General features: G+C 38.1%; 1 protein-coding gene across 2 annotated transcripts; it reads right to left on the bottom strand.

Moving 5' to 3' along the window:
- Window positions 1-13,939: 13,939 nt before the first annotated feature.
- Window positions 13,940-67,698, bottom strand: IBTK (inhibitor of Bruton tyrosine kinase). Of its 2 annotated transcripts, none has more exons than XM_083856893.1 (29): window positions 67,570-67,698; window positions 60,124-60,789; window positions 56,826-56,922; window positions 56,363-56,487; window positions 55,372-55,482; window positions 54,045-54,215; window positions 52,821-52,938; window positions 50,893-51,073; window positions 49,642-49,765; window positions 45,566-45,743; window positions 44,699-44,873; window positions 43,284-43,877; window positions 41,847-41,933; window positions 40,805-40,887; window positions 40,667-40,704; window positions 38,825-38,918; window positions 38,337-38,438; window positions 37,472-37,589; window positions 35,742-35,802; window positions 34,881-35,008; window positions 33,343-33,455; window positions 32,606-32,754; window positions 32,245-32,408; window positions 30,984-31,076; window positions 29,759-29,914; window positions 24,640-24,792; window positions 17,945-18,013; window positions 17,712-17,844; window positions 13,940-15,327 (listed from the first exon to the last, which is right to left on the bottom strand). In XM_083856893.1, the coding sequence occupies exons 2-29, from the start codon at window positions 60,445-60,447 to the stop codon at window positions 15,202-15,204; spliced, it is 4,065 nt and encodes a 1,354-aa protein (XP_083713019.1). In that variant the 5' UTR covers window positions 60,448-60,789; window positions 67,570-67,698; the 3' UTR covers window positions 13,940-15,201. The 2 variants fall into 2 exon arrangements, with proteins under 2 accessions (XP_083713019.1, XP_083713018.1); XM_083856892.1 differs by having other exon boundaries at window positions 29,759-29,917; window positions 67,570-67,697.
- Between the last annotated feature and the right edge of the window lie 4,391 nt (window positions 67,699-72,089).

Raw genomic sequence — 72,089 nt, 5'->3', positions numbered from 1 at the left:
GAGATTAACCGAGGAAAGAGTGATGATGGGAAAGTTGGGATGATGACATGAACATAAACACTGAGTATGAGATTGAAGGGTTACTGGGATTTTTGTACATGTCAACAAGTCAGATGAGAAAAGCAGAGAAACTATATATCTCAGCATTTGGTTATACTATGACTTCTGTGGACTGCTGTAGCATATCACAGCACACAAATACATTTCAAGGAGACATCAAGAAGAAAAGAAAAAAAATCCAGAAATGTTCGATCAGGAGCTGTTAAATAACTAAAAGATGAAAGTCATCATAGGAATCCAGCACATTTAGTTCACAAAGTTGCTTAGTTACATCCTCTGGGATTATAAATACATTGAGGCCCCACACACAAAGCAAATGGTTGGAAGCTGAAGCTAAGATTCAAAGAGAAGCAAGATTCAAACTCAACCCTCCAGTGTAGAAGACAAAAGTGTTCAGAGTATTTTACTGGACCTATGGATCAGTCAGTTGTCTTTTGACTGTGTGCATTAAATGTCAAGGACTTGCACTTATATCAGGATTTGATTAGGTTAATGTTGCAATCTCAAAACTTGCTGAGTTTCAAAATTCTTAATTCACAGGGTTATTGCCAGTCTTTAATTTTAATGTAAAGCAGTTTCTTTTGTTCAGAACAGAAAAGGAAGTTAAGAATATGAAGTCACATATTGGAAGAGCCACTGGTCTTGTAGTAAAGCCCACAAGGAGAAACAACTCAGCAGAGACTTTCCCTTGGACTGTCCACCTCTGCCCATGGCACGGCCAGACAGATGTGTTCCTGAGACAGAAATGTACTGCTGAGCTTCCCACAGCAAGCTCTACACATGCTTCTCACAAAAACCTGCATCCCCATTCTCCAAAATTATGTGTCAGTTTACAGGATAAAGGAAACATGTGTGGTACTGGAGATTTTCTGCTGGAAGCAGCTGAAAGACTTTTATTTTCCTGGGCTGGCAGAGTCCCTCTATTGATTTACCTTATCTTACTCAATTCTAGTTGAATTCTCTGAATCCAATTTCACAGATATTTAATTAAGCTTCTTAAAACACTAACTATTGAAAACTTACATATGAGATAGTACATTAAAGATTATCCGATAAGGGGAAATCCCAGGCGTGTATGAAATGTCTTTTACTGTCCAAATGTGCTGGCTAACAATTAGCAAAGCACTGTGGGAACAGAAAACTGTTACCAGAGACGTGTCTGACCACAGTTTTACAGGCCCCTGTAGAAGCACAGAAAAGATTGTAAACTTCAATCCCATTTCTAAATTGTATTAAAAAAAAAAAGAAAAAAAAAAAAAAAAAAAAAAAAAAAAAAAAAAAAAAAAAAAAAAAACCCACCACCTTAATGTAGGCTAAAAAAGACAATTGTTTGCATCTGGAACTAATAAGAAGGCTAGAAAAAAACGGAATTGTAATTGTGGCTCCCTAGTGAAGCAAAGCTGGATATAGATCTGGACTGCAGAAACAGACATGAAATCAGATGTTACGAATATTGCAAAGGAATGCATAAATAAAATATAACCAATGAGAATCTGTTAGTAGATCAGATTCTTGTTTGCAAGCAGATGACCTTTTAGGGGAAGATGTATAATAAGTAGTGTTTCCCTAGACAGAAAGGTACCATGCAATTGCAGTAAGAAGAGAGAAAAGGATTGGAAGATTGAAAAAGGATTGGAAGAGAGAAGCTAAGCACAGTGGAGCAAGGAGCTGCAATTAACAACTGATGCAACACAATGCCAGGGCATTTAAATGAAACAGAATATTGTGGGGGGGTGAGGGAGAGAAATCCTAGGAACTTTCCAAAAGCAGTTTAAAGCTGTAGAAAAATGACATGTGTGGAAGACATTTTGAACAGGGTTATCAAGATGTTGAAGGAACCCCACTATAATATTTTGTCAAGCTACAAAAAAAGACAGGCTTGTGTAACTACCCAGTCTCCAGAGATGAACAGATGGCACTAGTAACAGAAAAGGAAAAGGCAACAGCTGAAATGAAAACACAGAAAGATGCAAACTGTAGCACAGACCTGAGAAACAAGATTGTACACAAACACTGAGGAGAAAGGGGCATGCAAATGACACAGAAAATAAACCACCACTCAGTCAATAGCAAATGTACAAGATAGAGAAAAAATAAAGTTAGAAAAGCAGTGACACCATATAGAAAACTTAATGGAAAAACCTTATGCAGAGAATCATCATGTCAGGGGTTTCAGGAACAAATTTAACTGCTGATAACTTTGAGATTTCTCACAGGTAACGTTCATGAAACACAAAAAGTAGAAACTAAAGGTTAGTCATACCCCTTAGAAAAAAACCCAACAAACAAAAAAAGGACAGCAATGAATGAACAGGAAAACAGAAACCAAAGAGAAAATCAGCACTTTTTCCCCCATGTTAAAGTCTAAATTTTTCTCATGCTAACAAGTGCAAATTAAATCTGTAGTAAGATTAGTCTGGGGGCTTATTATAGACTTAGACTCATGAAAAAGGGAAAAGATTGAAATTTCATGTAGGAAGGAAAAGCCACAACTTTTGAATTAAAAAAAAAAATATGGTAACTAAACCTGAGACAAACACTAAAACTAAGACAATATAAAATTGAATAAAACCAGGTTATTTACAAGTCAGTTACAGTATATATAAGCGACACATTGTCTATCACTGACTCCAAAGAGGTAAAAAATGCTACTGCATTATTGGAGCAATAATTTAGGGTATAAAACTACCTAATATTTTCTCAAAAATCTGCAAGTTCATTTGCCACCTGAGACAACAAATGGAGTAAGCTTCTACAGGATACTGTCTCAGCACACTGCAGCTTGAGTGTTGATGGGAGCTGAAAGCCAGCTACCACATCCTGAAAAATAAAGCAGTGAATGAAGAGGCAATCAGCATACAGCGTGAGATCCACCAGGCAGAACAGGCGTACCACTCCAGGAAAAGGCAGTGACTTGCTGGATTGGACATCAGCTTCATTATCAAGAGATTGTCAAGAAATACTTGGAAAGAACATCTTGAAATAAATGTCTGCTTGACAAAAGCCAGCCAGAACGCTTAAGAGTAAGTAAAAACCAGTAGCAAAGGATATCAGAGGATAATAGCCAGTGAGTAGAGGGAGGTTTTTTGAGTTCAGGGTTTGGTTTTTTCCCACTTAGTTGATTTATGGGATGTGGGAGTTTTGGTGTGTACTTTTTTGTTCTGTTTCATTTTTAATGAAAAATATCACAATCCAAACAGGTACGTCACCAAAGTGACTGAGAAGTAGATAGCTAATTGCTGAGACAGTGACCTCGCTATATGAAAGCACATCAACTGAACAAGAACTTCGACCTTACAATCAAACAGGAAACACCACCATCTCAACTAATGGAGAAATTTAATGCAGACACTAGAAAGTAACAGGAAAATAAAGCAGAGGTTTCCAAGTGGGCATATTTATTATTCTGCCAGACCAGCCCTGCCGGAGAGGAATTCCTCTCTGTGCCCATAAAGACAAGAAACACAGAGAAAAGCTGAGCCGGGTTGAAAGCATCACTTCAAAGATGAGTAGATCATCAAAAACAAAAGGGTCATCAAAAGTCTGAGCCACTGTCAGCAGGAAAGCTCTTTCTGAAAAGTCAGAATTGCCAAATTCAGCCCATGACACTGGGTTAAGTGGTCATGGTACTTGCAGAAGTCAAGTTAAGTGCCAAAGAGATAACGACAGCTCATAGCACTAGCAGCAGGGTTTGGATTTTAGAGTTACCAGTTCCAGAGAAATCTTTACAGGTTAAAAATAAAATTAAAACAAAGGAAAAAAATTAAAAAGAAAAAAATTTAAAAGGGGGAAAAAAATTTTAAAAAAAATTTAAAAAAAAGGGAAAAAGAAAGCAGAGGAAAGAAAACAGAAAAAGAAAAATGAAAACCAGAAGCATTTTATGAGCAAGAAGCTGTGTGGGGCTGAGTTGGTGGTCAGGATTAAACAATGACACAAATACATAAACAAGTCAGCTAATGTACCCTAACAGGTGTTTTGATTTTTAAATTTACATCTCAAACAAATATGACAGAGGGAAAAGTGATGCAGTCTCCCTGAATGGGGCACTATGATCTTACATATAGAAATTGAAAATATTTTCAGGACTTTTTACTTGGTGAGAACAACACGTGTGAAAGAAGAAGCAGGACCAGGACACTGCATTCTTGTGTCTTACTTCTGTCTCACACAAAACAGGAGGGAACCAAAAGATTCTCTGTGACAACTTATCTGCTTGAAATGCTTTTAGCAACAGAGAATGGAGACAATTTTGCCTGAAATTTACTCTGCTCATTAGGAAGCATTTCCTGCCATGGAAGTGAATATGTGAATGCGCATGAGAAAGAAACTGGTTCCTGATTTCAGTTAGCTCTTCATCCCCCTCTTCACTGCTTACATGCCTGTACCTCCACAGCAGTCTCCTTCTCCCTTTCAGCCTGACCCAGAATATGTTAAGCTGATAAAAGGCCAGGAGTGTTGCAAAAGCTCGGGCTCAATACATTGCCTCTACAGCCAGAGCTGCACCACCACACAAGAGCACACGAAGAAAGAGACATACTTTTTGGGGATATTCAAGGCAAAGACAGTTTTGGGAAAACAAGGCTGCAAAGCTGGTTTCTGATAAAGTCTGGGAAGCCACAATGGAAATACTCTATGAGTACAGCTCAACAGGACATAGGATTCTATTCATTTTGTTCATAGGACTCTTTTCATGACATTTTACAGTTCTTCCTCATACTTGGATTTCACAAAACTTAAGACTTGGTTTCTCTCCCCATGAACTCCTCAGCAAGATTAAACATCCAGTAAGTGAAATTAATCATCATTAGGCTGTCAGCAGTAGAATCCAAAAGAGATGTTATCAAAAAAGTGAGCAAGAGTAAAAAAGCCAGTTCTTGAGTTTGTTGGATGTCAGCATATTGCTTCAGAGTCCAAGGTAGCATTACAAACATCCAACTCTGAACACTTCTAATAAGTTAATTAAAGAAATATTGCATTCCTATTCAAAAAATCTTCCTTTTTCCGTAACGGACATTGACTGATGTTTTTAATAAATAAAAGATCATCAACTTTAATTCAATGATAAATCTTTCAAATTGCCATGTGTTTGTACTTTCCTGCTTTACCCACTGCATCTCCTCCAGCTGCTATAAGCTATTAGTAATATCTCCAGAATGAAAACATGGAACTGTTCTTGTTTCTTCCCAAATGCCAGAACTGACAAAAATGAATCAGAAAGTGACATTTTCAACAGTTTTTTTTTTTACCTGATCCCATCATCCTTTCTGAAAATAAGTGTTAAAATAATAATGCACAGCACGCTACTCCTACTTGAGTTAACCTAATTTTTTCTTTGACGGAAGTGGAGGAGACCTTTCATATGCCAGTCCACAATCCCTAACCATAGTAAATGTCTCTGTACTTCTCATTTCTCATCTGTAACTTCACTTCAGGTAGGGGTGGGTCGTGGATGGAGCAATGGATATGACAAAAAAACCAAAATGAGCTCCAATGAAGAGGCCATGAACCAACAAAAAACCACCAATCCCACAACCCAAAGAAGTCCTGAACCATACATCATAGTTTAGTTAATATCTGGCCATGATAAGCACAATTGTTTACAGGGACATATCTGGCAAGTCAGGATTCTTTCATGCAAAAACCTTGTGAAGCAGTAGCCTAAAGCAGATAGGTCTACAGAGAACTATTTTGCAAAAACATTTCATTTTTCAAAAATATTCTTCACCTTTGAATCCAGAGATACAAAGCTAAAGCAAACAGCTTTACAGTCCTTCAGGAGGACCCAGTTAGGAAAAAAAAAAAAAAAAAAAAAAAAAAAAAAAAAAAAACCTGCAGCAATGAGTTTAAATGTGGTAAGGCAAACTGATTTTCATTGCTCTTTTCAAAGGCTTCCACAACAATCCTTGCATCGGCTACACAGGGAGATAAGGCTCCTGTGCTTTCCTTGCCAAAAAACAGTTGATGCAAAAATTCTGTTTTCAGAATTCCTTATCTCCAGTATACTCATCTTACTATAATACCAGTAAGAAGTCCTACCCAAAGTAAATTGCCTGCATGGGTCCATAGATTGATTTCCTTTCCTATTTAACAAACAAGATTTAAGAGCTTGCTGGACTTTCGTATTTCCGTCCCTGCAGTTAAGTTTTTGAGAATCTGGTCAAAACCGTGCTGCAACAACAGAATGATAGCAATAGCAACAAATATATATTATAGTTTTAGACAATTAATGATATGGTAATCTGCTTTAAATTATTGTTTAAAGATAATTGTGACCATGCTGATACTTCCTATCAACAACTCCTTTAAGTAAAGCTGAGAAAGACACATAAATGCAGATGTGAGGGAAGGCATTAAACAGAAAAATCTCCTTTTCCACTAATGAAACAACTGAAACAAGTAAACAAAGACACCATCAGTAAGTAAACTCTGACAGAGTTTTTGCACCTAACATCTCAGTAACACAGAAAACGTGGCAGCAGGTTCATGGTGAGGCTTAAGATGGATACAGCCAGTAAAGATCTCTTTCACCCACTATTGTGTTTCATCCAAACCAAGGGGAAAGAAAAGGCAAGAGGGTTCACACCCTAAATGGAGAGAAATGGAAACACTCCTGAGCAAATGGAAAGGAGACAGTGGTACTAAGACTAATGGTACTGGTTATGTTCTACTCATTGTGATGTTTGCATCCCCAATCATCTGCTGGGTTTGTGTTGGATACTGCCCTGTGTGCCTTTGGTGCTGGGTCTGGGAGCCGGGGGAACGAAGAGGCGCGCAGTTTGTTTTCAGAAACCCTCCTCCACCGGCTGGCCTTGAGAGTCGGATTCACCAACAGATGGCGAGGGATGGAGAGTTTTGGGGATTTTTTGGTAGTTAATTAGTTAGTGTGTAGCTAGAAGAGGGGGAGAAGCTTCGCTTTTTCCTCTACCTCCTGGTGTTGGGGGGTTTTTTTCCCCTTTTTTTCTTTCCTCTTTGTGCGCAACCCAAGTTGCTACAAGTGCATCTTAGCAGCTTGGGGGTAGATATTGAAACCTGCAGGGAACTACTGCACAGGCACAGAAACACCCAAGCATTCTGCAAGGCGTTAAAGTGCTGGTAAAGATTTCCTGTGGGATCTTGGAACATTTTGCAAAAAGAGATTTCACGCTCTAACAAAAATTCACACCAGGGCAGCAGTTATGTTTATTTTTCAATGGGCTTAAAATCTCTTTTGCCATTTGCCACTATGACTGCATAGAAAGAAACAGAAAGAGGGCAGAAAAAAGAGAAAGAAAACAGAAAAAATATAGAGTTTATAAAGCTCTGGTGAGGATGGATTCCACTATACCCAAGGTAGGAGCTGCCCTTTGATACACTGGGTGTGCTTCTTGGTTGTTTTCCTTGCCTCGGTCCCTTGAGAATCAGCAGGTACCTCCTGTATTTAAGACTGAAAGCATCACAGCTTTCAGAAGACAACTATGAAAGTAATTCACAAGCTAAAAGAACCAAATTGCAACATCCAACATTGCAGCCACTGTGCCAAGGCTGTGGGCACTACAGTCACCAGGAGAAAGGCACATTTGAAGCCAGCACATACTTATGATGCCTCTGATATGGCCAGTTTTCTTCTGCTGTGTTATCATGAAGCCTTGTCAGTACTTAGTGTAAATCTTACTATATATAGCTCCTTTCAGGGGGAATTTTTTAAATCTCCATCCCTTAATGAGCTATATTTTTATATCATCAAAGACTTGCTTGTGCTCCAAAGTACATGAGGTTTGAAAGCACAACCCAGGAGAAATTAAATTCAGCTTCAAAACTACATGAACTTGAACATTACTGAAATTAAAGTAGCCATTTCAGGGTCTGAACAACACAGCTTAATGACTGCTATACAGGCAAGACTTTTATATGGGGACATTAGTAATATTAAAAATACTTATACTAAATCCACTCCATTAAAAATCAAAACATCATACACACATGTGGTCATTGCTACTTATGGTGAAAAGCCATATAGTTCTTTCTGCAATTGATGCATTTCTAATACATCCAATAGCACTTCACAGAGTATGCTTGCAGTGCACAGTAGCACATAAAACATTCCATCCTCTTGTCCACCAAAGATTTATCAATATTAGATCTTCAGTTATTGATGGTCATTCTGAAGCTGCAAAGGACCAGGGCAAAAAAGACTAAGCAAAACCTGGGTTTATTGTTTCTAGGAAAGAAGATGTTGGACACTAAAAGACAAGAATGAATTAAAGGTAGCCCCAAAAATTGCAGCTTGCAACTTAAAATGGGTTTTCAGCCAAATTCCAGCCAAAACCTCATTTTTTGATGCCATCAGCAAGAAGAGAGAATAGAATAGAATTTCCACCTCTTCTTGTGGAGCAAGCCTGTTCTGACAGCAGATGCACTTAATTTCATAGAGAGGGTCAGAGAAAGAGAGGAACAAATTGTGGTTGAAAGGCATTCAGCCTTTCAGCATTTAGCCTATGTAGCCGATCCCCGAAAAGTTACAGGCTCCACATGGGACAGGAAAAGAAGGAGAAACTTCCAGATGTTCCTTCAGGACATAACCATAAATGTACTGCTTAGCCTTAGACTAACCAATTTCCTACTTGCATGCTGACAGCCACCACCTGGAAGTTGGCTAACAGTCCACAGTTAGTGTACCTCACAAATACAGTGAGACGTAATCGTTAACATTTGCAAAGCACATAGATAAAGTTCAGATGAAAAGGTTCACTACCACTGAGTACACAGAGATGGAGGGAAGAGATAACACATTACCCGTATTTGTTGAAGTGGTGCAATATAATTCAATTCTACAACCATAAGCAAATAGAGCTATGCACATGTGCATGCACACACATTCTCCTTCAGCCCATGTGCTATCAGCTATTTGTGTAACACAAAGATGTGATCCTGGAAACCCTGCTGCAATCACAGCCCAATTCCATTCTTTGCAGTATGCATGAACATGGGCAGTGTGTCTTGTAAACATCTTAAAATACACATAGTGGGAAAAAGATTAAGATTCTGCACATTTTTCCCTTCAATTGCAATAGAGGCAGTATAGAAAAGGCCAGGTGAACAAAAATGTCTATATGTGCATATAAGGAAAAGAGAAAAAAAATTTAATACATCCTTTATACCTTTTTCTTTTTTGCTAACATATTGGTTGTTCCCAGTGTTGTGTCACCAAACGGCATGAGCACAGTTCTCATCACCACATGCTGTGTTGCCATCTATGACACCTGCAGAAAGGGAGGTCCCCTTCAGAACAAACCTATAAAAGTAGATAAAAAATTGCCCTAGAAGACCAGTCACAGCTGACAAATCACAAAGACTGGAGAGAGATGAGCAGGAGGCAGGAGCAAGCAGTTTGTGTTCCCTGCACAGCTCTCATGACCCCTTCACCTACTGGACAGGCGTTGTAGCTGTGCTCACGCAGCAGGTGCAGCGGCTGGGCTTAAAGCAAAGGGCACCTGGCACCCTCCCAGGCACATAACCTACAGCACAGGCAGCTATTTCCTTGCAGTCAGGGTCCACTGCCTGGCAAATATATGTGACATATTCCTGCAGAATTACAGGATGGTGAAACAACTATGTGAAGAACACACACACACACACACACACACACCCCTTCTACTTTAATGGCATGCAGTCTGAGGAGGCAAATCTGGAAACAGTTTACTACTGTACAAAATTAGCTGAGAATCTACCCTCAGGTGTTGTGCTCTCCCTATCTTCCTGAAAGAAACCTTAAAACAATATAGAAGGGAGAAAAGAAAAAAAAGGAATTGTAGAGTACAGACAATGATATAAAAGCTTTTGTATCCATTTCCCCTGCTCATGTTCTTATTTGAGACATACTCATTAAAATTATGACTTATTATTGGGAAGAGAACTGACTCTCAGCTTTCCCCCAGCTGTACATTATCGCTTGAGAACAAATGCAGTGGATCTGTTTAAGTCTGCTGTAAGGTCAACTTGCCTTAGTTTGTTTGCTTGCTTATCTGTTTTTCATACATTCTTTATGCAAATGAAACAAGAAAAAATCCCCCAAACATACCCAGGCTTTTAACAATTATATTCCCTTCATTATCTGAAAACCTCATGCATGATTTGGAAGAATTAACCCCAAATATCAAAATTATGTTTTAAAACAACTCTGTTGATCTACAAAATATTCATTTAAATCAAGATCAAGGAATGTGACGATCTGTTCCAAACCATCACTTGACTCAGACTTTCTTATCTCCCTGGTCAGTTTCCTCCAAAAAAACTGCAGTTGAAAGAGAACATTGCTCTCTCACTCCACAAGATCATTAATCCTGTGGAGGGTCCTGACTTTGAGTGGGTATTTCCAGTAAAAAGCATCCTCCAATGAGCCACACAAAGAAAATGCATTTGGCACAAAGCCAATGGTTTTGATAAACTCAGGGTGCTCCCATAAAAATATGAACCAAGAAATTCTCCTCCCTCTTTGCAAAAGCTGAGACTGCAAATTTAGGAACCTTCATGTGCTCAGAATGGAGCTGCAGAAGACCCAGACCAGGCAGACACCAGAACCTAGAGTCTTCAGAAGCCATTTCAGGATCATCACACTCCCCCCACTTCACTGCCCAACTCTACTGTCTGTGGCCATTGCTCAGTCACTAAACACCCACCAAGGCCTAATTTCATGTTTCAGGCTTGAGCTGAAATCTATACATTGTACAGAAACAGAACACTGGGCATTTCAGTTACTTGAATCACAGGAAACAAAACATGCTTTAAGCAACACTTTGATGAAGTGGAGTGCACTCTCCAAGGCTGATCTAAAGAGCAGACTTTTAACTTCTACTAGTATTAGTTCCTGCCAGTCTTTATCTGAGGCCATTGCAAAAGTTTTCTCTTTTCTCATGTTATTCAGGTGCCTCAAAAAAGGAGGATAAAAGACAGGTCATGCTAAAGCAACAGTATTCTATGTGAGAAATAAAAACAAGAGGAAAAAAATTAGTCAAGATAGAGACTGAAAGAGAAACAAAAATAGAGAAAGGAAAACAAAACCAGAAAAACAGAGGAACAGGAAGAGAAAAACCAAAGAACAGAAAAAGAGGAAAGAATAGAAAAACAGAAAACAGAAAGCAGAATTTTTGCTAGAACAACAGACACCTCACCTGAAGAGTATTTTCATCTCCAGCACTTTCTTCATATCCAACTCCTTTCCTGCAGGCAAAGCCTTCAAGAGTTCCTAGTGTTGAAGATTTAGTGTAATATGAGTCCATGCAGGTATCGGAAAGCTGCTATAAAAATGGCACTTTTTTTGGTGCCACTGTAGTTCAGGAAGAATGTTATTGGAAAGCAAAAATTTTCTAGGTAGAGTTTGTGTCAGGTACTACTCCCATACAAGAAATCTCACACAAGCCATCAGAGGGACTCCCTAAACTCACAAGAACTTCTCTGCTGCATCTTTGCTAAAACCCCTTCATTTCAAACGTACATTGTGTGTGTGAATATTTGCTGGCCTTCTGCAATTAATAAAGTCTTTTCTCAAGTATAGACACTTAAAACACTAAACAAACAGTCCCTTCCCTCTTGCCATATTTCTGAGATCTGCCACTTCTAGAGCCTTGACAGGAGGGATTCATCTTTTGTATGCCTCAACATCTCACTGGACCAGTGTCCAGTACATCAGGCAATAGAGAGAGAATGTCGTCCTGATTTTCAGCCTTCTGATTATGTTTGCATTCTTGTATTGGAGTTCTCACGATTTTAACATAAACAAAGTAGTTGTTTTCACATTCCTCTCTGTGATGGACTGCTGGTTTGACCACTGGGGTCAGAGGGGTGTTTCTCTCATCTCCCAATCCTTGACCAAATCCCAAAATCTATATAAATTGAGTTTCCCAACATAAAGGGCGCTTCTTTTCTTGCTCTCAACCTGATGGGTGAGTGTTGTTCTTTCATGTCCTGATTCCAACAAGAGAAAACATTTCCCTTCAGTTTAAGTAGTAGGCTCTTCAGTGGAGTTTCACAAACTTTTCTTGCAGTAAAAATGGATGGAATACATTTGGAGACTATTTGATACCTTAAGTGACAGGTCCTGTTACTACAAAGTAACAGTGTCTCTGGTGACATCCTGCACGTCAAGGATTAAGGGCTTAAATTACTTTATACCAGTGTAAATCTTTTACCTTTATATTTAGAATATGATCTAACAACCCAGTGTTCTGTTCTGACTTGTCTTTACATCAGAGCTAGCAATTCTTTGGGTAAGGAGGAGAGTTCAGGCTGCCACGGGGCTGCTGAAAATCATTTCAACTGCAGAACAATCAATGAACACAATCAAGCTGAACACTGCCAAAAAAACTCAGTCTTTTTTTTGTATTATTAAAAAAAATAAAGGAGGGGCAGGCATGGGGACAAAAATGAACACATTTGAAGTTCGAAAGTGTTCATTTTAAAATATGCAGCTAATATATCCTATTGCCACCTACAAATTATGCTAACCCCAGGGCGGGGGATGGGGAATTCAGTTAGAAAACATGGTAAGAAGGTATCATCAAGATTTATAACACAAGCTAAATTAGAAAATTTAGTAATTTTTTTGTCAATGCTGTTCTGTGAAAGGTTGCACAGTCAGTCCTTATATGGAAATTCCATTCAATAATACTGTCAGATTAGCCACTAAAAACAACCAAACAACCTCTACCAAAAGTAGCAAAGTTTTTATGACTGACTGAAGTCTCCCACTGTACTTACATTTTCATTTCAATATACAGTGCAGAAAACTTATAAATTCCTTAAATACCTTGACACAGTAACAGCAAGTCCTGGAGGTAGTGCAGTATTACTAAAATTTTAAAATTTTTTTCTCCATTTGAATGTGGAAAAAAGTGCAAGTTTTACTTATCTCTCTATTTTTTTATAAGTTACTGAAGTTGGGGATAATGAATGATGAAGGAGAAAAGACAAAATACCTAAGAGTTGTTCAAAGTTGTTCAAAGAAATTATTTCAGTGGATGGTTCACTTGTCTTTGAGATATAATAAATACTTCACTAGAATCCTTTTGTTAAAGTTGTATTTCTTACTAAATAGCTGCAATAGATCTCCTTGAACTTATATATCTATATGCTAAATAGTGCTGCAGTATGTTCACTAGAACCTGGAAATTCAACCCTGTTTTGGTGCAAGCTTTAACAAACCCATAAATTACAAAATGTAATTAGAGCTGAATTCATGTTTGGCTAACAAAAAAGGGCACAAGTTGGGCACCTGAGCAAGAAAATGCCAGCTTTCTGTGACACATTTTAGCCTTAATAAAGTTGTTCTACCACAACAGTTTAGTGTTCTGAACTCCAGAAGAGTGGTACACTGATCATGACTCACTTTTGTTTATGAATATTACATATAATCAGTGATGACTGCCTAAACAAACTGTGATAATAAAGCCACAACTTGAAAGCAGTCAAGCTTCTTGGCATGGTGGAAACATCAATCCTCTTAAAATTTCAGAAAAATGAGGTTTTCAATGGCATATTTTGAAAAAAACGCAAATTAGCAAATTTAGGATAATTTTACATTTAATAGCAAATTAGGTTCCCACCTGGAAAGGCCTGCTGTTTCTATAGCTATTTCTCACATTACATAAGCTTTCTTTTAAACCAGAGGATAGTTTCAGCAGGTCCTAAGGCCCTTTAGCGCATCAAGTAAAGCCCTTAATGCAAGTATTATCATCAGTTTAGTGAATGAACTACCAGTAGAATTTAAAATAGAATGAAAACCTACACCTTTCTCTGCCTGTGTAGCTTCAAAATGTCAGCTTCCAACAAAAAAGAAACAGTTATTGAGTACTCTAGTTACCTAAATCATTGATTATATATAGACAGCACATAAAAGTATACTAACTTCATATAAATCAAGATTTTACCGTTTATTGCGGTTTTTTACAATTTTTGTGGGGGATTTTTTTGGTGTAGCTTGACCTGAAATCATTAAGACATATCTACATCACTTTTTTCAAGATTCTTTTATCACACAGTGATCAATTCTTTACATTCATTTTCTGTAGATCTCTTCATTCCAGTTTTCCAGAGTTCATGAGTACTGACATTACTGAGGAAGTACAAGTTCAAACGCATCTATACAAACAAGACAAACTAGACAAAATATTGCAGATAAGGCTACCTTTTTTCTTTTTTTTTTTAATATCTATAAATTTGTTTCAACCAGGCACAGAGAACTTTGGAACACAATATTGCAAGCCATCTATGATAATCTTTGCAGCTTAGGTGTTTGCAAATTTCCCAGTCAAGCACTCACTCCTATAGCTTTAACAACATATTCACAGATATTTTATTTCCTCAGCAATTCAAGTGAATCATCCCCGAACACAGCGGTTCCAAAACCGTACCATATTTACCAGAGTAAGACTACAGATAGGCTAATCAAGTGGCACCACCTTCTCTTGAGCTGTGTGCTTTACTTCAAGACAGAGCTGGCAGCTCCAAGGCCGGGCTCACTCGTAGCAGTGACAAACATGCACAGCTGAGCCGAGCGCAGGCAATGTCCGGGCACGGAGGCACAGCCTGGGGCACAACAGGGAAATGTGCTGGCCACACTAACCAGAGAACCAGGACTTGCACGCATAACTTAAGAAAAACTGCATTGTCAAACTGTACTTTGACAAGAAGTGCAAGCACAAACTTTTTCCCAATACTCCAAATTAGCAAGAAAGGTATGAAGGACACACCACCCCCCAAACTTTAAAGGTGTTGAATTCTGCACATTCAATTCCACATTAAATCACAAAATAAACACTCGTTTAAACTTTTCACCTGTTAATTTAACAAAAAAACCTTAAAACTTAAGATTAGCAAATACATTCCCAATCTACAGCCTCATGTAACATTACTAATTATATGTGTCATTAAAGAAATGCTCTCAAAACATACATACAACAGATACTGTGGGTAAAGGACACAGTGAACACATTATTTCATTCTGTCTAACAAATATCTAGTGATTATGGGCAGTATTTTAATCCTGATGTTAAAAATTACATGATTCTTATTCTTCCAGTCCTGTTTTACTTATTAGAAGAATTACAATTTCAAAAGTGCACATACAACTGTGAGAACTGTGGAAGGGAGGACTGTGAAGAGTATAAATTAGTGCTTGTTCCACATAGGTGTTGCTATAGGTCCCTGTGGAGCCCTTTCAACGGTCACAAATTCTTCAGGGTTGTCAAAAGCTTCATAGTGGACTAATAAATCTTGAATAGCACACTCCTCAATCTGGAAGGAAAAAAGAGCACATATGTCAGTGTCAGGTCTACATTTACACCACAGGCATGGTTATGAACTGGCTTTACTGGTTCTGAATGTATCAGACCTCCTAATCAGGAAGGAGTAGTAGATGATACATTCTTCAAACAACTTGAAGAAACCTCTTGCTTTCAGGCCTGCTCCTCATGAGAAACTTGAGGAACCTTGAAATCTGGCTGGAAAGGCAAGAGAGCTGGACACAAGCACTCTAAGACATTTCCCCATTGTAAAAAAATCTTAACACACATGATCAAAGGAGACATTCCGATGGATCTTATGCTTACAAAAAAAAGGACTGATCAGGGATGTGAAAGTTGAGGGCAGCCTTGGCTGCAACGACAATGAGATGTTGGAGTTCAGGATCCTGAAAGCTGGAAACAACAGAAATGGCAGACAACTTGTGACTCCCGAGGAGAAGACTATGAAGGTGTCTGCTTGGAGAAATACATGGGATTTGGCCCCAGAAATATGAAAGGTCCAGGACAGCTGGCTGATTTTAAAGATCACCTCTGCCAAGCTCAAGAACAAACCATGCCAATGAGCTTCCTAGCCAATTAAGAATGGCAGAAGAACTGCACAGACAGAAAAAAAGAGCTCCTGACAAAGCTTAAACAAAAAGGAAGCATACAAGATGTGGAAGCAGAGAAAAATGACACAGAAGGAAAGCAGAGACACTGTGTGACCACGCAGGAAAAGAATTAAGCAAGTCAAAGCCCATCTGTGGTGGAATCTGGCAAGGAACATGAAGGGCAACAGAACAGGCTTTTACAGCAGCAAAAAAAGAAAACATGGACCCGCTACTGAATTAAAAAGATGTGGAAAAGGCTGGGAACCTCCATCTTGGTCTTAAGCATAAAGATTGGTCTCCAGCAATGCTGGCTCTGGAGCCAGCCAAAATGACTGCAAGACCACACTCAAAAAACCTTTGAAAAATTGTTTTTTCAAAAACAAGAGTTGATTCCTGAGGACTAGAACGAATCAAATATCATTCCTACCTTCAAGAAGCACAGGAGGATCTGAGTGACCACTAGGTCATCCCCAGGAAAGTGGTACAGCATAAGAATTAACTAAGAGTTTAAGTGGACAAGCTTAAGAATAGACCTCATAAATGCAATGTGAGGCAGACTGCAAACTGACTGAACTGGTGACCTCGAAGGGTTGTGACCAATGGCACAAAGTCCAGCTTAGAGGCCAGTAACTAGCACCACCAACACTGACACGAGGGCCAGTATCGTTTAACATCTTCATCAATTACCCACAGGAAGAGACACAGTGCACCCTCAGCAAAGTTTTGAGCAGCAGAGAACTGGAAGGAGTGGCTGATATACCAGATGGTTGTACTGCCACTCAGAGAGACCCAGACAATACTGGAAAACTAGACTACAAGGAATCTCAATCAAGGAAGTTCAAGAAAGGGAAACACAAACTCCAACTCCTGGGAAGAAAAACCCCAGACACCAGTACAGTACAGTACAGTACTGGGATTTGACAAGCTGGAAAGCAGCCTAGCACAAAAGGAGCCAGGGTCCTGGTGGACAATTTAGCCTTTTAAGCCAGCAGTGCACTCAAGTGGCAAAGAAGGGTGACAGCCTCCTGTGCTCTAAGAGGGACAGCACTGCCAGAAAAATGAGATAGATGACATTTCCCCTCTACTCAGCACTGGAGACACACTTGAAGTATTGGGTCCACTTCTTGACCTCCCAGGACATGAGAAACATGGATATAATGAACAGTCCAATGACATGGCATAAAAACGATTAAGAGCCCAGTGCTTCTAACACTGAGGAGACACTGAGCACACTGCACTTGTTTTGTGTGGATAAAAGAAGGCTTAGGGTGATCTTATCAAATTGTATAGGAGAGAATAAAGACAACTGACCCATGCTCTTCTCAGTGGTACCCAAAGACAGAAGAAGAGGCAATGGGCACAGATTGAAAAACAAAAAATTGCATTTAAAAATCTTTTTTGTGTGAGGGTGGTCCTTGGAACAGGTTTTCTAGAGAGGTCATTAGTCTTCGTCCTTGCAGATAATCAAATGCTGCCTGGCTTTGAGAAACCTGCTCTGAATTGACTCTGCTCTGAGCAGGGGTTTGGATGAGACAATTTCCAGAGGTTCCTTCCAAACACAACCATTCTCTGATGCTGCTAATACATTTATCATGGACTCAGCCATTTTGACTTTAATAGCGACCTACCTTATCAAACAGCAGTGTGAAGTTACTATTAAAATATATTTAATATCATTATGCAAATGGCATGTACTAATACATAATTAATACTAATAACTGATCTCTGAAAGAGCCATTGGAAACTCCGCATGCTACTTTAGAGCAGCAGTAACTTAGCACTTTACCTGGATCAATGCCAAAGGTTTTTCTCTGCTCCTAATAAGAGCAGCTTCTTGCTGGAGCTCTTCCTCTACAATAGCTGAGAACATGACAGGCGCTACCACAGGAGAGCTGGCTGGTGATGCTGCTGACCAAGGACTGCAAAAAAAAAAAAAACAACCAAATGACATGAGGCAACATCAAGGTCAGCAGAACACACAGTAAAAAAGTTTCAAAACTAAGCCACTACCAAACTTACTTATGACTCTCCAGCTGTGGAGAATCCAGAACATTATCTTCCACACCTGAGTTACTTCTAGTGTTGCACCTGGAGAGAGGTAGGAAAGGAAAGTAAAAGTCACTGTCAGAGTATTCTCTTACATTATACTGTGAAATACAAAACTGCAGTAAGAACTTACACTAAATGTGTAGGGTTTTTACAGAGGACATGCGTTAGGATATAACGCGGAATTTGTTTTTAATGTGATATTGTGATTGAAAAAGACACTGATTCTCATTTCTAACTACCAGACCCTAATGGAATTTCATCTTGGGCATCAATTCTGGAATTTCCTAACATTTGAGGATTTGAAAACTCATTTCTGGTTATTTTTAAAAATAAATAAATAAATAAATAAATGATTAAAATAAAATAATAAATTAAAATAAAATAAAATAAAGCCGTTTTGCTTTTTTACATGTAAATGAGCCAACCAAGTTATGCACTAACAGCACTACCTGTAAACATTTGCAATAAATATGAAAGACCAAAAAATCCAAGATAGAAAGATAAAGATTTAAGATAAAAAAATGTCAACCGTCCTGCATTCAAATTAAGTGTTTTATGCAAAAGAGCCAGTGCTACAGTCTCACTAGAGTAAATTCTTTGAGAGTAAACCCAGAAATGACGGACTTACAGTCCATATTCTGTAATCATCTCCCACATTCACAAGAACAGCATAAAAATAAAATTAACAGAATAGAAAAAAAAATATTGAAATATTTATACAGTTCCCAACAGGAAGATATTTTACTCAGTTGCAAAATGTTAACCACTCAATAAAAAATTCACTTTTGTTACACTGTATTCATTAAGAGACAAGTATATTCGTCAGAAAACTCCTACGCCAGTAGGAAGAAAGGGCCCTATTCTCATGATTTAATATCTACTTTTGACAGGATAGTTTTGCAATTTCCAGAACCTTAAAAAAGCACTAGAGTACACTGTCACATGCTGGCAAACATTTTTTGAAATATTCTATGGCACTGCAAACAACTGTAAGGGTGTTGCTGTTTCAATAAATCACTCTCAATTCTCTTTAATGCTTTGGTAATCCTTTGTAAGTGACCACAAGCTCCTGGATAAAACAGAAAAAAACCTATAGACAGTTAAGAGAATTCCAGTAACTACCAAGTTCACTGTCTGAAATATTTTCCCCAGAACACAATTCCAAGAATAACAAAAACCATTAATCCTACCACTAAGTAGTAAGGGCAAGATTTCAAAAAGTCTGAAATCTAATATCCATCATCAAAAACGGATTTAAATTAAACATGTTGAACTTTTTGTCACAAAACATAATTTTTCCCACAAAACAAACAATGCACGTTGCCAGGTCATGCATCCTTATACTCAGTCTGAAAAATATGGACTGAGTAAATGGACTAAGAGATGGGTGGAAAATGGTCTGGAAATGGATTAGCTGTACAAAGCCCAGCTGGAAACCAAGTACTAGTGGGGGTCCTCAGGGACTGATACTGGAACCAATCCTGTTAAGCATCTTTGCTAGAACAGAATAGAACAGAACAGACCCTCAGCAGGCCACAGCTGGCTGTGGAGAGGTTGGGGATGGCACACATTCTGGATGTCAGGCTGCCTTTCAGAAGCCCTCAAGAGGCTGGAAAAATGGGCAACTGAGAACCAATTAATTTCAAAGACAAGTGAAAAGTTCTGTTTTTGGAAGAGAACAGCCTCACGAGGCAGTACAGGCTGGGACTGACTGCCTAGAAAGCAGCTCGGCAGAGAGAAAGCAGAACCTGCCGAGTCCTGGCAACAAGTGGAAGATGTTACCAGCCAGTGCCCCTGCAGCAGAGATAGCTAACTGTGCTGGGCTGTGCCAGCAATACTGTAGGAAGGCAGGCAAGAGGAAATGATTCCTCACCTTTATGGTCTTCATCTACAATACAGAGTATCATTCTCAATTTTGGGCTCCTCAATGCAAGAAGGATGCTGTCAAGTTGGAACAAGTCCAGGATTAGGAAGATTGTGTTTTGTTAATCCTAAAGGGAGGCAGCAAAGGGGAGATCTCATTGCTGTCTTCAACTACTTAACTGCAGGATAGAGAAAAGATGAAGCAAGAATCTTCTTAGAGGTACACAATGACAGATTAGGGGCAACATACACAAGAGGCAAAATAGTAAATCCCACAGAGATAAAAGGAAAAATAAAAATACCATATGGAGATGATTATCTACTGAAACATGTTGCCCAAAAAGTCTGGAGTACTTTCACACTTGGAAGCAGTGACAACTCAACCAGACCAGGTCCTGAGTAACATGATCTAGGTTTGACTTACTTTGAGCAGGAGGCTAAACTACAGAATCAAAATTATTCTGTGATTTCAAAGCAGGGCACTATTTTTTAGCTGCATCCAGCTCTGGAGTCCTCAGCACAAAAAAATACGCATGGACCTTGCTCCAAGTCCAGAGGAGGCCACCAAGATGATTAGAGGTATGGAGCACCTCTCCACCTAGGGAAAAGCTGAGAAAGTCGGGTTCATTTAGCCTGGAGAAGAGAAGGCTTCAGAGTGATTTAATTGTTGCCTTCCAATGCATGAAGGGACCCTCCAAGAAGATGGAGAGAGACTTTATACAAGCACATGTAATGGCACAACACTTCAAACTGAAAGAGTGTAGGTTTAGGTTAGATATTAGGAGGAACTTCTTCACTGTGATGGTGACGAGGCACTGGAAGAGGTCCCCCCAGAGAAGCTGTGGATGCACCATCCCTGCAACTGTTCAAGCCAGGCTGGATAGAGCTCTGAGCAACCTGGTCTAGTGGGAGATGTCCCTACTCCTGGCAGGAGGGTTGCAACGAGACGACCTTTAAGGTCCCTTCTAACCTAAACCATTCTACGATAAATTAGCTTCCAGCTTTTACTGTACTTAAAGAAAACAACTTTGAAAAGCAGAAAAGAACCAAGGAAAAGGAAGAAGATGATGAGATGAAGACAGTCTTCTGTGCTTTTATACTGGTGTTATCTCTCAATTTTATCTCTTTTTCTACCTGCTTTAATAATATTCACCTTCCAGCACATTTGACAATTTGGCAAATCACCTTTCAGTGATTTGACAGCTACACTCTTCTTTCCATTCCCAATCCAAAGAAGTCACAGCACTACTATAAATTAATCCAACTGGACTGTTACACCTAACAAACCTGATGACTTCTATACAAACAAGCGAAAAAAACCCAAACAACAGCAACAACAACAAAATCACCTCAACAGGAATTTCCCAAATCTGGAATTAATAGTTCCAGCATCACAGCATAATCTAGCAATCAATTAAAAGATAAGTAAATACCTGTATCATCTCCCTCATTTAAAGCCAATGGGGCTTTAAGATATAGGAAGAAATCCAGGTATTTTGAAGCTGTTTGTACATATATACATCTGTGTTTCTTGCTAACAAGACACCCAGTCCAGATATTAAATCAACTGCAGATATTTCAACATGCTAAAATAATTCCTCAGCTGGCATTAAAATGACTAGGAGAAATGGAATACAGAGGAAATGTGAAGCTAGCACATACAGAAAAATGGAATAAAAGCCTCAAAAAATATAGAACTTGGAAACCTAGAAGTCTTAGAAGTTAAGACTGATGCAGACACATAAATGGTTCTGCATGGAAATAAACCAGCCAAGTATCATCAGTACTGAACCAACCTGATTAACGCAGTTGGCTGAACTTGTCATGACTCTTGAGCAGCCACCAAAATGTCCCAGCCCTCAGCTCCCTAGTGTTTCTTGAGTATTTGTTCTTGAGACGCCAGGTCAGGTTTACTGCCTCCCTGATCTAATAACTGCTCTCAGAAAAAGAACAGAAAGCCTGGTCTCCTGCAGAACCTCCTGGGTTTTGCTATACTGTTTAAGTCATGTAGTGCATATTAGCTCATTATTAGCCATGACAGAACTAGGCCATTCCCACACGAAGCTGCACATACTTGGTTCCACTAAGACTCTTCACTGCTCCCTGGAGTAACACAGGGAAGACAACTCAGACTGCCACAACTAAGTCATGTCAGGCCTATCCTTTTAGCTTGGACTACACATGTACAGTGTAACTCCCAAGGCTGAGGTCCCCCTGGAAACAATGCAGCCACATCCACGTACCCCAGCTCTTGGTATGATCTGCCTCTGGATTAAATGCAGTTCAAATCACCACAATTCATGACATGGTTTACCTAAAAAAAAATTCTTTACTGCAAGAAATGGAAAGTGACTGTACATAGAAGAATGCTTACATCACCATCCAAAACACCCTCATCCAAAGAGCAAAGAAAATTGTCAGTTTAATTAGTGCACAGTTCATCCAAGGAAGAAAGACAAAGCAGGAACATTATTATCATGCAAGTATCTTCAGTATCCCAACACCAAGTCTGACATCAACAGGTGAGGATTGCTTATGCTCTACGTTTGTGTAATTTCCTTCCCTTAAAAAGGAAGGAGTAAGGGTGTGGATAATTAATCTTCACAGAAACAGCCCTTAAAAGCCACAGGCAAAAACCAGAGCCTACTGTAACAAAACTGTACAGTCAAAAAAAAATTACCCCAAACTAGAAACTCCACTCCTAAGTTTCAGATGAAGAACTAGTCACCTAGGCTCCTTACACATAATATAAGCATCTTCAGACACAATTCAAAAACAACCTGAAACAGCTTTGGAAGGGCCCTCTTTTCAAAGTGATTAGAGTCAATTTAGCCATCTAGTAGGCTTCCACTAGCTTAATGATTCATGTTTAGACATTTAATCAATTAGATATGGATTCAGCTCAAATAGTCCACTGTGAGAGCACACAGACTAGCCAGGCTGCACAGATGAGACAGGGCAATGCGAAAGGAAAAGAAATGACTTAATGACGATTACAGAGCTGTTGTGACAAAGCTAGTAATAGCATCCAGTGCAAATTCTATCACCACCACTCCTAGGCACCTCCCATATGAAGAAAAGTTTCAGTATTGTGCTAGCAACAAAAAGAACAATACCTGTTCTGCAGATTTGTGTTTCACGTCCCCACACCTCCACTCACCACAGTAACTTCAGCTTCATCGCTCTGTTCCTGAGAAATGCCTCCCCATCACACACACTCCAAATGCCTCCTACCTCTCTCTTCAGACACCATCCCACACACAATGTTCCTACATTTCTACCCTCATTTTGTTCTCTATATAGCAGTAAAACATGTAGTACTTCTGTCCTAGAGAAACACCAGTTTTTATACAAGCTGAACAACCAAAAGCAAGGCCCAGCAGAACTTTCTTTCCCCCATAGAGGAGTCAGTTATTGGAGGACGATGGAACAGGAGTTCATAAGAAAAACAGCCAGATAATGACACAGCTCCTTGTGCAACAACAGCTCTGCAAACTTCTCCCTCAGCACAGCTGCATAAACTTGAGTCAGGCTGCTCTAAAGTTGTGTTGTAAGAAGAGTTGTGTGAAGGATTACAGAAGCTCTCCCTCTTTACTCAAGAGCAGCATTTTAGCTCAGTCCCTCAGGCCTTTCTTGAGCTATGCTGCAGCTATGGCCAAACCCAGCTTGGCTGTTCCTTAGCCTGACTTAATTTGCAGGTTTGACGTCAACCTTGCCTGATCCCAATGCACCTGTCTGTGCCCACTGACTGTGGCTCATCCTGGTTTCTGTCACAGAGCCTGCCCTGCTCACCTCCCTCTGGCACACTGGGACTGTGCCTCTGCCAGAGCAGGCACCAGTCAGTCAGTTGTGCTGTCACACTTGGCTTTCCAACCACTGTGGGTCAGCTGGCCTGCAGAGCTTCCAGATAGTAGGTGGTAAAGTCCATGAGATTTTCAGGCTCTTTGCTTTGTAATATATTTGAAATGTCTAGCACTCAAAGTTACTGATGATAGGGGGAAGAGATGCAGGTGGGTGGGCAGTTCAGTCATACAGACCTTCAAGAATAAGGGTGAGATTCTTTCCTCAGCTTAAGCAGTTATTTTAACCCAGAAGAGGGATTCTGTTGGAGGTAGCAAGAGGATGCATAGCTAAACGTTTTGACCAAAGAGCAATATTGTATAATAACTAAAGATACAATTTACATGTGCCTTATTTTTGTCCTTAGAACTGTAGCCGCATGGTAATTATAATACAGAGACAGAACCAGTGCATCAATGTTTCTGTAAGACCATTTAATCAATGAAAAACTCCACTTAATTAAATCATCTTATAAGAAAACTCAGATACTAGAACTGTGTTTGAATAAACTGGTTTTATCCACTCAGGTTACACAGAAATACTCCTTAGCAAAATGTTTCATGAATGCCGTATCTGAATGCTCACAAATACCTAATTTCTAGAGAGGTTAGAAAATACAGGTTTATCATTTTATACATACATACATATGCAAACAAATATACAGACATATTTTGTTTGGAGCCTGAAGCTTTTTTTCCATATATATACACATACATACACACACACACCCATCTATAAAGATACAAACACTTTGAACCTGAAACAAAGTATTAGCAATGGCAATAAATTGCTTAAGTCTTTAAGCCTTCTAATCCTAAAAGTATTTCATTCATAAAATCTTATTAATAGAATCATCAGAAGTATACTCTTTTAAAATGACAATTTTATTCTTTCTTAATTCAAGACTATTTAACAAGTCATTGTGCTTCTGGTTGACCAATTAGAAAAAAATGTATTCTTACCTTATGGTATTTTGGACTGATGAATCCTCAGATCCTTTATATCCACATCTTTTAATACCAGTACCAGGTGAATTATTCACACTCATACATTTTTCTTCTTCCATCACAAGATCACGGAATGACTTTGGCAAGGCAGAATGTAATGAAGATGACCTTTTTAAAAACAAAAATGAAACAAAAGCAATGCGCTTCATACTTGCACTTTCCAAAACTCCATATTATGCCATGATTCAGATAGCAAAAAGGCCTTTCTGCTTACTAAAAATACATTATTACTTTGGTTTTGTATATATCCATTATCCTGCTAGAGCCTATTTACTAAAATATGTAATTTGGGGTCATATAGATAAAGAACAGAAAATAAGGAGAGGACAGAAGAAGCCAGTAGTTTTGAAATTGCATTAGAATAAAAAAAAATTAAAAAATCAAACCCCACCCACCCACCTATTTCCCCCACCTCATCCTCTTATAAAGCAATTTTTTTTCATAGATGGCTTGTCTTAGACAAGCTGTACCTTTTCTAACAGTGCTAGTCCTTGAAAAGTATTTTCATAAATCACAATGCTCCAGGTACTGTCAATCTGACACAGGCAGTTTACCACCATGTGAAAGTCAAGTATAGCTGATCTTTTCTTCCCAAGATGAGTGAGTTAGTCATACCTGCTGGAGGCTCTATAAATCCCTTAATCCACAGTAAAGTTCAATAAAACTGATAGCCTTCATTTTTTTTTCACTTGTCCAAGCATAAGTTACTAAATTAGACCCTGCATATTATTTTTCAAAAATAAAGCATTATGAAAATATAGCAATTTAGCATCTTGGATATTATGAACACTTTCCAAACCCAAAGCCTTTTTGTTTACAGAATTCAAGGCAGTTACCACTAGTTCTTCTCTTATCTATCAAGGCTTTGCAATTGCTTACATTTAACTTCACTAAGCATAGCAGTCCTGCTTATTGCAAAATACACAAAACACATTCTCTGAAGAACAGCTCTGCTTATTATCACTCAAAGAAACAAGAGACCATTTATAAACACTACTGAAGTAAAACAAGCTCCTTATACAATGCCAGTTGTGCAACTGCCATTAAGAAGAGCAGCATCTCAAGTCAAGGACTTTCAAACTACATCTAGGTGGGACACAATTTAAGGTAACAAATAAGAAGGAATTTTAAAACTGCAACATTGTATCTGAAATGTTACAGCAAAAGCATCTGAAATGTATGTATGATGTGTGATGTTAGACTACACTGCCTTGGATTTGGATTTTTTTTTTTTAATTTAAGTATTGGATTAGCAGCACAGAAGACATTGAAAGCAGAATGGGAACCTCCAGATGGCTCAGAGTCATTTTGCACATCCTCTACTCCTACCATCAGCTGGCACACAGAAGTTCAGAAAAGTGTTTGACCAAGCCTCTCCTAAAACTATTGTACTGAGTAGGCATATGGTCCATGGGATCTGCTATCACAGAAGCTGCTTCTGCTGGTAACATGTTAAATAGCCTATTTTGATTTGATTTACTGACTTCCTGAAAATTCTGCACTGCAATCAGATCCACTTGCAACAGAGAACCAAAAAAAAAAAAAAAAAAAAAAAAAAAAAAAAAAAAAAAAAAAAAGCCAGCAACCCACAAACAACATCTCCCAAAAAAATCAACTGTGTCATTCTCAGTTTGTGAACCTATAAAAATTTATTTGTGGCTTAAAATCATTTCTCTGAAAAGTAGTACAAAATTTTCCCAACATGTGACAACTCTAAATTTCAGCTTGTTCTGTCTGATACATTGTCATTTTAATCTAATTTGCAAAATTAGAAAAACTAATTTATACTTTTTTTTTAAAGTGGAATATGACTAATTTTTTCTAAGCTGTAACTGCAAACCATCAAAGCATGGAGTTCCAAAACAGCTACTGATGTTAAGTGTAAGCTGCAATACTGTGAAACCAACAACCTATATATCAGGATACATAATTATTAATTCTCAAGAGAGACTTCAAATTTCTTCACACCTCTGGTCTTCAAAACCTGTAGACTCTCCTGAGCTTAAAAAAAGCCCAAACAAATAAGCAACACTCCCACTCCCCTGATCAAAGTAGGTTTAGGGAACTAATAAAAGTCAACATGCAGTTAACTTCAGACATTTTTTCAAAGTATTACTAGAGCAATATTTTATTTTTCCCTTCTCATTTTCACTTTTCTTCAAAGCAGGAAACCTAGGTTCAGTTTCCCCAAAAACTATGAAACTGGAGGTTTCTTTTGGTGGAAAAGGCATAGCATATGACAGACTTTCAGTCAACCAAAAAAAGCCAGAAGGTCCCACACCCTTCTGGCAAGTGTGCTTCACTGCATTCAACATCCAAGTTGAGTATCTAATTTCACTGGAACACAAGTTCTATGGCTTTGACTATATTGCATGTGTGGAAAGCTCAATCGACTGCCAAATGCACTCAATAGTCCACTGTGAATTTACAGACTAACACTGCAAATATAATATTAGAGTAGATGAGTAACACAACCATTCTACCTTACACACAAAAATACTTTGAACAACTAGCAGGGGCAATCAAATAATTGATCGCTTGCCTAAAGCAGCTTGAGGTTTATTGAATAAATGTTTTCGTCCAGCAGTGAGGCCTAATTTTAAAAATTCATTTAGCTCCCACTGGTTCTGCGCTTGAACTCTTGAGCTACTGGTATTTTCCAGATTGGCAGCCAGAGGAACGCAGGAGGAACGTGTGGAATCACGCACTGTGACCACATGAGCCTTAGATTGGATTCCATCCTCCTGAAATATACCCTAGCCTTTCCACCTAAGATGGTTTGTGTAACACAGTAGGCCCAGCTCTTTCCAAAAACTGCTTAATCAGAACCTTAAGAGCAGAATATACTTTTTGGAGACATTTATCTAGGGATATTCAAAAATCAGTTTTTATTTGCTTTTTAAAAGCAAGAACAATTCATAGGCAGTTTGCAGTTAAAATAGCACCCCATAGGTAAAGAAATATCTATCAGAGAGTGGATGAATAGTATGAATAAGTCAAACTATTCAGGCAGGACCTGACTTTCTTAAATGTATGGTGGCTGCAACTGACCACCTGGTTGCTCTGCACCCGCCATGTTAAGGCATTAAGGATCATCCGACCCATGAGCCTCCCTGGAGCTGAGGTCAAGCTGACAGGCCTGTAGTTCTCCACATTCTCCTTCTGATCCTTCTTTAGATGGGTGTCATACTGGCTCACCTCCAGTCACCTGGGCCCCCTCTATTTGACCAGGGCTGCTGGTAAATGATTTAAAGCGGCTCAGTGGTCACCTTCACCAGCTCCCTCAGTACCCTTGGGATGATCCCAGCTGGCCCCATGGACCTGTGTGTGTCTAAGAGGTGTAGTACATCACTGACCATTTCCCCTTGGATTATGAGGGCTTCATTCCAGCCCATGGGGCTGGGTACCTGGAGAATGACTAATCTTGCTATTAAAGACTGAGGCAAAGAAGACATCAGGTGCCTCAGGATTTTCTTCATACTTTGTCATTTCACCTGATAAAAAGATGGAGATTCTCCTTCATCCTCACTTTATTTCTATAAATCATTTTGTCTCTATTTTTTAGAAATTTTATATTGCATTGTCTTTATGGATAATTACAACATTAGTAATAAAATTACAAATTGCGGAGTATTATTTTTTAATATAATAAAGGATAGAATAACTCAGTGTTTGCTGTGCTCATCAACATGTGATTCAACCATCAGTTTCTCCCAGCAAATTTTAAGCCTCAGAGCCGTAACAGCCCTGTGACACCTCCACTAGCTAAGGCAAATAATTAACCTGCGGCTTGACCTATAGAATCACCTGTGTAAAGCAGGTAGCACGTTCTTCAAAGCATTTGAGAGGACCAGTTTTAAGGACACAAATTCATCCAGTCACTAGACTTCAGAAGATGAATCTTGCAAACCTTGTTTATCCATTTGTCAAGGTCTCAACTATTGTTCAGAGATAAGGAGGAGTCTGAATCCTTAAGAGCAAACCAACTCATTGTCCTTTCTCTTTAAAATAAGATTGTGGGCTTTGTCCAATATTATATGAGAATAAATTTAAGAGATTGGGGGAGTAAGTAGGACACTACATTTTAGTATTAGGTGTACATGGATGAAAATCAATTGAAAAGACAGAAAGCTTAAGAGCAACCGTGATGAGTATGCTGAAACCTTTGCTCCCAATGAGATACAACCAAGTAAGTTACAGAGAGAGGAGACTGACAGCTCTTCTAGGTAACAGTACAAAAATAATCTGCAATAAAAGTCTAGACCTTCTGAAAACTGGAGAAATGGCCACATTTACTTAAATGTACTTTAAATGAACATTTACTTCATGGTTTGACTATGCAAATAGGTATTTATCCTGCAATAATTAAACCCATTAAATTTTCATAGTTTTAAAGTCTACCTTTTTTGTTTAGGCTTTTATCCAATACCAACAGTAAAAGTGAAGAACAAAGCATGACTTGGGCTAGCACCTCATTACATTTGTTATAAACCTAGTTCACTGAAGAGGTGATAAATTATTTTTGTATTTGATACTATGATATTAACTCAAACCCTTAAATTGTATGTGATCAGCAGTCAAAGTGATTTTAAACCTCCTATACATCCTTCCATCATAAAAACTTTAGACACATCCAATGCTCCCTTCAGCTCCGAGACACTTAGATAATTTTTTTATACCTAATTTGGGTCAATTTTATTCTAGTCCAAAGTCATTCCAGACCTTCCCCCAGGAAGGGGTAACATTTTTCTTTATGTTTTTGACAGAGAAAAAACACCATTCATAATGGTTTTCACTGGCTTCTTCATAAGTAAGTTTCAGAACTTGTTCTCAATCTTCTTCTTCTTGGATTCCATCTGCAAATACAACATTGTGCACAGGAAAGCACCAGATGGGATGCAGTCTTCTGACTCAGAACAGAATTTCATAGAATTCTTAAACTGTGACTACTGCATTTCCCTACTCCCCTTGAATTTCTAGATTACTTCCAAATGTAGATACAAATAATTCAGTCTGCCTATTCAATGTAGAAACTCTTCAAAGAAAAAGAATTGATATTTGATTTATAACATACCACGCATTCCCTAGTTTTGCAACTTTCGTGGGTGGAGGTGGTACAGTTACTAGAGTGGTAGGCTCTGTGCTGCTAGCTACTGATCCATTGTCTTTTGCTGCCAGGGCAATCATTTTCCTTTGCTTCTGAGAAAGCTTGATTCCATGAGACACCATTCTGCTGTAAATGGACATTGCAAAGAAAGAAAATATAAGATTAGTGTCCTTTGAGATTACTCATCTTTAATCCTGCAAATTAAACTGAGAAATAACTTCTTTCCTAAACAAAAATACTTTACTTAGAGTGCCAAAAGGCAAGGGCGGGCATGACATCAGATGGTTGGGAAGCAAAAAAAAAGGATCAATTAATATCAAGAGGGACAGAAAGAAAAGCATCACAGAAGTATTCTTCACATAGATGTCCATAAATGAAAACATGCAGAGGAGGAATCAAGCCACCAACAGAGGACAAGCACTACATGAAGACTATTTTCTAATCTTGTAATTTTTTTTACAGACTGTCAAGCTTAGCTCCCTTAAACCAAAAATATTCATACATTAAAAAATACATATACAACAGCATAGAGCCATTTTTTTTCTACCTGTAATAATTTTCTTTTCTAAGCTATTTGGATTCTTCAGTGCTTGCTGTTTTGTTTGGTTCCATGAGTAGTGTCCTAACTCTCCTTTATAAAAAAGCCACACCTCAAAGGTCAGGAGAGTCATCTGTTCTCTTTCATATATCGTCATTTAAAAAACACTAGGTTTAATACACTGCCCTGTAAAAAAACACATTTATCTCTCTGTGTCCTTTGGGATGCTTCTACAAGAAGGAACCACACTTGCTTCTGTCTCAAGAATTGTCAACATCAAGACATGGGTTCGGGGAGAGGTCAGAGAATGCAAGAAAAGACAAACTTCTCAAATCCAGTACTCATGCACAAGTAATTCCTGAAGTCCTAGGGACAAGAATTAATTCTTTTTGGTTGGAAACAGAAAGGCTCAGCAGGACAGGCCACTTATTTAAGATACTTGCTCACTTGCTCTTTTGCAGTAGCTGACAAAACAAAACTAGAGTAAAATAAATGCTCAAAGAAAAACAACATAATGAAGTAAACAAAGCTGTTCAGAACTAAATCGGACAACTTTTCTCTTGCCTTTTTTAAATGCAATGGCCTAAACCACTAAGTAAATTCATAACAACCTAGCCTATCACATTTTTTTATAGATTTTGGTTTTTTACCAACCTTGAATTTGCCTTTGGCATGGTTCCACATTTCTGCATACTTTCTTCAATTTCCATGATGGTTCTCAGATCTATAGCAGGGGGGCTGGCAGGGCTAAATGAAAAAATAAGAAGTTACCTTAGAAGGCACTGATTTTTACTTACATTCCACAGTTCCAGCCTTTACTGAAATCCTCTAAATCATACATAGGATTGGTAACTGGTTATATAATTTATGTCTGTTTCCTCAATTATGGCAAACCTCAAATAAAATGTTTCTGACAAAACTTTTATAAATACATACATTTTTAAGAGCACACTATAAAAATACTTTCAAGACTCATTATACTATGAACCAAAAAGATGTGAACTATGATTACTTAAAAAAAAATTAGATCCTTAAAAAATTAGATCCCTAAAACTATGATTACTTCAAAAAAAATTAGATAGCTAAATAAGGATACTTATTTAGTAGTCAAATGCTCATGCTAAGTTATAGAGAGGTACTGCTCACAGCTCTGTCCTGAAGGTTGAATTAGATCTCTCTTTGAAGTACAGGATTAAAATTATTTCACATGACAAACAAAAGCTTTTGCAGTCAGAGTGCTACACAAACATCAGCAACATTCTCAAACTTAAGGCATCAGTCTCTTTTTCATACATGACCTAATTTTAAAATTCCACAGGAATGAGCATGAATCAAATCTAGACATTCCTAAGCTTTACAAAAAACTATAAATTAAAATGTGTGTACTTAAAGGCATCTGAAAACTAAGTTGCATTACAACTCAATTCAAGGACAGGCTTTGAAATAAAACGTAAGCAGCACTTCATCCATCTTTCCTTACAGATAAAAAATAACACTCCATTTTTTAATTGTACCAGTTAAACCTGTGGTGTTGATTTTTACAGCCCGTTTAAGTCTAAAGGCCTAAAAAAAATCTCAAAAGTACAGTGGAGCTTCTAAAGGCTTCAAGCATGCTATGACCATACAAAAAACTCTCAAGTATTTTACACAACATTAACCAAGTAGGTGTTACAAAAACAGATATTAGAAGTACAGACTGGAACCAATTAAAAAAAAATAAGAACACTATCTATAGCATAGCTCTTCTCAATGAATTATTATAAAATGTACTCCTTTTATTAAATTACCAAAATCTTGAGTTCACGTATCAAGTAATGTACGACCATTCTGAAGAGCAGACAGCTTTTTAGTCTGAATAGAGCATTATTAGCTTTCACTACCAAGTGTCAAACAGTGACTGTAAGTATTACTGCACCTGAAACTGGTTGCTACCCAATTGGGAGAGCTTGCAGAGTTGCGTCTGGCACTGGGAATGGACTGTGGGACAGACTCCGTCAATGCTGATGCTGCCTTGTATGACTTCATCTCCTTGTTAGGGTGAGAGGGTTTCATACTCTGACTGCACACTTTGTCTTTCATCTAAAGATCAGGCAGAAAATTGTTGAATAAACAATAAAAACACTGGATTTTATTTCCTTAATCAAATAAACAATAACTCCTAAAAGTTGTCTACTCTATTGTAAGTACAACAGCTTAACAGAAAGACTAAAATACAAACTCTGCTTTCAAGGGACTAGATAAACACAAACAAAAAAATTACTAAGAAGAAATCCAACCTCAGTCCTCTCTGGATGACATCCTTTCGTGAAGTCAGGGGACTGCAAGTCTCTGGGGCTACCAACTCCTGCATAACTACCTTCAGAGTCAGATGTTAAAAGTTCTGGAAGTGATTCTACTGAGTTAGCTTTATCCAGTTTTACTGAGCCTACAAATAAGAAAAGATAGTAGAACTATTAAATTATGAGAGCCAATAAACAATGCTTAACAAACACAAAAATTATTCACTCCATATGATGAATATAAAACAACCAGAAGTTTACCTAGTCTAGAATACCTGCCAGTGCAAAGTATAACAAAATTTTGGCTATCCTAAATATTTTTTCCAAACAACATTACTCCCAGTTTTCTTCCTCTGTCTCACAATACACAACTAATAACAACACTTTTCCTTTGAATTCTTTTACCATCTTAAAAAAAAAAAAAAAACTGGCTAATTTATTCTTTATGTTTCAGAAAGAAAATCCCACAATGCATTAACAGAAATGTTCCACTTACTAAAACCACATGAGAAAATGTGCACTATGTTTATTTGATAAAATACACACTTTTATCTGAACTTTGGCCAAAAACTTCATATGGCAAACACCCTTTCAAAAAAACCCTCATCTTAATAATTCACTATTTAAATTCAATTGTAGTGTTAACTAGAAAATTCTTGCAATACAGAAATTGCATTGCATATTACACTTTATGTTCTGTTTTTATACCTGAAAGGAATCTCTTTCCCACTGACCTGTAGAGGCTGGACTCTGAATAATATCTGATAGATTGTATCCTCCAGAGCTGTCAGACCGTTTTCGTGGCTTCTTTCTCGCCTTAGTTTTTGCTTTTTTGAAAAGGGCTTCCCTAACAGGAAAAAAAAAATCCCCACAGAATGCATTAAAGCTAAAGAAACTGAACTTCAGAACTACCCATGTCAATGTCACATTTTTCAGTCATCAGCAGCAGATACTTCAAGTAGTAGTACCTGATCTCAGCAGCTGGCACTAACTGCTTCCTCCTGCTCTGCTTAGGCCCTGGCACAACCATTTCATAAATGATTTTGGGGGAAAAAGGGAATCCAGGAAGAAGAGAGAAAAAACTCTTTCCAATCTAGATCTAGCCTCTGGACTATTATACTGCACACAGACTTCTGCTGAGACAATGGAAGATACAGCTGCTGCACAGGCTGGCACTGCCACCTAGGTCAGATTAAACCTGCTACACATTACAGCAACTAACATAAAGCAAACTACAGACAACTCTCCACTTTTTTCTCTCTTGCTTTCTCCTAAATTATTGAATTTAATAAATGTCACAGTTGGTCTCATTCTTCCTCAACATAAACACTGCCATCGTGATAATGCTTGTTTTACAATAAAGGAGATACAGAATGACTTTACCTAAATGTCATGTGTTCCTATAGATGGTATTAGGAAGAGTGAAATCAAATAAAAGGCATCTTTCATTTTAACAAAACTACTAGATATTCAGAATTATAAGAATTACAGCTACATTGCAGAATTTTGAAGCTTCTTTAAGCAGCTTTTTAAGTAACTACATAATTACTTAATTTTTCCTGCAGCACTATCTTACAGTGCTTGAGGTGTCTATTTTTTAATCCTTGGACTATCCAATTCCCTAGAAGCTACTACCCAGCCTCGAAAATTACTGAAAAGCTTGAAGTCGAATACAAAATAGCCTCTCAGTTTCCTTGATCTACTAGTTCTTACCTACACTAGTTCCTTTAGTGCAATTTTTCCTGACACAAGTGCTCAGAACAGTACACAGTACTGCAGGTGAGGTTTCCTCTGCATGCTGACATTGTATCCCACTATTTGGAAGCCTGTTCCCAAGCCATCCTATCATCCTACAAAGCTCTGTATTTCATTTGACAATTCTGTTAATACCAAGAAATTTAGATTATCACAACTTTTCAAACAGATCTATAGTATATTCAAGTCTATTTTCTCTCTTTTGATTTCTCCTAATTCTGTGAAGTACAGTGAACTGCACAGCTGGTCTCACACATATACAGATACTCTCATCACACGCAAAACTCCCAAACATCGCTGTGAATGCTCATTTTGCAACCTTTACTCACATGCACTGAAAGTGCCCTGCTGCAGTTTTGCAACATTTTTAAAGATTTAAGGAAATTGAGAATGGTCTTTGAAATCTTCATTTTTTAATATTTCAATTCTTAAACGTAGTCAGGCACAAATGTAAATGTGGATTAATACCACATACAGTTCATCTAGTTAAAAATATTGATGAAAAACAGATACTTACTGAGAATTTTGTTCTGTATTCATTTCTTCCCTTAAAAAGATGAAGTTCTCTCCTTCTTCAGGCTCAAAAGAACTTATGTCAGGTCCATCTGGATATGGAGTGATTACTCTCCTGACCATAGCTGGAATCTGTAGTTGTAAAAGCCATTACATAAAGTTTCACTTAAGTTGTATACTAGCAAATTTATGTAAGAGGACCAAAATCAATCGTCATTTAAAACAGTTCCACAGATCAGGTAATTAATTACTTAACACACTTATAAACTTAAGTTATATCTTTAAGCAAAACTGGAGAAATATCTTAAGTGACAGACTCAAAATGCCTACATTTCTGTTGCAGTGTGCAAGCTCAGAAGGACCATACGTTTCATCTATTGTTAACTTATGGCAAAAAATGCTTCAAGATTTTGCAAACATGTATCTTTTACAGTTCAAGAATAATGGATTATAATGTGTCTTGGCTTTCACCATTGCATTACAGTTCAATTTTCTCATTGTTCTTCTTACTAATTTTAACATCTATACAATCACCTTGAACTTTTCAACTTTATTTTAGGTAGGGATGCTCTTTTCCATAGGTTTTGCTTATGCTGTTCCATGCAATAATTGTTAATTACAGAACATCAATATGTTTAATGTGTATAACTAATTACTTTAAAAGACACACAACACTGTTGCAGCAGTAGCTAGTGAATAATGACATAAGAATTCCTTGAGAGTAATACTAGCAGCAGACAAGTTTATCTTTTGAGTCAGATGTTCCACTTCAGCCTCTTGCCTACAGACTCTGCAGATACGTATTTATCACTCATCTATTCTCATTTTACACCTAATCAGCTTACTCTCAAGTTGTACAACTTACCATTTTCCTGTAATAAACAGAAAGATCCTTCACAACTTCATCACTTAAGACATCCAGAGTCCTAAAAAAACAATTATCTTTATTTTTAAAAACCAAATTCATCTTAGCAGCTTATAAAAAAATCACATTGATGAAAAATTCAAATGAACATTTTGGATGAATCTCACCTACAGTTATTATCACCTATTCATGGTGGTCAGAGTCTAAAGGAAGACACTGAACACAAAATAAAAACTAATCAATATCTCTGTTGTAGGGCAGGATTAAACACACAACCTTCCCACCTACCTTTACCTAAGGTCATAGCCAAAACAGACCTATATAGTTAAGTAACTGAGAACTCTTCATTGCTTTACGTGTTTCTGCACATCTTCCTGACATGTATCTAAACACTCCAAGTCTATGTAAATTCTCCATAAAACCCAAACACAAAACACAACACACAACATAGACATGTATGCCAAAAAACAATACTACAACAACAAACTTGACTCAACAGAATTGTCTTGTCCATGTGAGCAGTTCTCCTTGCAAAAAGCTGTCAGGACTTAGTTCTGTCTCAGGTTTCTCAAATTAGAAGTCCTTCTAGCCAATACTAACATTTTCAGATTTTCACTAAAATGTAGATACAGTCTGAATCATAATAAGAATGTTGAATGATCTTTCTAGGCTTAAGATGAAATAAACCTGAATTCCAAGTAATATTTAAGGCAATATTACTAGATTTTTACTCTTCTCTCTACAACCAGAGGTTAGAATGTTTATATTTTATAAAGGAGTGAAGTGGGAAATTGCTAATATGAATGAACTCCTGCATCTGGGATGCAAGTGAAGCCGGTGTGTGACGTGGCAATGAAATGCTGGTATTCTGAACTGTTTCAGATCTCTAAGAACTTCTATAAGTGAAAAGAAGTCTGACAAGAAGGACAGAGAGGACTAACAATATAGATTTTTCTCCTTTTCTTGGCTGGGTTTTTTTGGTGGTTTTAAGGTTTTTGTAGAAAAGAACTTCAATCGGTACTGATAAGGTTTGTTCTGAGGAGATGATATGTACTTAGGAAGCAACTGAAGGCCTGTCCAAAAGAGAAGGAAGGCCAGAGCACACCAGCTTCTCAGAACTTTAGAAGAACCACTGTGGAAAGCAAGGATAAATTCATTTTTTCAGCTCTCACTGCAAACATTAAAGCAAAAAGACTACCAGGTGGCAGGCCCATCCTCTTTGGAAAATGAAGCAGCTATATAATACAACTACCTTAAATAAATCAAATATGTATCCTAACAACCATGTTAAAAAAAAGCCCACCCAAACAAACAAAACAATCCTAAAACAAACAAATCCCAAAACAAACAAAAAATCCCCAGAATAATCCCCATCCTCTCAATGAACAACCTCCAAATGGAGGGAAAAGCCCCACAGAAGTTTTGTGCATCTTCAAAAACACTTTTAAAACCCCCAAAACAGACTAGACCTAATGTTACAGCCCACTGAATTCAACAGAGGCTCTTCATGCCAGACTGTAACATATGGGTTTGTACTATAGAACTGGTACAGTAAGTACAGATATTTAACTACCTTCTCTCTAACTGGCAAAAATGAGCCTACCCTTAACTAGCAGCATTCAGTTGCACTTTAACATTAAGCTGTCCATATTAGTTATTCCAAACCCTTTACCTTTTGAGATATTTAAATTTTACAACTAATACATGAACACACTTGCATTCCTGCTTACCTTGCTTCAAGCAAAGCTGCCATATTGAGTCCTATGAATTGCAAGCAGGACAATTTTAGCTGTTCAGCATTATACATTGCTGAGAACTCCAACAGCTCAGCAGCATTCTTTAAGGTAACTGCAGAAAAAAACCACAACAAACTATATTAGATAATTGGCTGTAGTATCAAGCAGCCATTTTAAGACTTATTGAGCAGCATGATCCAGTTATTGAAACAGATCACACACAACCCCATTCCTAGAAAAAATGCTAGTGCTCAAATGGCCATAAACTATAGGAAGCTCCATGTAACTTTTTGCTTGTGTGCAATGGCTGCTTCCTAGAACTAAAAAGCCCTACCTACAAACAGATCAGGTTCAAAATATTAAAACCCTGCAGTCCAAAACAAAAAGAAGTTAAAAATAGCAAGTTTCATATACAGCATAAATAGTTCTTAAACTTCCAAATGTTCCAATTTAGTATGGAGAAAGAAAAAATAAGGGGAGTGAAAGAGGAGAGAGGGAACACAAAATACAAGGACAGAAATAGAAACAGAAGCCATTTCATCATATTTTAAAGGAAAGAAATTTCAATTCAATGAAATAAAGGTTTCACTGGGCTTTGGGGGTGGTTAGCTTTTTTCTTTTTTTTAACTTATTTTTTATTAAAGAGCATGAGATGAAGAATATGCATAAGGAATGGAAGATTACGCTAACTAGAATATTGCTCGGACTAAAGAAGCAATTATTAGCAGACATGCAATGAACATCAAAACATAATCACCTGAAAGGAAGATACACAAATTCTGTGGCGCAAAAGGCAAGAACATCTAAAAATACCATTTTTTATTCTCTAATCCTTTATAGTACATGTGGAAGGACTCACGTTTTTCTGCAATGGCTACTTCACAGATTTCTTTGAGTCTGGATATAAGAAGCTGGTCTGCTACCACAAGAATGTTACATATGAATTCCACATTTTGAGAATCTGGAAAACAAAGCGTCATGTAAACACTCGGGGCAAATCAAAACCAACTATAAAACATAAAGCTTCAATGAGATTTTACCAAAGCACAAATAAAATAGGTCTGCAAATTTTGATGGGATTTCCACAGCACAAGGAATAGCTTAGAAGAGCATCAACAGTCCACTTTTTGAAGCAACAGAAGGAGGAAAAAGGAAAACTGCAGTTTGACAAACTGAAGAAAAGGTAAAACAAGGCCTGGTGTACTGCTATCCCCTCAAACTCCAAAGAAAGAATCAAGAATTTTAATTTTTTAAAATATAACTCCAACACAAGCATATTAAATTTCAACTTTCTATTTTAGAATACAAAAATTGCAAGAGTTACAGTTGAAAATATATTAAAAGCACCTTTTATGGCAAGAGCTTCATCTGTATACAAGTAATCCACAATTATCTGCAGTATGTCAGAATGGATGGGCATTTCCAGAGCTGAACAGGTTGCCTACAAGGCAGATGTATTTAAAGAAACAAAAAAGAAGAAATAGAAAGAGTAAGAAAAGCTGACTACTTGGAATAAAATACAAAATTAAGACAGTAACTATATTAAGAAAATAACACAGATTGAGAATCACATTTTCAAAGCTAAACAACTACTTAAGCATTTGTATTAAATCTGTCCAAGTTTCTCAACCAAGAATTGATTGTAGCAAAGCAATTAATATCTGTTCAAACTTCTGAATAAATACCCATGGAACAGTTTAATGTTTGATCACATTGATCATCTACTCTAAAATCCTCCTTGATTATATTACTTTACCCACAATTGCCTTAAAGTAGAACTACAGGAACCCTCTATGCAAGTACTGAACTGCATTCCTTTCAAGGGCAAAAAGATCTAATAAAATCACCAGTTCCCAAATAACAATAATACTGAAGTAGTCATTACTATTAAAGCCTTTGAAAATAAGGTCCTCATCAACCCCTCCATTTGAAGAACCATTCCAACCATTAAGGTAAAGCTTTCGTAAGAGCAAACATTCACCACTAAACCATACAACTGTCACCATTTGTGTTTATGCAACATCACTGCTTAACAGCTTTGGTTTACTTCAGGTAGTACTCAAGTAAAGCTTCATAATAAAATATTTACACTGCTTTAGAACATCCTACTGGTACTAACATATTTTCCTTCTAAAGTTAAAAACCTCCTACAGACATTAAGATTTTTTTATATAACATCTACAGCCCTTGCTTCACAAAATACTTATTTATTAATTTGATTTAGATTTACTTACAAAATAATAGGCAACTTATGAACTAGACACTACTGATATACAAAACCATGATAGAAGTGGACACTCAACGCTTAAAAAGCCCCCTTAAATCAATCATTTGTCTCATAGTGTTTCAAATATGTTTTTTCAGGGATGACTTAGGAAAAGGCAGCACAGGTGAAGTTCTGTTTCACAGGAGAACAGAACTGCCAGTACTTCACCAGGTTCTTAATGCATTGCCAGAAAGCTGAGAAATTTGAGGAACTCCTGTGCATTGCTTTAGTTTTCCATCTCAGAAAAATGCTTCTTCACTTACACCATTCCTCTCTTTCCATAAACATTATCAATAGTGCTCAGGTAGTTAAACAGAGGTAATTAGGGAAATAACAATGTCCAGGAACAACCAGGGCATTGACACACAGCTGGCAAATAGGAACCAAAACAAAGATCTACACCTTTTGAAACAGCGGTTGGTGACTAAGTAGAATAGTCCCTGATACCCTCTATTTCATTTAACAGCAAAATTCAGCTGGAGTTCTACACACTGACCCTTGATCCTGTTCTCTCTTACACTCAGTACATATGACAAGCTATTCCAAACTGCATACTATTTAAATTGGACTATCTTTTACAGAAAGAAAATGAAAATTGAGGCAAAAAAAGTATTCCATAAGAACAGTCCAGTCAGTGTTTTTTATAAATCTATTAACTAGTTCAAATTAAACCCTTAAAACAAAAGCAATAATTTCCTTTGATATACAGTACTACATTTATTACTCTCATTTAATATCCCATCTCAATAGTACAAATACAGAGTAACCAAAAATGAGGCATGTGGGTTTTTTCTTGCAAACAGAATCAAAGAATCCAACCCTTCCTTTTAGGATATGTTACTATAGGAAAAACTGAAAAGCTGTCACTTATTTGATGCAAAGAAAAAAAAAAATACCACCAAGCATGATTTTGGCAAACTTACCTCAATCCATGAGCTGCTTAACATGCTGTGAAAATAATCTGTAAAGAAAGGCATTTCAGTTCAAGATGCAATAAAATGACAGTTAAAAAAGACAATACAACTTAAGCTATATGAATATATATAAAAATACACACATACCAAGTCTTGCACAAAGTACACACTTATGACACGGGAATTCCTTTCCATCTAAAGATTTCAGGGTCACATCGCAGAGGTATGAACTAGAAGATATTTAATAGCATCAGAACTGTGACTATTCAGAACAGCTACAAGTTGTAAACTCTACAAATAAATGCTAACTTTAGCAAGTTAGAATTTATCCTTTGAAAAAACACACCTACACTTCGATTAAAAGCATAGAACATGTATCCAAAAGAATAGGCACAATCCTTTCCAGCGAGAATTTTTTGGTCCAGTTAAGCTTCAAAAATACCATCTGAAATATTTCCTTTAAAACACAGTCAACTAATGTTTCAAAAATGCTATCACTATTAAAAAGAAAGATCCTTCACAACTTCATCACTTAAGACATTCAGAGCCATTAATTATGGCTAATTTTAGCCAGTCGTAAATGGTCTATGTTAAGTTAGCTATTTCTTCAGTATCAGGAGGTATCACAGGCCTAGATGAGGCATTTAAAGAATGAACCTGAATTCTGTGAAAAAGCCACTTTCATGTAATGTTGCTTTTCCTATATAAATAGACTATTTAAGACTTTTGGTATAAGTAACTTGATCACATCAATGGAATTAAAAACCAAAAATCACTTTGCTGTAAGAAAATTAGAAAACATACTACGCATTTGCTTATTTCCAATATATGTAGTCTTATTGTCACAGAAAGCAGATTCACAGAAGTGAAATTGCTTTTGACTAGATTACCCATAACATTTCTCCTGGCATTAGCATTAGCATTCTATGACACTTAATCCACAGAACACATTAGGGTACAGTAAAAACAAACAAAGATATACCACACATAATCTATCCCCAATTACTAATTTACAGATCAAGTCTACATCTACAGAGAACTTCCGAACTTCAGTATGATAGTTTGGAAGTAACTCAGTAACAATTCCACACCAGACGTTAAAAAGCAGCTGGATCGACCTTAGCCGTTATTAACAGGTAAAGAGATGACATAAGAGGAAGATGGTGGAAACTTGATTTTAAAAAATTACCATTTCTTCTGATTTAACTTTGGTTTGTTCCCATTCTTCTTGTTGACAACGTTAATTTTCCCATTTTCTAACCTGACTCCATCCAACCTGCAAATTATTAATATTAGCAGTAAGTAATACAATTACTATACAGTTCAAACCATTAAGAACGATTTCACAAAGTAACAGTACTTCAGTGGGCTCACATTGTGAATATGAAAATGAATCTTCATACAAAAACAGAAAGGGTAGGCCAGCTGTTATTTCAAAAGTCTTCAAGGCAGATGTAAAATGTAACTGACATTCTTTCCATATCTTAGATATGTATTCATTATCTTAGATGAAACCTACATCGTATAGTTAAGGCCAAAGTTTAACACCACAGGGTCAAAAAACCAGAAGTTAAATATTTGTTGCTACCAATCAATAAACTGAGCAAAGACAGTGGTTGGGAAGAGATGCAAGTTTCAGCACAGGCTTTTTTAGCATCCTAATCCCTCAAAGAGGCTTGTGAATGGGATGGTAAAGACACAGGAGTGCTGCTAGTGGATTACAAAGTAATACATCTTTAAAGGCAAAGTAGTTTACCACGGAAATGTTACTTAGGAACTCAGTTTTAGCAGCAGCTTCACATCTTGGTTGTGCATGCAAGAAGTGCAGTGAAGAAAACTGCCCTAAAAAGCTAATTTCCTTCTTTCAAAAGGACAAATTAAGAAAAAAAAAAACCAAACTGATTAATGCAGTTCTACAGAGACATTTTATGTCAATTCCATTTGTTTCACTATGTAACATAAAAATTACATCAGCTGAAAAAGAATTTAACTTTGCTTTGTGCTGTTCTGTACTAAACATGTTTGAAGTCTATGTAAAAGCTGCTAGACTACAGACCACAGTACAGAAATTATACAGTCCAAAACTCAGATCAGCTGTCTCTAACACAAGTATTGATGTTTTATGACAGCCTTTTTGGAAAATTAGATGATTTATATCAGTTATCAAATCCCACAGTGCTCATGCCTTAGAGGATACTGTCATGGTTTAACTTGTGTGGCTAAAGACCACAGTTACGCACTCATTCAGCCCTCACCACCCACCAGTGGGATGTGGGAGAGAACTGGGGAAAAAATAGTAAAATTCGTGGGTTGAGATAGACAGTTTTAATAGGGTAGAAAAAGAATGGAAAATAATAATAACGCTAACAGAATGAGCAGATACAAAACAAGCGATGCCCAAACAGTGATGGAATAGCTCACCAACCACCAACCTGAAACTCCTATGTGTACTGGAAATAAGCCCAGTCAGATCTCAAGTAGCATCCTCTCATTATCTCTCCCTAGTTTCTATTCTAACATCAATGTCTTAATTTCCTTTTGTCATAACAACTGAAGTTAGATCAGTTTACATAAAAAAACCCCATGGAGAGCTCATCAAAATATAAATGCATTTCTTTTCACCTACCTTCCACTTAAATTGCTTAGCCCAAACTTCTTTGCTGCACTTTGCAACATTTTTATGAGGTTAGCCTCATCACCAGCTTTGCCTTTTTTAGATTTGCTCTTCTGTTTTTCATTTATAACTTGCACTTGATTATTTCTATAAATCTCAAATGCAGATTTTCCATTGACATTTTCATCAAAGCTCATCTTGCTGAGATTAGAAATTAAAGTATCTTGATATTCATCTGATTTTTCTTTATATGAGATTTTTGGCTTATAACCATGAGTCAAAAGATCACAAGTATCAGTGTATATGAACTGCAGAAGGTATGCAAACAGATCTGGATGGAGCTTCTCGATTACATAGAGATCACACCCAACAGCATCTTCATCTTTCCGGTAGATGTCTGGAGTGTCTAGTTGGTTGTCACTGGAGACAAAGAGCTTCTTGAAGAAGTCGGAGCGTACGGCCAAGATGTATTTGTGCACGGGGTACATTCTTGTGCCAACCTGAAAAGTCACATCATGGATGCTGTCCATTTCATCTGTTTCGTCTAACAGTTTGCCAAAATCCACTCCAAATCTTGATAGTGACACACTTGGAATTTCATAGAGACTAGAACAAAATTAAATCCATAATCAAACACTATTTACAACCTTCAACCTACAAACCATTTTACATAGTATGTTACTGAAGACGATAATGATGTTTCCATTTGGTTTCTTTGTTTTTTTTCCTTACATTGCTGCACTGTTAAACACTTTCCTGTTCTTTACAAAAATAACTAATAATATGATATTGAGGCAATTAAACTATATAAATAACAGCTGTCTAGCTTCAGTATATTAAATATAGTATTTTACCTTTATACTGTAGCATATTACCAGAACTATCTTATCTTCATCTCATTTTTTCCAACATGAAAACACAGAAATGCTTGCTGCATTTCTCATTATAAACTAAAGCAGTAAGAAAGAAAAGCTAATGTTTAGCTATTTATCGCAAACGTTGGAAACTGTTACGAGACCATAAGAAACATAGTCCAGGATTCTGTTTATTTCTTTTACTTTATACATTTCTTTCCAAAAAACAAAAATTCACTTGTCACTTTTATTTAAAAGCTGATTATTGGTGATCACTGAAGGGGTGAATTTCTACAGTATTTTGAACTTAAGAGTGTGTTAGGAAATACATGGCAAATGCTTGCTTTAAACACTTCAGATAAAACATCAATACTGTCTATTATTATGCAAATACATAAGCTGAAGCCTTTGGATAACTTCCTTCAACATAAATACTACCAAAGTGTTACTCTCTAGCAGTACAGATAACTGTGAATTCTGTATGAGTCAAAAAACAATTTGGAAAAGAACTATTTAATCGCAATCACACACAAAAAAAAGGAAAAATTACAGCTGTTGTCATCTTATATATACCTGGTTTTAGGATCTGACTGTAACACAGCAAAATTGCAGCCGCTAGGATCAGTGGCAATACTGACAGCTCGGTGGACAAAAGTCAGCTTCTGAAGCCGGATTCTTTCATACACACTGGTTGTTTCAGGTTCACAAGACACATCACAGGAAGAATGCTGAAGGCCTGGTACAAGTTCTGCCAAAAAAAAAAAAAAAGAAAGAAAGTGAATACACATCACAGAAAGATCCTGCTAATTAAAATACAACTAATACAACAAAAAGGCAAGACCATGACTTCTGTATATCTGTTGATGGAGTAATAGAATAAGGCTAAACCATGCTGAAGACTTCAGCTTATTTACAGAATACACAGGAGGAGAGCTGACAGTTTCACTTAAAATCTTGTCCTGTGTAAGACAGGTATGTTCTTCACACAGAAACAAGCCATCAGGACCTACTTTCAGCAATATGAGCCAAGTTAATAAGGTGAAAGTTGCTCTGGACCCAGAATTGTGCCCACACATGGGACTGGCAAACAGGTTTCACAGACTTAGCAGTACAAGCACGTATATGCTCCTTCTTCTGCTCAATACCAATTCTCTAAGGACTCATCATCTACTATGTGACAAGATCATTACACTAGACCATTGTGCTACTGTTATTTTTCCAAAGTACTTTCTTTCCAGAAATCTCCATCAAAAGGTTAACTGATGGCTGCAAAGTAAATATTACTGAAGAAAGAGTACAGTAGCAGTCAATGCTAAAAACTGTCAGTCACAGAGGGAAAAACAATCTCACCACATTGTACTCTTAGGGACTGTAAAGATTCAATTAAACTTTTTTACTGATTTAAAAGTACTTAAAAACCACTAAGAAATCACAGCTAACCTTTCTTTTCCGAGCTTTTTTTCCCTTCTTCCAGCCACTTTCCTGTAAAGGCTTCACCATCATGTGTGACAAACATTATTTCATTCCCATTCAATGCAACATCAGACATGAAGACTTGCCGGCCATACACCCAACGACACTGCTTCATGGAGTTGTTAGATGACTTCCAACAAAACACCTATAATATAAAAGTTTTAAAGAAAGGGAAAATCTTCATATCATTTAAAAGCAGTTACATATTACACACTACTTTTTTAAACACAAGAACATGTCATTTCAAAATTGCATATAGATGGAGAAAGACAATCTTCAAAATTTTAGGATAAAGTGTTATGAGCATCTGTTAGAGAGAATCCACAAATAAAACAGGGAAAATCTACCATGATATCAAGATCCATTTGCTCATAAAGAGCATTTGAAAAGCTTCTCCAAATACTCAAGTATCTTCACAGCAGTCATCTATAGGACTGGTTTTACTGACATCTCGACAAGGAGAGTGAAAGATGTTAAGTCAAGAAACAAGTTTTATCTAGTTCTTAATTTACGGATTTGTACAACTGGTTTGCTTATAAATCAGACAAAATTCAAAGCTAGCACACTGTAAATTTAAACCATTTCCTGTTAATTGTTTGACAAAAATCTCAAATTTCTCTGTACCACTCAAGGCTTGGAATGGAGGTCATGACCAAACACAAACTGCAAAACTCTCAGGAATATGAAGCACTGCATGCACAGCAAGACCGCAACAAGGCACACTGCACATGTCTGAAAGACAGCCCCAAGCAAGGTAAAGCCCAAATGTGGCATTAGCAGTGCTAAAGTCAGGCCTTCATTTTCTCCCACTGAAGGACCTGCACAGGTATGTTTGCATCTACGTAAAAAGGGGACAGAAGAACCTATTTCCTTTCTCCTGCCTTGAGCCCTATGAATCAGAGAACGGTTGAAACTGAAAGGGATTTCTGAAATTGTCTAGTCCAACCCTCTGCTCAAGCAGGACCACCCAGAGCCAGCTGCCCAGGAACATGTCCAGACAGCTTTTGAGTATTTCCAAGGATAGTGATTTCACAACCTTAATTGGCAACATGTGGCAGTACTGGACCACCCTTTGTGCTTCCCAATATTCAGACAGAGCCTCCTCTACTCCAGTTTGTGCCCACTGCCTCTGGTACTGCTTCTGGGCACCACTGAAAATAGCCTGGCTCCATCTTCTTTACATCTTCTCTTCAAGTATGTATATACAAGATTCCCCATGTGACTTTTATTTTCTAGGCTAAACAGTAATCCTATAAAGAAAGTGCAATCAAGCCAGACCAGGAAGCACTGATTCAGGAAATGCAAGTGTTAAGATCCCATTCCTCTCCTTACTCAGTAATTGGTAATGCCTGAAAGCACCGAAGATCCCAGTACTTGTCAGCATTCAACATGGAAAGATATGAAACGTACACAGAAATTGTTCCTCTGATGCAGGAAGATCAAGGAGTATCTCACTGCTAAAGCAATGTCCCAAAGATGTTGAAGGGCGCTACCAACCTACAGATGCTAGAGGCTACACCTCTGTGATCAAATACTGAATTGGAAGTTGATAATCTCTGAAACAACTGATGACCAAATGAAAAGATAAGATCATCTCAAAACATAATAAATCCAAATGCAAGGAAAGAAAAGGAAATAACCACATTGCTCCTTATTTTGATATACAAGCTCCGTTTTTAACATTCTTTAAGAAGGCATTTCGGTAGGAAAAGCTTCTTTGTAGACACCACTAGATGGCAGTGAAGGTTGAGATCTCTCAGCAGATCGAAAAAAAGGGATTTTGTAGGGTCATGTAAACCAGTACTTAAAAAAGAGTAACGGAAGAAAACAGTAAATTCACCATGGCATTCCGATTCTAAGACAACAATTTAATTACACTTAAATACTAAATAATTCACCAGGTTTAGGTGCAACATTTTGACATTAAACGGGACATTTCATCTAAAAAACAGCCTTGTTTCAGCAAAGGCTCTAAAAACTTCAAGTCCATAGACTACTTCTGACAGGTGTAAAGGTGGGATGAAAAGATGGGAAGAAAAAAAGAAACACCAACAAAAAGAACCTAAACCACATAAATTTAAAAATAAACTACTGTATATTACTTTTGTAATCTTTCCATGGCCCTAATATAAAAAAAAATCAGCAGTTCTACAGAAACAAATTGACTGGGGAACAATAGAAAGAACTTTTTTAAATATATTAATGGCAATAGGCAGTGAAAGAGTAACGTCAGCCCACTACAGGGTGAGGATGGTCACCTCACAAACAGGGACACTGAACAGGCACAGGTGTTTAACACAGTCTTTGCTTCTGTCTTCAACAAGGGGATCTCAGTGCCCTGAGCTGGAGGACCATGACTGTGAGAATGATCAACTTCCGGTCAACCTTGAAACTGTGTGGGATCTGCTGCTCCAAATGGATCCCTACAAAGCTATGGGGCCTGGTGGGATTCATCCAAGAATTCTTAAAGCACTAGCTGATGTCATCCTAAAGCCTCTCTTGAAGATTTCTGATAAGTTTTGGAAATCCAGAGAGGTCCCAGCTACTGATGAACGTTGTCCCAGTTCTCAAGAAGGGCAAGGAGAACCCCACACTCTACAGTCCTGTCAGTGTTATTAGAGTGCCGGGTAAAACTGTGGAGAAGATTATTCTGAGAGATGTTGAAAAACAACTGAAAGACAACACAGTCACTGGTCACAGCCAGCACGGCTTCATGAGGTTTGGAAACTTCTGCTCATCAAACCTGACTTCCTTTGATGACAAGGTAACCCACCCAGCTGACCAAGGGAAGCCAGCTGATGTAATCTTTTTGGATTTCAGTGAAGTTTTTAACATGGTTTCTCACAGGATCCTTCTGGACAAAATGTCCAGCACACAGCTGGATAAACACATCATGGGATGGGTGAGCAACTGGCTCGTGTGTTGGACAGAAAGGGTTACAGTGAATGGGGTGACACCAGACTGCTGACCCATCACTACTGGGGTTGTTCCACAGGGCTCCTCAGCCCTGTGTTCTCCAATATCTTCATTAATGACTTGGAGGCAAAACTGGAAGAGATACTGAGCAAGTTCACAGACCATACAAAACTGGGAGGAGCTGCTGGTTCCCTCCAGGGCAGGGAGGCCCTGCAGAGAGACCTTGACAAATAGAAGGCTGGGCAATCACCAACCACATGAAGTTCAACAGAGGAAAGTGCCGAATTCTGCACCTGGAACACACCAGCCCTGGGTGTACAAACAGACTGGGGAATGAGGTGCTGGAAAATCCCAGGGAAAGGGTCTTGTGGGTCCTGGTGGATGACAAGTTGGATATGAATCAGCAGTGCCCTGGCAGCCAGGAGGACTAACCCTGTCCTGGGGTACATCAGGCCCAGCATCACCAGCCGGGCAAGGGAGGGGATTGTCCCGCTCTGCTCTGCACTGGGGCAGCCTCACCTCCAGTGCTGGGGGCAGGTTTGGGCGCCACAGGGTAAGAGAGACATTGAACTTTTAGAGAGTGTCCAGAGGAGAGCACCAAAGATGGTGAAAGGCCTTGAGGGGAAGCTGTGTGAGGAACAGCTGAGGGCACTTGGTCTGTTCAGCCTGGAGAAGAGCAGACTGAGGAGAGGCCTCACTGCAGTTACACCTTCCATGTGAGGGCACAAGGAGGGGCAGGCACTGATCTCCTCTGTGGTGAACAGTGACAGGACCTGAGGGAATGGCCTGAAGTTGTGTCAGGGGAGGTTTACTGCAAAAAGTTTCTTCATCCAGAGAGTGGTTGGACACTGGAACAGGTTCCCCAAGGAAGAGGTCACAGCACCAACCCGGCAGAGTTCAAGAAGCATTTGGATAGTGCTGTCAGGCACCTGGTGTGCCTCTTGGGGATGGTGCTGTTTAGGGTCAGGAGCTGGACTTAGTGATCCTTGTGGGTCCCTTCCAACTCAGCATATTCTATGATTCTGTGAAATTGGTTATTTTCTATGCATGGTTTTGTCCTGTCTTATGTTTAAAGTTTGATTAATCACTATGCAGCCTGCTATATAATTATAATTATGACAACTTACTCTTCCAGCTTCATCCAGGGCCAGAATACAAGTCTTTTGACCCCCATTTTCTTGAAGATGCTGAGTATCAACTTTATATTCCAAATATCCCCCACTGACAAGAACTTTTTTAAGGTTCAGCTGTCTGAAAGAATAAAAAAGGTTAAATTAGTATTTCCCTATTGTGTACTTAATGTTGGTTCTATGACAGTTACCTTTTTCACTTAGACAAGCAGTAAAAAAATAAAGTTGAGGCAGTGACACTGAAAAATTTCTTATGTTTAGTTTCATCCTACTGGTACTATCAACATAACTGCTAATATTACAGCAGACCATAATTTTTGCTTGTTTTTAAGTATATCACATTGTGTATCTGTAAGTTCTTCACAAAATTCCATGAGTGAAAATCAGTAGATGTTGTAGCTTTGATTTAATAATTACAGAAATTTATTCAGCTGTTTATAGCTGATCAAAATCATACTCATTGTCTTTTCTCTGTTGCTTAGTATAAGAGCACAGGACACGGCATTAAGTTTCTGCAAGTGTCAACACCTTCACTTACAGCCATATAGACATAAAGTATAAGGTAATCATTAAGCTATAATATGTCAATAAATACTGTTAGAATTTGAAATGAAGCTGAAAAACTAGGGGGGAGTTAACTGGGCAAAATCAAATCTAAAAAAAATCTATCCTGTCATTGCAAACTAAGTAAAAGAGAACAGGATTAAATATTTTTATGAGTCAAGAATCCAGCTTCTTCAACAGATTTTAGCATACAGACCAGATGATTTTACAAGGTCCTCCTTGCATTCTAAATTACTCTTTATAACATACTGTATCTACTTAATTAGGAAATTCAGACCTCAAATTACTGACTCAAAATCGTAACAATATAAATAAACAGAACAGCAGATCTTCAATGTCTCTACCAAGATAATTTCAGGATAACAGAGGAAGAAATACCAGTTTCAATGTTTTTAAAATTACAGCACTAAACACTTCCTCCTAATGTGTTTTTTTAAATATCTTTGGTAAACAGCAAGTGAGACCTTAGCCTCTTGTAAAAAAAAAACCAAAAAACAAATGAAGAAACAAACAAAAACAATAGCCCTAGTTCATATGAAAAAACTACAAATGAAGAAAAGACAGGGCACTATTGTATTTTCTGTACTTTATGCACGAAAATCTTTAAAATAGCTTGCAAGTATACAACTACAGTGAAAGCTTCCCCTACTGTTCTTCATGACAAATTAGAAAAGTAAAACATACTTTGAAGCTATCTTTTTGCACTGATAGTCTGCAAGTAAATAAATATCTCCTCTTTCAGTAACACATACTGTAGCACCATCACTTGCAGAGACCAGGGACACAGAGATGTCTTTATGGTGTAGAGCAGAGACTTGGCGAGGTGCAGTTACACATTTTTCTCCATTAGGATCCAGTAGATAACCTAGAAAACACAACACACCCCAAAAAATTATTTGCCATTCCACACATTGTGCACTTAAGGGATACTTTATGACACTTTGAAGAACCTTTAAATTCCAAAAGATTTTTTAGGTAATTGGATAATTTGTCTTCAAAATATTTAGACAGAGGAGACCACACTTACTTGTTAGTTCACTACAAACACCCAAAAACCAAGACCTGATATATAAAAATGAAGTAAGGCATATTCTATAGGAAAGCTATTTAATGTGGTGGTACTGCTTTGATTCCAAAAAAAGAACATTTATTTCATCATATGAAAATTCAAGACAGTAGAAATACCATAACACTGGCATAAACTACTGTTTCAGACATTAGAAGACAAAAAAATAAGCTTGTCAAAAAAATTACTGTAACTGCAGGTAACCACAAAGGCAGCAGTTACATGAAACAGAAAAGGTTAGAGCTGTAATGCAAGATCTCTGAAAAACTAAAATAAAAACATTTTAAAAACAGAACAAAAGCAGGCCATTGCTGCTCTGTTGCAGCAAGAAACCTAACATCAGGAATGTCATACATGGCATAATCCTGTTTTGTGTGCAGGGCACTCATGCCTGCACCACAAAGCAGAGCAAGGTGCAGATTCTGAGTTACGAGCAGCAGAGCTGCTTCTACAGCTGGGAGCAACCCTGCCACAGGACAATGTAGGGCTATGCTCTTATGGGGCAAGGTTTACCACCACAGGTCTACCATGGTGCCCAGCTGACACAGCTAATATCACCTAGGATTCAATTACTGTCTCTCTATGGTACGACACTGGGCCTCACGCTAGCCAGAATAATCCCAAAAACACAAGCAATCACAAAAAATGCTTATATGATGTGTGCGTATTAAAAAAGGCAAAAAACAAACAAGAAGATATTCATTAGAAGATATTTCTCTGACAAAGACAAGTTTTTTCACATACCTTTGACACCTTAACATAAAAACAAAAAAACAGCTGGAACCTGAGGCCAGACCTGATGCAGATTAAGTACCAGAGACAGCTAACAGTTTTGCTTGCACATAAACCCAAAACTGCAAAAATACAAATCCAAACCAACAATACCTGCTTATTAAAAAAGATAAAAGCAATTAAAATGGCCCATTCATAAAACAAATCAAGTTCACTAGTTGGTAATATTTTTTTAAAGGTTCTTTCTTGACTTCAGAGTAAGACAGAGTTAACTGAAGATTCTGGTAATGGTATCACTGAAAAGTATCTAGTTATAGGCAAGTATTTCACTTTAAAAGTTAATGGAAAAAGTTATCAGTAGCATGTGAAGTGCTTGATGAAAGAAGGACATAGGCAGCAGAGCTGAAGGCTAATTTATAATTTATTAAAGGCATTGACAGCCAGCTTGCTGGAAGGAGACAAGTATGCCTTGGAGTAATTTCCAACGCAAACAGCAACATTCTGTTTCCTCAAAGTTTCTGGTTGCAGAACCACACAAGATACATGGAAGGTAGAAGTTATAAAAAGTTCAAATGAGAGCTAAATCTGACTAGCTCCTATCATCTCAAAATATGAAAGTAACTGGTAGGAATGAAAAATATTCTTTGAAAGAAGTGTGAAGGGATAATGTCATCAGATTGGTTAAAAAACAAAAAAAAAACAGAGAGAGAAAAGAGCCTCATCCAGGCTTCTGTTCTAAGAAGTAGATGACAGGTTAAGCATGAATAACATCTTTCAATGGCTGGGTTTTACTTTCAGAACACTTCTACCTTACCTAGTTGGCCGCCATTCAGCCCCATGGTATACACTGCTTCCTTAGTCCATAGCACAGTATGGAATCTGCCTGCAGCCACTCCAATCACCATTCTACCTTTCAGGTTTTTTGCCTGAACCTAAGCACAAATCCAAAGTACATCTTAATATTAAGTAGCAACAGGTGAATTTCACATGTACAAACTTCTGACAACATTTAACTCCTAAAGTCATTAAGAACAAAGCACTAATATCAATCCATATACAGTCTAATAAATCAGGTTATTTCAGAAGTTTGTCAAGTGGGGCACTATTGCACTAATGACAAAAAGAACTAAACTTTTCGTATTATCTAATCAGAACTGGAGTCAAGTCTCCTTAGGCTGTCTTCATACACAAGATGTTGAACAAGACTGAACAGGATCTGTATAGCACAGCCACAGAAGACTCAGGTGCTGCAAAACGTCAGCTAGAATTTTAAACTTTTAAGTCCTAATGGCCTAAACACACTGCAGAACATTACATTACTAATTCCACACTTCACATTTAACGTGACTTTTCCAGATTAAGATGATAAAATCAAAGCAAATACTGTGGATATAGAGCTGTCATTACACTATTGAAGAACATCTGGTACCCCAAAATACTATCCTGCTGCATTTTGGCCGATCCTTTTTTTTTTTAAATTCACAACACTGATAGTGTCATGATTAACTTCAGATGAAGTTAAAGCTTCTTCACTTACAAAAAAAAAAAATAGTTTAGGCATAGAAATATAGTTAAGTTGCTGATACCCATACTCCCTCTTCCCTGTCATTACTCAAAGCACCGATTCCAGTGCTTCCAGCAAAGGACATAATGATCAAACCCTGAGAGACATTATCCAACAATTCAAAAAGAGTTAAGAGCATGATTCTCAAGTGATACATACCTATTAATACTTCAGCTACAGAACAATTTGGAGAAGAGGGAAGAAAATAGTTTTGGCAGTTGTACTTTGTATCATACCTCACACTACAAATTTTGGTATTGTTCAGGTTACAAACTAAGACATTTATCAGAACACAGTTAAGATCCGAGATGTCTGGTAACACAGAATCAAGATTTATCTGAACACACAATAAACTTTGCTGCTTTGAAAAAGTTTAGAAGTTATTTTTATAATCTTCACATTTTACTTTCTGTTAAGAAAAACCAAAACAACACCACCACCAAACAATTAAGCTTTGACTGATGTTATTTTTACCTGTCTAGGAACACTGCAATTAGAAGGAGGAGGAAGAATACCCAACTGATGGAAAGTATTCAAACCAAATGTGTAAACATATCCATCTTCTGTTAGAACAACAGTATGATCCTTAGCTGCAGCTATCTGGGAGCAATGATGACCAGTTAAGCCTTCCACAAGTCTTGGAACCTGAATCGGGAGGAAAAAAGTTGATATAAAACCATATTGGTTTGTTATTAACCAGTGGCCATCTATGAAACTAAAGTTACACCAACAGAAAGTCATGACCAAATATTGAAATAAAGATAAAATGCATTTTGAACACACAACACACTCACTAACATAAAAACCACATCCAGTGCATTAAGATGAACTACTTTCCTTTGAAATGCTATCAGGGAAGTGTCCTTTGCTATTGGGAGAGATGAATTTTAAACCACCTGTTCTGAAATCAGATTGGAAACTACATCTTCAGGACAGCTGAATAAATATTAACTATTAGGTGGTATTTTAAATACCCAAAACACTAAAGCTATCTCACTCCAACACAGGATAATCCTAATGAAATTTAACAGAATAAGGAAACAGTTCTGTATCTTTGAGTCTTCATGCACTCTAACATGACTTCTCCTTTAGTCAACTACGTAACATCACAATTTCAAAAAGCAATTTGAAAAAAAATCCTAAATTAACAGAATTACTTTCTTTAAAAAAAAAGAAAATTCGAGCTCCAGTCTGCACTACAGTATTCAGTAACAAAATATCAAGTTCTACCAGATACTTGATAACAGAAAAAATTACTGTGCTGGAAGATAAATGCACACTACAAGGTAAGGTAAGATGCTTAAGTCTAGGAATTGTCTTAGTCTTCTCAAATTTTAGTTTTGTGCATTGCAACAATGTATTATTCAAATGAAAACAATCGGCAACCTTTCACGTAAGTTATATAAGTCTAGTAAAAAGCAACCCTACCATCCTTTTTCCTGCCACAACAGCTTCACAGTACTATACTGCTGTTTCTCTGCCAAAAAACATTTACTTCCACTTATCCAGCATCAGCTGGCCTTCAATCAACTCAGCCATAACACAAGTTTGACCACAGCATCTAGCTATCTGAAGCTGAACTATAATTGAATGCACATTCCCCTGCTCTCTGCCACCTCACTATTAGCACTGGAGAAGTTTTTCTGTTATTTGGTGGGAAGCAAGGGGTTTGGTTTAAAATGAATGGCAAACTCAATTTGAAAGTACACTGATAGAAACTCTAATTCTATTTTTCTAACTTCCAGTTAGAAATAAAAGCAACATCATACTAGACTACAAGAAATAACACAAGACAGCATACCAAGCATGTCTGTTCATCACCATGACCCAAGCGCCCTCCTTGTCCATGTCCACATGTATACACTTGGCCTTTGTGGGAAAGGAACACGGAGTGGAATTTGCAGAGTACCACCTGAAAAAAGAGAAAAAAATAGGTGGGGAAGAGACAAGATAGGACAAATTAATTTTCTTCAATAATGTGAAAAAACCTGCCAGTGTTTTGTACACAAAAGTACTTTGTGAAGAAGCTCTGATCTAATAAAGATATGTTCATGAAAATACAAGTAAGGTATTGGTATTAAATCGTAGGACACATAAAATACTTGCTTTAAACGTATTATGTACTGCCTTAACCGACTTGAGGAGAGCAACAGTTTCAGTTTATTAAAATAAGATCAAGTATGGCCCCATAGGCTAACTCATATGGCCTCATAGGCTAACCCATAGGAACTCAAAAGAATGAGTTTTAAAGTCCATAATATTGCCTCAGAAACGCCAAAGAAAACACGTTAAGACTGCAGCACAGACTGTATGCCCTGAATGTTTGCTCAAGTTGTACTTCAAACTTTCAAATATTCTCAAACTTAAGTCACAAGAAGTTATTAGAGACAAAAGTACTGCTACGTGAAAGTGCATGCTGCTTTGAACACAAGATGAATTTTAATTCAACACATACCAAGCATATTTATTATTCCACTTCAGTTCAGTACTGGAATCACACAGGAAGTCAGCAGCTCAAAACAGTCACAGAATTATCAAGCTTTTGAATGTATTTAATGATATACAAGCCATATATCCAAAGTAAATTGTGTAAACCCCCTGTTCTCCCCACCAAAACACAGAACCACAATTTCAGTAATGGTGACTGGGGCTGCAGGGAGGTAAGGAGAGAGGGGAAGGCACCAAGAACTGTTTTTTCCACGGAAATCTTCAACACTTGATAGCTCCTTGGTTATCTTTTCCCCCTTACGCACCCCCACAAGAAATATGCCTGTGTAATACATTAAGAATACCTGTTTAATATACACGCCATTCCGAGGAAAAAGGTCCACCAATTCAGGATGATGTCTACCCTGCTGACCACCATGACCCAAAGTAAAATTTATATTGTTTCCCCAGGTGTAGACTTCTGTAGGATCTGTAATGAAAAAATCCTCCCTGAAACTTGTCAATTTAACAGTTATTGTGCACATTGACTTCAAAAAACAGCAACTCCTATTTATATCTAAAAATTGAAGAGGAATTTTTTTTAATCTAAAACTGAACTTTAAAAACATTTAATATTACAAGAAGTAAGGTACCATGACCAAATATTCCAATAATATTGTACAGATGATCAGCATTAGCATTAGGCATCTCACAATTTATGAAGTCCCAATTAAAAACAGAAGATACTGTATACACTGGTACATCCATTAATATACTGTTGAAATAGATCTCATTGCAAAATGAAAAATAGACTATTTTATTTCTTACCAGTTTTCTTGAACACCACATGGATAGGTCTATCCTTCATCACAAGATCCAGGGCTGACAAGCCTTCTTTATCCTGAACATACAGACTAACACCATGCTGAAAGAGGAGAGGGGAAGAACTGAAGTTAATTTTAACTGCTCAGCTTGAAGTAAACCAGGTAAACCTTTAAGGAGCAAAATATATTTTTAATTGAAGTTTAATACTGATAAAAGAAAATCCTCAGATTAAGCAAACTGTAAGCAAATCTAACAAAACCCAAAAACATCACAAATCTATTCTGTATATGTATACATCTTGTTGATATGTTAACATGGATTTTATCGTCTCAACATTAACTGTGCAATAAACTGTAACCAGCAAAACACAAAGGAAACAGATGTGAAGATAAAGCACTGACATCTAGGAACGACAAGTAGTCACCAAAAATTAATTTACCAGCTTCAAAGGATGCATTTTATTAAACTGGCATTCTACAGAATCAGTGTTGACAAGCTAGACAAGTGACAAAACAGAAAAAAGACAAACTACTATTACTTTGAAAACAATCAAGGAACAGAGTTTCAAGGTTGCTGAGAAAAGGCAAGAGGACACAGGCAGGAAAGAGATCACTAGGGAAGGTTCAGAGGCACAAAGCATGAAAAGGTCACTTTTTTAGAACTTGTAGAGACACAGACAATCTCTGTAAATACCATTTTCTCAATACAAAAGAGTGCTGCTACAGCAGCATTGATTTTAGGAAGGAAGTCAAGTGCCCTCAATCACTTCCCAAAAGGGAAGAACTCCAGATGTCCTCAAATAGAGCCTAATGGCCAACACAGCTGTACCTGTGTACCTGAGGTCATGGCTAATACAAAGGAAACCTTATAAAACCTCACACTTAAGAGGTAAACACATGAAATCCAACTTTATTTGGAAAAAACATTCCCCAGATGAACAACAGCATACATTCTCCTATTTTTATGACTTAACAGACAGCTGGATATTCTTCATTTTGGAAGTTGTTTAAAATATTCACAAGCAGACAGAGGCTGGCAGGGATATTCACATGGTCCAAATTTGTGAAAATTGAGTGGCGAATTTCAATTGCTGAGTGACAAATCTTGTCGCTAGATACAGTCTGAGAATAAGCCAAGACTGCTTCCAGCCTACAGGAAAAGTCTGTCATCCACACTAGTTTAGGAACCCAGGGGCTGATTCTGGAGCTAGTGCTGTTTAACATCTTGACTAACAACCTGGATGATAGAGTGCTGCTCCCTCAGCAAAGGTGATGATATGAGACCAGGAGGAGTGGCTGATAAGTCAGAGGGTTGTGCTGACATTCAAAGGGACTTTGACAGGCTGGAGCAACAGGCTGAGAGGAACCACATAAAGCTCAACAAAGGGAAATACAAATCCTGGCCCTGGGGAGGAACAACCCAGTGAACTGGTACAGCTGGAGGCTGAATGACTAGAAAGCACCTTAGTAGAAAACGACTTAGCACTTCTTGTAGACCACCAGATGCCCAGAAGCCAGCAAGCTCAGAGTTAAGAATGGTGAAAGCATCCAGGGCTGCAGGTGGGAGTGCTGCCAGCAAGCATTACTCAGCACTGGCAAGCCACAGCTGGAGTGCCGGGTTCAGGTCTGGACTCCCAGAGAGATAAGGACATACAGGAGCAAGCTCAGCAAAAGACCATGAAAATAATGACTGGGGCATCTGACATTCAAAGAGAAGCTGAGAGAGCTGGGATGCTTAGCCTAGAGAAGGTTTGGGGTGGGGGAGGGGGACAGCCTTATCATACATAATAAATACCTGATTGGAGGTCAGGGGTAAGGATTACAGTAATACCCAGTGACAGAAAAAGTGGCAATGGGCACAAACTAACATGTAAGAAATCCTGTTTCAATCTAAAACATATTTTTATTGCACTGACACTAGAACGTTGAAACAGAGGTGTCTGATGCTCTGCTCAAAATCCAGACACAGTCCTAGGTAATCTGCTCTGGCTGACCCTGCCTGAGCATGGGGGCTAGACTAAACTTCAGAGACCTCCTTCTATCTCAGCTATTTCATAATTCTATTCTATAATCAGTTCCTGTGGTTGCTGTAATACTTTAAGAACATATCCTTTTTACAACACAGTACAGGAGATAGACTTCAGTTAAGGAACTGAATGAGACAGGGCCCTCCATGAGCTGTTTCCTTCTCCTTCTTAGAAGAATATCAGCAGAGCTGACCAGCAAAAAAATCTCATTCACTTATGTAACTGACAGAAAAGTAAAAGACATTGGGGAAAATCTGCACAGGCCTCCTGTAAGCAAATATCAAAGATACAGATATACAGAGGACTGAATAATTTTTCAAACATCATCTACACAGTTTCCAGTTTTCTAGAGAACAGACTCCTCTGTATAATGCTTATAAAAACATCTACTTTTTTCAATTTTAATGAAAACTTTCCCACTCTGTAAGGGGACAGCACATGAAATAAATATTTAACAGTTATCAGACCTTCAAGAATTAAAAACTACCAGATCTTTCTGTTTAAAGTCTCATAGAAAACAGTTATGTCTACAAATGGCTAGTCAATTTCATTTTAAAAATTCAATATGGAAAATTCTCTGCCTTCAAAGGTTTGTTTTAAAACAACCATGAACCACAAATACTTAATTTTCTCACACAGTTGAAGAGACCCTGAACATCTCAAAAACAACTCTTCCCTTTGCTGTACTTGTGAAAGGAGGAACAGAAGGAAGATCAATAAAAAATACATACAACTTGCTAAGTGGATGGGAAGAAACAGCAATTATAAGAAAGGAGTAAGGGGAACTGAGCAAAAGCCCTCTTTTAAAACACTAATGAAATGGAAATTCACTTAAAAGAATACTCCATATCTTGAATTGTTTATCTCTTAAACATAAGATTAATTTCTAATTATAACTCCATTTAATTTTCCCTTCTTTTATGTTCTCTAACATCAATTGATACAATTACTGCAGGGTCTAATTTCAGAGTATCTTTAGTCTGATCACTCTTTTTTTAAAGACCCTGAGCCTGATATCATCCACACAAACAAGTCTTCAAAGAAGTCCACAATTAATCAGGGATCCTTACTCAGTGCTGATTTCTGCAAGGGCAAAGGCAGACATCTATATGAACAGAGGTAACCTTCAAGTAAATCAATGCACTGCAATCTGAACACAGTATTAAGACAAGCCTCAAGAGGCTTTCAGTCAAGTTTAAAAACACACTTTTACATAAGCAATACAACTCTCAAAACTGTAGATGCCAAGGAAAATTACAGCTGTCAGTCACTCACCTTCAGTAAGGACAAAACACAATCAATGTATCCATAAAATATACTTCTGTGCAAAGCTGTCCATCCAGACTCTTTGTCTTTTGCCAAGAGATCCACTCCTTTGGTCTCAGCCAACCAGTCCAGCACACCTTTTTTGCCACAAGATGAAGCAAGATGTATAACATTTCTACCAAAGGCATCTTTGATAGTTGCAGCATTGCAGCAGTAAGAAGAGAGAAAGGCCTTGATCTGGCCTTCACTTCCTCTGGTGACTACAGAAATGACATCCAAAGCATGCTGTAGAGATCGACACTTTGAAGTGCACTCTGGCATGTAAGAATTCATCTTCCCTTCTAAAGCCGCTCTTCTCCTTAAGGGGAACAGCCCTTAAGTGTATCAAGGCACTCCAATGAGGCACAACACAGTGCCTCAGAAAAATTGTAATTCCAAGGATGTAAATCCAAGTTCATTGAGCTGCCATTAGAAATCTTTGTACTGTTATGTTTGGCACTTGATCCAAATAAATATTTATAAATATATATTTTTAGAAGTCTTATTTCACCATCTTATATAACAAATATTATTGTCCATAGAAAATTCCAAAAGTGAACTACCTCTAGAGTGCAGAGGGGGATTCCCCCTCCACACTACCTTATTCTTCTAAAACTCCATAATTGCAAGGGAGACCTGAAAGAGAACAAAACAGAACATATTAGTAAACGAAACCACTTTTTCCCTGCAACTGTACCGATTTAACTACATATCAAACTAGCAAGTATAGGATAAGACAACGTGACAGAGGCTGAGTGACCTGCCCCATGGCATCTGAGCTTATATACAGATATTTAGTCACCTTAAGAAAAGCATTACTCCCTTCTCCACCTCACCCTCCAAAGGCACCGCCTACCTTTCTTTTATATAAATTGTTTAGTACAAGGTAAACTAGCAAAAAACTTTGCTTCCCCGACCTCAGTGTCCTCGGGATCCTGACTGTTCTAATTGTATCATTACTTTGTGATCAGAAAGCAAGAACTGAACTAAAGGACTGGTTGAGGGGGAAGCCATTCACCAAAAAATCCCCTCAGCTGTTCAGTACACCATGGCCAACAGAGGCATTGTTAGTAACATGGTAGAAGGAAGGAGGAACCACCAGCCTTCACAGCCACTGAAAGGATTATGCCCCGCTTTCCTGGCCCAAATCCATACCCAAGTCCCTACTAATTCTCATCTGCAGAATCAACAGGAAGGCTCCTCTCCACCACTCCCAGAGCTGCTCACAAAGCTGGGACAAAGGATGGCATCAAAGCAAATAAAAGCAGCTTGTACAAGAGACATGAATTCAGGGCTAAGGTCTAATGCTCCCAAAACAGGCAAGAAATGAAGGTCTAAGTTGGAAGGGGTAAGGGAGAAAGAAGGAAAAGAAAGCAAAAATAAGAATTCTTCTTCATGAAAATATATTTCAGTCTGGGGCATACAGAAATTCTGCTTAGCTATGCAGACTTATCTTTAGTACATACATCTTTGTCTGGCATCCCTTTTCTCAAAAATAAAAGAGATACTCAGGTAGTCTAAATGCTACTCAGGTAGCCCAAAATGCATGCAGTTATAGTCAGAAGTGTCACAAGAAGTGCAAACTGCAGTATAAAAAACACATAAACCCAGAAAACAGAAAAAAGTGAACTATATACATCGCTAATTTAGTGTGAACTATTAAGACCCTCAAAAAATCACACTTCAGTCTTCCAGATACAAGTTTCAAACTGAGTGAAACAGTATTCAGTTAATGTTTTCCTGCGCTGTGCAAAACGTAATTTAAAGTTGTTCTACCTACAAGTGAAATATTCCAAGAGAAGCTGAACAATGTCATCCTGAAAGCTAAAGAAATAAAACTAAAAGTGTTAACAAACACTCAGAGTAGAGACTTTTGTCCTCTGACTTTCTCAAGTCTCAGACTGTAAAGACAAGTAAATCACTGCAACAGGTTTGGAAAAAAGCTCTGATTTCAAGAACACAGCCTGACTTTTTGCTCCAGTGAAACAAAGTGTGATAGGTAACTATTTGCACACTCAGACTGCCAGTGCATCAAACACCATTTTAAAACTAAAAATTAAAAATAAAACACCCCCCCCCAAAAAAAAAATCTACCAAAAAAAAACCCCCAAAAATCCAAACCAAACATTTCACCATCTACAGGAAAAATTTATCACATTTCAATATGACACTAAGCAATAGAATTATGTTGTGGAAGAAGTAAAAATTTTACGCATGCCTTGCAAAGCACATCCTAGATACACTCCATTGTTTAAACATTACTATCAGTGCTACATTGGAAAATAAAGGTAAAGATAAAAAGAACATTAAGAAAAATCACTCAGGGGAGACCTAAAATAATGTTGACTAATCTGTCAAACTGGTATGAAATGGTACCACCACCCAAGAAAGCAGCCCTGCTGTCCCCTGTGCCATACCTTCCTTTGTGCAGATCCACACCTATCTAAGGCACTGAATTGTATAAGAAAATAATCCAGAAGAAAGCAAATCCTGAGACTTGTGACATTAGAAGAAAGGAAAGGAGAGGCCAGACAAAAACTTACTGAACACACCCGAGCTCCCGTCTCTATCAAATACCAAAATAATGTGAATAACAAATCAAACATTAAAAGAATAAAACATCTGCTAGTAATTAGAAATACAAGCCTGCCTATCACACACTAATTCCATCACGGTGACATTTACTGCAGCTATGTGAAACCTGACTCTACTGAATTATTTCTTTATAAGTCATTCCAACCCAGCCTTTCTTCACTGTAAACATTACAAAACTAGATACTATATTAGTATATTGATACATCCACCTGGAGCTCAAGAAGGAAGGCTGTAGATCAAGTTTTCACCTCTCCACAATTAAGGCTGTCACACTGGTAACAAAGTCTGTCACATTATAACAAAACCTGAAAAACGGTGATAATCAGATCTGACTGTTACACAAAGGAAGTCCTTTAGAGAAACCTTAAAACTTTCAAATTGTGAATTGAAGCTCAGGTCTGTGTGAAAACCTTTCTGCTGCCAAATGCTGACTTCTATTATATGGAATTCCACATGAAAAGTGAGCACCTAAAACAAGCACAAAAAAGGAAGCACCAGCATTTTTTAAACTTTGAATTAAGATGAACTAGAACATGGTGCCCTTTTGATTATTGCAGATATTTCTGTGGGCTTCCCAGCACAAATCACAATCATGTTATAAGACCAGCGTCTTCCTAATGTTGTAATTATAAAAAGACATAAAAAGCTAAATAAGGCTATAATATTTTTAACACTTTTATGATACAGTAAGCATTATTTGCAATTCAAATTATTTTAAAAAACTGATTCTCAATTAACATCATACAAAAAAGTCACAAAAAATGAAGAAATTAGAGCACTCTTCAGAGTATCCCAAAGACATTTTATTTCAGCAGCAAGTGGGTTTCTAACTCTCAGAGAAATGAGCTATTTATTACACATGTACACAGCCCAGGAAAATTTAGAAGATTGAATCCAATTTGGAAGCAATTCTTTAGCAGCAAGAAAGTGTTTGTGGTACCTTGCCTTCTGCAAGTGGGTAGGCAGAGCTGTCTCACTCAGCTCTCCCCCTCAGGGATGGCAGAGCACCACTGCACCAGAACTGTCAGACACCCTCCAAGAAGGAGTGTGTCAGATGTGTCATCTGACCCTACGGAGGCAGAACTCCTACAGCTGAAAAAGCAGCTCTCTACCTACTGCGGATGTCTCAAAAATCTGTTTCTCTCAAGAAGTCACTACAAAAATCAAAGCTGGCTCTTTGATTTTCAAACCAAATCAAGCTACACCTCTCCTGAGTATGAAGTGAACAAAGATTCTACAAACACCTTTGTGACTAAGGTTGATGGTGATAGATTTCACTTCCTGCAAACAGCAGACATGAAATCTCAACATCTGGGAAAAGTGAACAGAGTTGGCAGAAACCTCCCACTGTGAAGTTCCAGAAACCTCTCTGTGTATCACATTCGCTATCAACACATTCCAAATTTTCCAAAAAAAATTCTCTTTTTCCAGAAAGCACTTCCACAGAGGTTGTGTGCCCTCAGCTCAGAGGTACAAAGAAACAACAACTAACCCTCACTTCATGGCTGGCAGTGACAATGTATGTTTCTGGCATCCAGTCTGGAATCTTTGGAATCCAGTCTTTGATACTGCAGCTCCCACCTGTCCCACACTCGCATATTAGAGCTACCAAAATCTGGCTGACATGGATGTGGATACTGGTACCAAGACAGTGGCTGGTAGCCACTGTTGTGCTCTTTTTCATTTAATACAGACAATGGTCTTACATGGAAGTGAAAGAGAATACAGAAGAGATTCAGCTACTCAGAATTCAGTGCCACTCAAAGACAGATTGCTGGGTTTGCATCTTCAGTGTGCACTGCATAAACTCAATTGTCAAATCAGTCACATGGCCCTGAAACCCATCCTTGGGATGCTTTACTAAAAACATATTTCTCAAGACCTTAAAACTGGCAAAACTTCATTCTATTCACTGCTTTTGTGTTGAAGCTTATTCATTTATTTTTAAGTGTTACTAATTTTACTAAATACCAGTCACATCTAAAATGCACGTTGTGAAAAATTACCTAGCTCCCGTAATTTGGCTCTCCTAAAACAGAACTAAGTAATGGTTTCTATTTTTCATATGAAAGAAGTCTAGTGCTTTCCTTGTCAATCCTAACATCCTTCCTTTAGAAAGGAGTAAGTAAAAATAATATGGCTTTTCTGAAGGTACAAAACTAATTTTCTTTTCCTTTTGATAGTAAGTTGCTAAGTGAAGTGAGAGATGACTGGCAACGCCACACATTTCAGGAAGGTCAGGTCCATCCTTATAAGGATATTGCAATATTTTAAATACTTGCAATGTGGAATGGAAGAGGGTTGTTTTTTAAACAAGCATGCTGACATTTTTCCATGTTGGTCCATTCGCATTTGTTTCATAATAACAAAAGACTTGTAACCATAACAGCACGGAAATCCTGAAAATATCTGTACCCAAAGCAAACTTCACTACCCAGACCACTTGATTAGTAAGCTAATATAAAAAGGCTTATAGAAATAAAGTCAGGGGAATTTGCTATCATGTTACAACTTTTTACCACTTTCTGTTGACTATGTTCTTACCTAAAGATTATTTTCACTAATGCATATTAAAGTAACAGTTTAGAATCTAACAAAGGTGACTAGAAAATTGAGGCCAGGTAGTAATATAACAGGCTTAGCACTGGCATTAAGCAAGATATCCTCAAGGAAACACAGATGAATTCCTAGACAAACAAAGCAAGTACACCTTTCAGGTACAGGCAGCACATTGTCCTGGCCTTTAAAGAACAGCTAGACTATTAATGCTCAGATTACATATCCACAGATAGTTTAACCTGCTCAGAGACTCCTTGCACATTTGTTGAAGAATGGGCAAAAATCTACACATTCCAACCCCTTGAACACAAAATGTACTTTGTGAGGAGAAAAGTGATTGAATGTACAAGGAAAAACAGGTAAATCCAAGCTATGCAGTAGCTAAAAGTGGTTTAGCAGCCTGAAATTCCCACAGAGGGACCTTTAAAAATGCAGCTTATTCTTGACTATGTAACAGGAGCATTGAGACACAAAAAACAAGGGTTCTGCTCTCCTCAATGCACAAAACAGAGTCCTGCTTCTAGTTCAGATAACAAGTTTTAAGAGAAGCAAGTAAGTAGAGGAAAAACTTGGAAAGAGCCACTAGGAATTAGAATGTTTGTGGAACAACCCCTGAGTACAAGCAAATTGGATCTCTTTTCTCCTTCAGCTCTGGCTTCAGCAGACCACACAGAGCCTTTGAATAAGGTGCCTGTTACACAAAGAAGAAAAATCAAAACTCCAGTCCATTTTACTCCTGACAGTGGGCAAAGTAGTCTTTTTCAAATTTCATAAAAGACTCAGATTGTATGTCAAGAAGGATATTCAAATGACAAACTGAATGCGCACACAGTTCTAAAAGCAGGCTAAACAAGCAAACTGCACAAGTTATAAATAAATGGGACCTGTCCAGAAGTAAACCTATGAAGGAAAACCAACTTGCTTTGACAGACACCACTTCCTTTGAAATTCCATCATGTCCCTTGGGCCACAGCAGATCCAAGCTACTTCATTTACTGGGATGGGGCCTCCGTGCCACCACTTGGCACAGGTACACCCCAGCACAAGCAACCTTTAGAGGCTCTCTCCAGATTTTATGTAACTTCCTCCTTCACAGTGACAACAGCATAATCCTTATCAGAATGAGACATTCAACAATCCAACAACCCTAATTCAGTTGCTCCTAGCTGAGCTAAGCAGCACTGCCAATTAAAGGCTGACACATCTGTCAAAAAAAGACCAAAGTACCATTGGTAGCTAAATTCAGCTACAAACGTCAGAGCACATCTATCAGTTGGGAATCATTGTACATAAACAGTAAACTGTGAAATACTGTGCTGGGCTTATCCAGAAATACTCGGGACTGCTTATGTTTAATAACTTAATATTGTTTAAAAAAATAAACGAAGTGGTACAGACAAAAGTACCGTGAGTGCAGCTACAGGCACTTCCACAGTCCATCAAGCTCTTGCTACAGGCTTTATTGAAACAGATAACGCTGCAGGGAAGTTAAACACAACAAACCACAAGAGTGCACTAGAATTCACCACACTTCAAATTATATCTGATAAATCCATCAAGGACTTTTCCATCTTGGGAAAAAGTGACGTTTTTAAATTAACTGTGAACTTCTGGTACAGTTTTATTGTAGACTACCCACACCAGATGTTGGTGGGCGATTACTGTGTTCTGTAAACCACAAACCATGACCAGTTTCCGCGAAGACAGACAACTACACTGACCACGTAACCAGAAGAGCTGTATTTCGCCTAGGAAGACTGCATGAAGTGTCCTTTTAAGACAACTACGAGACCTCGGCTCTGCAGTGCTGACGGTGCTGGTCTAATCCAGCAGCACTGACAGCTGCTGCCAAAACCAGACAAGTATCACCAACAAGGCGAAAAACACGACAGGCTTCCTTTGAATCCACAGCTAAGGAAACCTGGCAAGAGGCTCCTGCCAGTGTCAGGGCGGGGGGAAGGTCTGATGTGCTCCAGAGAGAGGCCAGGAGCAGGCAGAGGGGCAAGGGGCCATTCTGACTCCACTATTCGCGTCCACGTAGCCGAGGAGCGACGAGCGACCCCTAAGACTTACTGACACAGGCGGCCGAGCCACGAAGCCGGTCACCTCCCATCCTACGTGGCCGGCTGCCCTTTACCCTCCCTGACTGTCTTGCCCGGAGCTCTCCCCACTCCTTCAGCCGCCCACCGCCGCCGCCCCGACCCCTCTGACAGGACGGTCCCCGAGCGGCTCCCCCGCCCGACGCTCCGGCCCGCCCCTCACCAGTCGCTAGATGAATGGACTCGGGCGGGCAGGGCGGGACGCGCGCTGGGCAGCGCGGGGGCTCATCCTCAGTGACTCCGGGGCAGGGCCAGGCTAAGGGTGCAGCTGCTACCCCGACAGCTCCGCCGGCGACAGCGACGGCGACAGGCGGGGCCCGCGGCTCTCGGTAGGGCGCACCGACAGCAGCCGCCGCACCCACGAAGAAGCGAAACGCCGATTGGCCGCGGTACCTCCACACCTCGCGCACCGATTGGCTGCGGCTACCACCTCGCCCCGCCCCCTCGGCCGAGCCCGGATTGACTGACAGGCGGGGTCGGGCGGACGAGGGGGCGGAGCCCGGCGCGGGGGGCGGGGCCTGGGCGGGGCGGCCGCGCTCTGCCGGGGTTAAACCAAGATGGCCGGCGGGAGGGGGTGGTGTGGGCTGGGAGAGCCATTGCCTGTGCCAGGATAAGGAACGGGCTGGAGATAACGGGAGAGCAGGGAGGCGAGAGCGGAGGGGTCTCATTCTGACAGGCTTTGTGGGAGGAGCACCTTGTCCTGCTGCGAAGGAGGGGATGGGTTTCTGGCACGGTAACGCCGCTCTCCTGGAGGGCTCAAAAGCAAATAGTTAAACACCAGCCTACAGGTCCCCTCAAAGTAATGGAGAGAAAGTATGCAGAAGGCTGTGCCTATTCAGACTGTGTTAAGCCACAGCAGTTTCTCTCTCTGGCAGAGCAAGTGGTCTAATATATTAGACACAGCTTGGATTTTTGTGAGACTTTTGGCACCCTCTCCGGGCAGTCTCTGAGCAAAGGCGGTGTGTGCAGCAGGATCTGCACACCTGCTCCTGTAACCACCCGGGTCACTCCGGGAGGGCTCGGCTCTTCTTTGTGGGTGTCTTGGATGATGCAATAGGTGGCAAAGATTACAAATTAATCTGGAACAGGATTAGGGTGTACTGTTTAAGTGCAGGAAGCTGAACCCAAGACAAGCAATACCCAATGTAAAACTCAGTAAAACAAACACACATCGCCTTAAAAAAAAAAAAAAAATCCAAGAAATACATTAATGATGTATTGATATTAATATAATGGCCAGAGTTCATATGTGTTTTTTAAAGCCACAGTATTATCCCATGTGATGTGAGCCTTATGACCTTAAAAGAACCTCGCTATCTTTAAAACCACAAAATAGTTGGGAAAAAAAATAAAAAAAACTGCTGCATGATCTTCAGCAGCAGTTCCATCTGGGAAAGATTCAGTATGAATTGTACTTAGGTGAATCTCAAGCATTTTTACTGTGCGTCTGACTCAGTTAATGTGAACTATACAATCTGCTCTCTGATTTTCTCTCTATATAAACGTTTCATTTGCCAGCAGCCATTCACCATTGTAACTAAACCTGCAAGCTCCGTGAAATTTATTTATGCATTATTTTCTCAGTGATAGTTTCTTAGTGCTTCAGTCACAAATAGAGGTTGGAAGTGGCCTTGCTCCAAGTCTGCTGCCAGCTGGCCTGAGAACAGAGATGACCATCTGGGGAGATAAGGAGGGCCAAATACAGCTGAAGTCACTTGTAAGCAATGCATAATAACAAATTCAAGTGAATAATAGCTGGGACAGACTTTGGAGCAGCAAAGAGCGTGGTGGAAAGATGAAGAGGACTTAAAGTAGAATAATGTCTAAGATTGTATATGAAAAAGAAAATTTCTGGAAGCCGGACTGCTCCTCAGGTCTTTCATAATAATTACTATTGTAAAGAATAGAAAACTGCAGCAAGAGACACAGAAAAGTGTGTAAATAGGAGTCATGAATAGGACCTGATAAATTCAAGTCAGACAAAACCTTAACAAAATAGCCAAAGGCTTTTAGCAATGATTTTCTCTGCAAGAGTTTTATCCTCTATGCAGGACTTTTAATATATTCATTGAAAAATAAGACATTAACTGCTTTGCCTGTTGTTTATGGTTTAGAGTTTTCTAACTGACTCCAGTTTACAGGTCAGTAATAAAAATTCCTGCTATTTTGAACTGCCTCTGCAAAAGCAGCAGCAAACTAATGAACAACATTCACAGAACCAGAATGCTACAGCTTGATTTGCAGAGCTATGTTGAGGTGCTAAAGTAATATTGTAAAACAAAAGTAGCTCAAACAGGGTAACCTGAGCCTCTGTTTAAATTACTTGTTTTGGTTTGGGTTTTTCTACTGTGGAAAATTACAACACTGTTTCATAAAAATATACTATTTTAAGTCTTTTAGAAAAAATTACAGGATGTGGAGATGAAAAGCCAGCAACAAGTCACTGAAGAATGTTTTTAATTGGGTAGTCCAACAGCCAGATTTGTAAGTTCCCGACACATGTAATGTGTGTCTGTCAATAAAGAACTGTTCATCTGGTTTTTTTCAGTCTGTGATGAAAAGATCCGAATTATCAGAAATAAACATGTAATTGTAGGAAAAAATATTTCTCTAACTGCTGTTGTTACTTTTTATAGAAGCTCTAGACTTTAACCTATAAAAAAGAAAGGAAGAGTAACACTTAAAAAGGAAAACCAGTATATTTAGCCATCTTCAGAATTTGAGGACAAACATCAATTTTAAGCAACTTAACTAGCCTACAGAGTATAAATATGTTCCTCAGTTCATTGACTGTTGAAGAGTTACAGATTGACTGTGCTCTAAATGTGTGTACTCATTTAAGGTTAGGGGAGATAAATCTAGGCTATAGGGAGGACGTTACCCCATTAGGCAGCTTTCTGGTGACCTAATAATCTTATCCATCTATCTAGTGTAGTCTGCACCAGACTTAGGCTACTGGAGGAATTAGAGGAGAAGATGTAAGTGACAGTAAGGAAAAAAAAAAGAGCTTTCTGCTTTATTCTATCTGAAATTGATTCTGAATGTTGAAAAAAAGAAAGAGTTATTATTTCTTTAAGTCAGTTATCAAAAAGTTCAATCTATATATCAAAAATTAAAATATTTAATTTTTTCCTTTTCAGCTACACTAAATGCTAAGTGACAGATTTCTGCCTTCACATATCTATTTATGTGCCTTAGCTGACCTAATTATTACCAGTGTCTTCTGGAGCCTTGAGTAATAACTGTTATTGGCAGCAGTAATACTCTGCTGAAGAAAAACTTAATCAGGTTTAATTTCTGCTATTAAAAAAGTTTCTCATGATCCTTCATAGACTAAAAAAATAATTTATAAAATGCTAGAAAATTTGTATTACAGAACTAAGGAAGCAAAAATGTAACACCTCTTAGAAGGGAAAGCTTGCAAAAAAAAGTGTGTCCAAATTTATAAAACTATGTGCATCCTGCTTTAACAAAGCTTACACTCTTACTCAAACAGACAAGGTCATTAAATTCCTAATATATAACAAACTAAGAAAAGTGTGGAGAAGTCCAAGGATCAAACAGCAGGGGAATGACAATGGTGATGGATATGGGCTTCCCAAACTGATCAAGCTGCTTGAGAGTTCCCCTGTGAAGCAGGAAATATAGAAGTGGTGGCATCCAGGAGCTTTCTCTCAGCAAACCGTGGCCCCAGATCTTCATCTCGCATGACTGGAAACACTTTCATGTAGCTGTGCAATGTCAGAAACTCCAACATCTCATCTTTAGCTTGCAAAATTTCCAGCTTGTCTTATTAGACCTTGGGAGCCTCTGATGCCCAAGGCAGATTTTCTGTTATTGTAGTAGTCCAGATACAGAGAAAGGAGAGTTTGTTATTAGTGATATGACGTGTGTCTGGTGACAATGCATTGTCCCACATTTTTTCATAACTCCCATATTTTTAAAAAAATGTTTTGTAAAATCCTGTAATAAAGAGCCTAACATACATGAAACAAAAATTATATTGGCATACCACAGGTACTAAAAGAACTTTTGTGGGACTTGGTAAAGGGACAGTTACTAAAATGTAATCTTCAATAAAATCAGAGACTGCAGTACATGTAAAGTTATTGTAGTATTATTGATTTTGATGTGAAATATTTTGCAAAAGAGCATGATTTTAAATGAAGTGGTCGTTGGGCTTTTTTTTTTTATTCTGGGGAAATTTTATTGTACAAGTGCAGCAAAAAATTCAATTTGTGGCCTTTCCTGCATCACCCTTATCTTCCTGAAGACAAGAAGTAAGGCTGTAGATTATTTCAGAGCATCCACCTTCTGTGGAGAGATGGATGAAAAGACAAGAGAATCAATGACATTCATACGAACTTTCCAGTGCAAATCTCAGTCTAGAGCCACGGCAAATAACACTGGTGGTCTTTGGCAATCTCACAGAGAGGGGAGAGGAAAGATCATGGTGGCTAAGAGAAAAAGAGGATCTGTTTCTATCTTCTGAACCTGTGGAAACAGAGATAAACTACCTTTCTTGCCTTATTCCTATTACAGGAAAAACAAGATTTTTTTTTTTTTTTAAAGTTTTTGTGAAGACTAGGTAAACATCCTGTTTATGGTACAGCTAATTTTCTTTTCTTTTCTTTTCTTTTATTCTGTCCTTTTCATGCCCAGATGTATGTTGGTGCTATCCCT

Source organism: Zosterops lateralis (genome assembly GCF_965231275.1).
Source record: "Zosterops lateralis genome assembly, chromosome: 3".
In the NCBI taxonomy this organism is placed as follows: domain Eukaryota; kingdom Metazoa; phylum Chordata; class Aves; order Passeriformes; family Zosteropidae; genus Zosterops; species Zosterops lateralis.
The sequence above is the reverse complement of the archived record's forward strand: the minus strand, read 5'-3'. Positions and strand labels throughout refer to the sequence as shown.

What these genes read in the sequence shown, in the direction of transcription:
- IBTK (XM_083856892.1), bottom strand. Translation starts at nt 60,447, where the DNA reads ATGAATTCTTACATGCCAGAGTGCACTTCAAAGTGTCGATCTCTACAG. An exon ending in AAAAAGCTCGGAAAAGAAAG is followed by an intron (nt 44,874 to 45,565) that starts GTTAGCTGTGAT and finishes TTTTTTTGGCAG; the next exon opens with AACTTGTACCAGGCCTTCAG. An exon ending in AACCTTTGGCATTGATCCAG is followed by an intron (nt 15,328 to 17,711) that starts GTAAAGTGCTAA and finishes TTTTCCTTCCAG; the next exon opens with ATTGAGGAGTGTGCTATTCA.